The sequence below is a fragment of the Dipodomys merriami genome, unplaced genomic scaffold, assembly GCF_024711535.1.
Source record: "Dipodomys merriami isolate MVZ:Mamm:240054 unplaced genomic scaffold, mDipMer1.0.p SCAF_411, whole genome shotgun sequence".
NCBI lineage: Eukaryota > Metazoa > Chordata > Mammalia > Rodentia > Heteromyidae > Dipodomys > Dipodomys merriami.
In genome coordinates, this window is record NW_027205727.1 from 853,784 (window position 1) to 925,872 (window position 72,089).

General features: G+C 39.6%; 1 protein-coding gene across 1 annotated transcript; it reads right to left on the reverse strand.

Moving 5' to 3' along the window:
- Window positions 1–11,071: 11,071 nt before the first annotated feature.
- On the reverse strand, window positions 11,072–51,148 carry LOC138807128 (zinc finger protein 25-like). The gene is made up of 8 exons (XM_069992692.1): window positions 51,010–51,148; window positions 49,758–49,916; window positions 48,999–49,099; window positions 20,645–20,864; window positions 15,409–15,552; window positions 14,602–14,691; window positions 13,001–13,947; window positions 11,072–11,482 (listed from the first exon to the last, which is right to left on the reverse strand). The coding sequence occupies exons 1-8, from the start codon at window positions 51,146–51,148 to the stop codon at window positions 11,072–11,074; spliced, it is 2,211 nt and encodes a 736-aa protein (XP_069848793.1).
- Window positions 51,149–72,089: the final 20,941 nt, after the last annotated feature.

The following is a 72,089-nucleotide window of genomic DNA, read 5'->3' on the forward strand; positions in this document are numbered from 1 at the left end:
GACCTCTTCCAGGTATCCCAGTTGCCTAGGTAACGCAGGTACTGGGCGAGGTCTGTTCGTCGTCCAGGAATGGACCTTACAGAAAGGTTATCAGAAAGCCTGCAGTCGAAACTGCAATTATACCCCTAGCAACCATCAGTTAGACAAGGGTTGAGAAACATAACCCCAGTTACTGGAAAATGGGCGGGATGGTCATATTCCTCGTAGAAGAGGCTGTAGAGTCAGGGCCACCTAACCCAACCACAGGAGCTGCCTTAAACAGTAAACTCCTGGCCACAACTGATAAACAGTTTAAAAATATATTGTTGCCTGCATTCCTGTGGTCAGTCTTATGTATCCCAACTAATGATCTGCTTGCTATGTATGACTTAACCAATCCTGTAACTACTAAGTTGGAAAGCCCCTACCTTTACTGGAAATGATTATGCCCCTAACCAATGAGCCTACCCTGAAATTTGCTCTCGAAATGCTGACCAATTATGTAGAAACTCACGAACCTTAAACTCCCTCCTATATGCTGGAAACCCTATAACAACCCTGCTGAACATGTGGTCGGGGCTCACAACTCTGACCCACTGCATTGGTGACAATTGTGAATCCAGGCTCAAGTTTGCAAATAAAGAACTCTTTTGCTGTTTGCATTGGTCGTGGTCTCTGGGGGTTGCTTGGGGGTCTTGAGTTCGAGTCTAATATAGAGTAGTACCACTGTTGAGTGGAAAATATCAAGGAGAGACCTCAAATCCTGAGTTCAATCCCCAGTATTGGCAATAATAACAATAACAATAACAACAACAACAACAACAACAATAATAATAATAAATGTGTTACCAGCTGAACTCCTTTGAATAAATGGGATGTTGTGATTCATACATATAATTCCAGCTATATGAGAGGCCTAGTAGGAGTACTTCAGTATGTGAACCAGCCCTTTTTTATAGAACACAGTTTATAGAAGACAGATGGGAAAGTGAATGACTCCCAAATGGCCATGTGTGTGTTTATGTGTGTATTTTTGCCTGTGTCTATGTGTATGTTTCTGTGTCTGTCAGTATGGTGTAAAAATAGAAGAGCCAAGGCTACATGTGACTGCCAATCTCCCTATTTTTTGCTAAGGTTCTATAGAAGAGGCAGTGGAGTGAACAGGGTGACTGGTAGGAATAAGCAAGCAATAGCAAATCCACTGTAAATCCACTGTCTTTTTCTTATAGATGTATACATGGCCAGAACTTAATGACTCTGTTGGAAAAAAAAATATTGGAATTATGGTAGACCTAGGAAGCCTGAGGTGAGACTCTGAGTGAAACCTCTTTTTCCTAAAGAGAAAAGATTCCTTCAGCTTGCCCCTGAGGGCTCATGTTTTTATTCTTAGCTTCTCCAGAGGCCAAGATTTGAGAATCTTGGTTTGAAGCTAGCCTTGGCAGAAAAGTTAGTACATATATTTCCAATTGACCACCTAAAAATTGTGAAGTCGAGCTGTAGCTCAAGTGGTACTAGTGTTAGTTTAAAAAAATAGCTGGAAGCTGGGCACCGGTGGCTCACACCTGTAATCCTAGCTACTCAGGAGGCTGAGATCTGAGGATTGCAGTTCAAAGCCTGCTGGGGTAGGAAAGTCAGTGAAACTCTTCTCTCTAATAAACCACCAGAAAAACCGGAAGTGGCACTGTAGCTCAAGTGGTAGAGCATTAGCCTTGAGCTAAAGAGCTGAGGGACAGTGCTCAGGCCCAGAGTTCAAGGCCCATGGCTGGCAAAAAATAAAAAAATATCCAGGGGGGGCTGAGAAGGTGGCTCAGTGGTAAAGCCCTTCCCTTTCATGAATGAGGCCCTGGATTCTATTCCTCAGCACCACATAAGAGGGAAAAAAAGCCAGACATGGAGCTTTGGCTCAAGTAGTAGAGCGCTAGCCTTGAGCTAAAGAGCTGAGGGACAGCGCCCAGGCCCAAATTTTAGGCCCCACAAACGGACCCCCCCCCAAAAAAAATAGCTGGATGCCGGGGGCTCAAGCCTATAATCCTACCTACTCAGGAGGCTGACATCTAAAGATCATGGTTCAAAGCCAGCCTACAACAAACCACTAGAAAACTGGAAGTAGTGCAGTGGCTCATGTAGTAAAGCACTGGCTTTGAGCTGAAGAGTCCAGGGACAGTATTCAAGCCCAGAGTTCAAGCCCTATGACCATCACCACCACCAACAAAAAAGATAAAAGGTCAAGGATGACACTCAGGTCCTGAGTTCAAGACCTAGGTTTGGCAAAAGAAAAAAAGAGTTCTTCATAAACAACTTCTTTTAATTCAAGCAAACAGTTCAGGCCTTATTAGGGATGACTGGGTTATATAGGATTTGGATTCCTGGTCTTGGTTTACTAAGCACTTCCTGAGATAACACAAACATGTTTTTAAACTCCTACAGGATGTATTTAATTACTTAGCCATATAATGGCATCCATGTTGGTTCTAGGAATTCCAAACATAGTTAATATTTCTGTGTATATATAGATGGAAATGCTTTATTCTAACATTCCATAAAATATCTGATCCTCTACATTATTTTCAAAAGGGTTAAAAAAGTTCCTTCTTTTTCTTTTTTCTGGTCATGGGGCTTGAACTCTGGACCTCGGCACTGTACTTCAGCTCTTCATCTCAAGGCAAGTGCTCTACCACTTGAGCCACAGCACCACCTTCAGTTTTCTGGTGGTTAATTGGAGATAAGAGTCTCACAAACCTTTGTGTCTAGGCTGGCTTTGAACCATGATCCTCAGATCTCAGCCTCATGAGTAGCTAGGATTACAGGCATGAACTATTGGTCCCCGACAGTATTTTATTTTGTAAAAGCCATTTTTCATGAGCCCAACCTCTAAAAGTATTATTCTTTGATTCACCAAAAATAAGAATTCTAACTGTGTACTGTGCAGCATTAAAGCCATCCTCTGAGACATTTACAATTTTTTAAACAAAAATGGATAAAGTGTAATAGTATGTGGTGAGATCTTCTGGGTAGCGAATTTTCCCTTTTTTATCTTCTGAATTTGATTTTTTAAAGTAGTATGGGCATGCTCCACAATGCCCTGTCCTTGTGGATTATAGGGGATACCCATGGTAAGAGTAATATGTAGTTGTGAGCACAATGTTTTAAAGGATTGAGAAATACAAGTAGGACCATTATGTTTTAATTTGTAGGGGCAAATCCATAAAGGCAATAGCTCAAATAAATGTTTAGTAACATCTCTATAAGCCTTTCCTGTGTGATAGGAGGCAAGAAGTAATCTAGAATAAGTATCTAAAGAAACATGAATATAGGACAAGTAGCCAAAAGAGGGAACATGAGTCACATCCATTTGCCATAGCTGCCCCTGCAGAAGACCCTGTGGGTTAACTAACCCCAATGGTGTGGGAAGCATTTGCCAGTGGATAACAGGCACATTGGCAAACTATTGCACAGGCTTGTTTATGAGTTAATCTAAACTGCTTACAAAGGGCAGCTGCATTTTGATGAAATTTTTGATGGGCCTCAAGTGCTGCATCAACAGGGGATTGAATAAGTATCACCAACTGAGTTAATTTATCAGCAAGGGCATTGCCAAATGTTAAAGATCCAGGTAAAAGAGAATGAGAGCATACATGGCAAATAAATACAGGAGTTGTATACTATAAAAGTTGCTGTTGGAGTGTAGTAAAAAGATGTAACAGTTCCTCATTTGAGATGAGAATAATGGCATCACAAATGTGTTGTATAACAGAAACAACATACTGACAATCTGAGTACAAATTTATAGCAAAAGGGTACTGTTGTAAAGCCAAAGTATCAGAAAATACCTCCACCCTTTGTGCAAAAGTGTTATTATATTGTACCTGGATGGTGGAAGTGTGATGTGGGGATTCCAATACGAGCTCCACCTTTTTATTTTTAGACCCACCAATAAACATATTGGGGACATTAGCAATGGGCTTAGAATAAATAAAGGAAGGGCTGGGGAAATGGCTCAGTGGTAGAGTGCTTGACTTGCATGCATGAGGCTCTGGTTCAATTCTTCAGCACCACATAAGCAGAAAAAGTTGGAAGTGGCACTGTGGCTTAAGTGGTAGAGCACTAACCTGGAGCTGAAGAGCTGAGGAACAGTGCTCAGGCCCAAGTTTGGCCCCATGACAGACAAAAAGAAAGAATAAATAAAGGAGCAGGCAGTAATAAAATGATCTCCCCAAAATGTAATGGTGATGTAGGCAAGTGAAAAAGTACTTGCCCAGAAAAATTGGCCATAGCCATTTGTCATTTTAAGGAGGTCTGTAATAGGCTATTAAACTCCATTCTAGTTATGTGCAGGCCCAAGGCATTAGGCTCATGCCCAGTCAATTGAATAAAATGCCTATGTCCCTTAGAAATAAGTAAGGAAATTGAAGCAATTAAAGGGTTAATAAAATTTTTGGAATGCAAGGCCAAAAATATCCATTTAATGGGAGTATCCTGCCAAAGGACAGCAATAGGGAATTTACTAGGATTTAAAATATATAAAACAATTGTTTGGATCTATGTGGACAAGTGGGCCTCACCAATTTGTACATTTAACAACTTTTTAAAAAAGTTGGGTGTGGTATTTGAACTCTTTCTGGGTGCTGTCCCTGAGCTCTTCAGCTCAAAGCTAGTGCTTGAGCCACAGCGACACTTCCAGCTTTTTTTTTGCTTATGTGGTGCTGAGGAATCAAACCCAGGGCCTCATGAATGCAAGGCAAGCACTCTACCACTGAGCCACATTCCCAACCCCCATTTAACAACTTTTAGGGCTTTCACAACTTTAGGCATTGGGGAGGCTGAGTTAGAGTCATCCTGTAAAATCTGAAAAAGAGATTGTAACTGCTTTGAATTAATTCGTAATGAGGGGAGAATCCAATTGATGTCTCCCAATAACTTTTGAAAATCACTTAGTAGCCAGGTGCTGGTGGCTCACGCCTGTAATCCTGGCTACTCAGGAGGCTGAGATCTGAGGATCACGGTTCAAAGCCAGCCTGGGCAGGAGAGACCATGAGACTCTTATCTCTAATAAACCACCAGAAAATCGGAAGTGGCGCTGTAGCTCAAGTGGTAGAGCATTCACCTTGAGCTGAAGAGCTGAGGGACAGCACCCAGGCCCAGAGTTCAAGCCCCACGACCGACAAAAAAAAAAAAAAAAAAAATCACTCAGTGTTTGTAATTGCTCAGTCCTTATTTTTAGTTTTTGGAGAGTAACTTTGCTGTGGAAGATGTGATAATGTAGATATGAAAGAGGATGTTGTCTCTGAACTTTTCAGGGGGCATAATCAGGTCATACAGCCATAAAGACTGTTGAATATATTAAAAAATTAGATCAACTTGTTTTTTATTTGACACTCCAATCAGGATATCATACATGTAATGGATTATATAGGCAGAGGGGTACTTTTTACATGGGCTGTATGGCTTTGTCCACAAAGGGTTGGCATTCCATGGGGCTGTTGGCCATTTTCTGAGGCAGCACTGTCCATTTATATTTGTCATAGGGCTTAATCATATTGATGCTGAGAACAGAAAAAGCAAATATTTTCCCATTCCCTGTATAAAGAAGTATGGTTAAAAAAATAACAACAACAATCCTTTCACTCCAATACCATAGAGAAAAAGATAATGGAATAGCTGTTGGTGAGGGCAAGCCAGGTTGCAAGGCACCTATAGAAAACAGCTTTATTATTCTCTCACAAGTCCTGAAGAAGTCTCCATTTCCTTGGTTTTTTAAAAAATAATAAAGACAGGGATGTTTCAGGAACTAGTGGAAGGTTTAATGGGGCCTTGTGACAACTGTTTATGAACTAGACCCTTGGCAGCTTTAAGTTTTTTAGTTTTTTAAGGCAAGGGCCACTCAATGACCCATAGAGGTGTTGAGGTCTTTCAACGTATAGGTTTTGTATGTAGAGCTGCCATTATCAGTATGGCCCTGTGGAAAACCTAAGCCCTGTCTGTCTGAATTTGCAACAGGCTGGTGAGGTTCGAACCTTCCTTTCCCTTGTGGAACATTTTATCATACCCTTGATTAAGTATTTGTTGAGTAACAACTGGACTGGGACTGTTGATGGAAGCACCCATCAGAGACAACTCGTTCTTGCCCCACAGATTTACTGGAAGATCAGGCAAAACAAAGGGTTGAAAGACACCCAGATGACCTTCCTTGGTCAGCCATCACAGCATGGCAGAACCTTTTTGAGTAACTTTGGACATGCCTGTACCCTGCAGCAGGGTGAGGGTATCTTCTTTTGGTCAGGAGGGAGGCCATTGTAGGCCAGGTATAATAGAAACATTAGCTCCAGTGCCAATTAGGCCTGTAAAAAGCTTCCTTCCTATGTAGAGTTCTAACTTAAGTTGCTCTTGTCCAATTTTTGAAGTGAAAGGCCTTATCTGTGGAGCCAAAGCCTCTATCTTCCCTGTTAGGTTGAAGAGACTTATCAGAAGGAGAAACTAAAGAAAGCAAATCAATTGAGCAATGGGAGTATGAGCAGGAACAAGCAAGGTTCCTTTTTTTAAGCCATCCATAATTTTAATCTCTCTGATATAATCATTATCAATACTCCAGGGTAAACAATCAGTCCTTTTATAGTCCAGCTAGACTTGCTCAACACCTGTCCCAGGTAGCAAAGTTCCCAGACCCCTGTAGGAATGGCAACTGGAGTTCTCCCCCCAATACAGCCTCTGTTGTTTGTCTCCATCTTGTAAAACAGGAAAATGTTGGAAATCCCCAGTATCCTCCCACCACATCTTAAGCAGTCAGAATAGATGATTGTACTGCAGACATAGGAGTCTGAATTAAGATCAGGTGGTAATTGCCTTCCCTTATATCATAGGGAAAGTAGCTCTCCCAGGGATAGGCATAGGAGTGGCTGTGGCCTTGGAGGGTTTTTGTCTTTTTTTGTAGGTTGTGGGTCTTGAACTCTGGGTTTGGGCACTATCTCTGTGCTCTTCAGCTCAAGGTGAGCACTCTACCACTGGAGCCAAAGCACCACTTCTGGTTTTCTAGTAGTTTATTGGAGATAAGAGTCTCACAGATTTTCCTGCCCAGGCTGGCTTTGAACCATGATCCTCAGATCTCAGCCTCCTGAGTAGCTAGGATTATAGGTGTGAGCCACTGGCACCCAGCTCTTTGTCTTCTTTACAGAGTGTCAAAATTCTGACACAGATTTCTAATGTTTCTAACACTCCCACAGTAGGGCTGACAATCCTCTCTCTCCACATCTGATGTACAAAGGAGGGACTCTTTATTCTTCCCCTCAGACAAGGATTTTATAGAAATAATTTCAATCTGGTGATTGGGACCAAGACTCTCTCGAATTATATTGCAAACAGAAAATGTCTGAGGAGAGATAGCCATGTTATCCTCTGATTTTTATATGATTTTTAAAATTCGTGATCTACCTTTTGCCATATAGCCAAATCCACTGTTCCCTCTTTGGGGAACCATGGGCAGAGATCCTCCACAACCTCAAAAGATTCCTCTAGCCCATTTGAACTAATCTTGCAGCCTTTTTGCCTCACACGGGCCAAGAAGGCCATCACAGTCACCTTTCTTTGCTGTGTTTCATGGACTTTCCTGCCCAGGCTGGCTTTGAAGTGGGATCTTCAGGTCTCAGCCTCCTGAGCAGTTATGATTACAGGCGTGAGCCACACTGCCCAGCTTTGTTTTGCTTTCTAATTTTTTTTATTGTAAATGTGATGTTCAGAGTAGTCATAGTTACATAGTCATGCAGTGTACATTTCTTTTTGAACTGTGCTATTATTTTTTTTATTTATTTTAGGTGTGCAAATTAGTTTCATTTAGCACTTTCAAAATATATGTATTTACTTTAATCAGATTAACTCATTCTGGGGTCATCTCTTCACTTGTTCACACCCTCCTTCCTCACTTCTATCATTCAACTAATTTCAGTGAGTTCCTGTATGCAGTCTTCTACTTTAGAATCCTGTATATCAGTGTTATTCAGTATCTGTCATTCCTGTTCCTTCTATTACTCCACCTTGGCATCCTGAGATAGATTGGATATTATAATTTTGGGTTAAGGATGTGATTATACATACATACATACATACACACACACACACAGGAATGTATATGTATATTTTTAGGACTCCATTCCATATTTTTTTTGGTTGTGGGGCTTGAACTCTGGGCCTGGGTGCTGTAGCTGAACTCTTCACCTCAAGGCAAGCACTCTACCACTTGAGCCACAGTGCCACTTCTGGTTTTCTGGTGCTTACTTGGAATAAGAGTCTCAAGGAAGCTAGGCATATGTGGCTCACACCTGTAATCTTATCTACTCAGGAGGCTGAGATCTGAGGATTGCAGTTCAAATCCAGTTCTGGCAGGAAAGACCATGAGACTCTTATCTCCAATAAACCACTCAGAAAACTGATGTGGCATTGTGGCTCAAGTGGTAGAGTGCTAGCCTTAAGCTGAAGAGCTGAGGGAGAGGTCCCAAGTCCAGAGTTCAAACCCAGGAAAGACAAAAAAATGTCCCAAAGACTTTACTGCCCCGGCTAGTTTTGAACTGCAATCCTCAGATCTCAGCTTCCTGAGTAGCTAGGATTACAGGCATAAGCCACCAACACCCAGCTTCCATTCCATATTATATGAGAGCTAGATTTTGATCAAATAACAAGTTTATATAGTTACATTGGATCCCTGGCTGCATTTTCCTCTTCTTCTCTTCATTTGTCTACCACTTTCCCCTTAATCCCACTTCACCCCTTTCAAATACCCACTTTCTGGTGAAAATTTTGCAAATCTACTTTTCAGCCACCCTCTCTTTTTTGTCATTTAGTCCTTCTGCCTACCAGGATGAGAAGTATCATAATGCCCTAATACAGAGATGGAAGATGAGTTGTAGTTCTTAGATTAAACGGACACAAGCAGAGATAACCTGAGTGTGTAACCTAAGTGTGTAACTCCTCAAGATGTGGGACAGATTCCTGAATTCCAGTCGTAGAACAAACACACCACTGATGGTTTGGAATTTTGTGAAATATTTTAGAGTTCTGAGTCATTTCCACTTTCTTTCATGTCTAAGCCACATTTTCTTTGTCTATTCATTCACTCTAGTGCTTCTAGACTGCTTCCACAGCTTGGCTATTGGGAACAGTGCTGCAATAAAGATGGGTGTGAACATGGCTCTATTCTATCCTGAAATGAATTCCTTCAGATGTATGCCCATGGGTAGTATTGTTGGATCCTGTGGTACTTCTATTTTTTAGCTTTTTGAGAAATATCTATACCATTTTCCCCTAGTTATTACACTAATTTAAACTCAAACATCCTCACTAGCAGTTATCTATAGTGTACTTGATGTCCACTCTGATTGGAATGAGATGAAATTTAAATGTCATTTCAATTTGCATTTTCTTTATGGCCAAGGATGCTAAGCATTGCTTCATCTACAGATGTTCTCAGTTGTACTTTTTTTTTCATTTTTGGTCAGTCATGGGGCTTGAACTCTGGGCCTGAGCACTATCCCTGAGCTCTATAGCTCAAGGCGTGTGCTTTACAACTTGAGCCATAGTGCCACTTCTGGTTTTCTATTGGTTAATTGGAGATAAGTGTCCCATGGACTTTCCTGCCTGGGCTGGCTTTGAACCACAATTCTCAGACTCCTGAGTATCTAGGATTACGGCATGAGCCACTGGTGCCCAGTTCTCAGTTGTACATCTTTGGGAGCTAAGTTCACTTTTTTTTTTTGTCAGTCATGGGTCTTAAACTATGGGTCTGGGTGCTGTCCCTGAGCTCTTCAGCTCAAGGCGAGCGCTCTACCGCTTGAGCTACAGTACCACTTCTGGTTTTCTAGTGGTTTATTGGAGGTAAGAGTCTCATAGACTTTTCTGCCCTGGCTGGCTTAGAACCGTGTCCTCAGATCTCAGTCTCCTGAGTAGATAGGATTACAGGTGTGAGCCACTGGCGCCCGGCAAGTTCACTCTTGTCCTGTCAATTCATTTATGTATTTATTAAATGGATTATTGGTTCTTTGGGAGTTTAGATATTTGAGCTCTCTTTATGTTAGTCATTAGTCTGTTTTTGTTGAGAAATGTTTTCCCATGCTGCAGTCTATTATGCTGTTGTTTTAATTATACTTAGTAAAATCTGTGATCTGTTGAGAATGTGGCTTAGTGGAAAATTGCTTGCTTAGCATGCGTGAAACTCTTGGGTTTGATTCCTCAGTACCACATAAATAGAAAAAGCTGGAAGTGGCACTGTGGCTCAAGTGGGAGAGCGCTAGCCTTGGGCTGAAGAGCTGAGGGACAGTGCCCAGGCCCCAGAGTTCAAGCCCCAGACTGACAAAAAAATAGAATCTTTCATAAAATTATTCAAATAATTAAAGGCCATACTGTTACTTAATACACATGTGCTGAAGAATTTCTATGATATTAAAACCTATATGTTCCTTATTCTCCAGATATCTGATTTTCCTTTTATTTTTTTTGTTACAACTCAGCAAAATAAAATTCCGGGTTGATTGTTGTACAACATTGTTTCACACATACATCAAACAGGCCAAAAAAATAAATGAACAGCAACTTCATAGACAAAAAAAGGAAAAAAAAAAGAAACCTTTTTATCTTTGGCCTTTTTAACCATCTCATACAAACCAACTACTGTACTTATAGTACAGCTAAGTGCAAATACAGAAAATGTTACTGGAATGCTCGGAATAAGATTTTATTGTTTTTGCTTTTTTTTGTACAAGTTATTTTTTCTCCTTTGAGATTATAATGAACATGATTACACCACAAGTAGTCAGAAGGACAGAATGCTCTGAGGGTCATCGAAGATCATTAAAAATGGATGACCCCTAACAATATGTACAAAACTATAAAATGTAACTAAAAATAGAAACAAAATTTCCTTTTTAAAGTACTTTTAAGAAAAAAAGAAGGGCCTTGGAAGTTTTGGTATTTCCCCTCCCTGTTGCAAATTCCAGTTGTGGATTTGGTGGGGTGGTGGCAGGCTTCCCTACTTCCACATTTAGATTCTGAGAGAGGAAGTAGAGGGTGAATAGGTCACGTGGCCTTTTTATAATGTTTTAGTTTTTGCTGTCTAGCCATCCTCATCAGTCTTGTCTTCTTCCCTCTCCTCCTCCTCTTCTTCTTCCTCTTCTTCCTTTCTTCCTTTCTTTCTTTCTTTTTCTTCTTCTTCTTCTTCTTCTTCTTCTTCTTCTTCTTCTTCTTCTTCTTCTTCTTCTTCTTCTTCTTCTTCTTCTTCTTCTTCTTCTTCTTCTTCTTCTTCTTCTTCTCCTTCTCCTTCTCCTTCTTCTTCTTCCACCTCATTATCAGTCTCCTGCTCTCCATTTTCCTCATTAGCATTCCTGTTGGCCGGGGTGTCTCTTCCATTCTCTGCCTCCTCTACAACTTCCTTCTTCTCCTTCAAGTCCTTGGTGGGTCTCTCGGAGCTGGTGTCCACAGAGAGTCTGACATGGGTGTGGAGGTGGGGGGGGGAGGAGGAGTACACCTGTGATCCAATGCAGCAAGGGAAAAAAGAAAGCAGGAGTTTGGAGAGTCAGGCGAGAAAGCTACCAGAGTCTTTGGTGGCTGAGCAGGCATGGTAGAGGAAGCTGCAGTGAGCTGGATCTGTGAACAATGCAAAGATGGCTTCAGAGCAGCCAGTGGGGGGGGCCAGAGATCGGATTTTTACATAATTGGCTAATGCCTGTCTCTTTTTTTTGCCAGTACCTGAGCTAGAACTCAGGTTTGTGCTTCTTCAGTTTCCTCTTTCATAGCTGTCTCTCTACTCCGAGCCATGCCTCCCACTCAGCTTTTTGCTGGTTAATTGAAGCTAAATTCTTTGTAGTCTTTTTGATCTTTCAGATCAAAATCTTTCCACATTTGTAATATTTTAAAGATTTCTCCCCTGTGTGTCCTATGAACTTGGATCCATGAATATTTGGTAAAGAAGGACTTTCCACATTTGTTACATTAGTATTTTCTTGTCTGTGTCTGTTCTCTGATGCTGTGTCTTCCAGTTGAAGGACTCCACATCCTTATATCTTAAGGTTTCTATCTTGTGTGGATTCTGTATTGCAATCTCAATTTTCTTCCAGATGAAAGACTTTCCCCATTTGGACTTTCCTAAGTTATTACATTTATGTGAATCAACTTATGTGTGTTCAGCTGTGAGCTCCATGTCTTTCCACATTTGTTACATTCATAAGGTCTCTCTCCTATGTGTATTCTCTGGTGGAGAGTAAGCTTTGGCTTGTTAATGAAAGAATTTCCACATGTTACATTCATAAATTTTCTCACCTGTGTGTTTTCTGGTGGAGAGTAAGGTGAAGCTTCTGGGTGAAAGACTTTCCACACATATTACATTAATAAGATTTCTCTCCCATGTGTGTTGCTGGTGGCCATTAAGCTTTGACTTCTGTGTGAAAGAGTTTCCACACAAGTTAAATTCATAAAGTTTCTCTCCTGTGCGTGTTTTCTAGTGGATAGTAAGTTTGACATCTGGGTGACAGAATTTCCACACATGTTACATTCATAATGTTTCACTCCTGTGTGTGTTCTCTGGTAGACAGTAAGGTTTTATTTCCAGGTGAAAGACATTTCACACCTGTTACATTTGTAAGGTTTCTTTCCTGTGTGTTGTCTGATGGACAGTGAAGTTTGAATTCCAGGTGAAATATTTTCCACACATGTTATATTCATAAGATTTTTCTCTTGTGTGTGTTCTCTGGTGGCCAGCAAGGTTAGCCTTTGAGGTGAAAGACTTTCCACAGGTGTTACATTCATAAGGTTTATCTCCTGTGTGTGTTCTCTGGTGTTTAGTAAGGATTGACTTCCAAGTGAAAGACTTTCCACATGTGTTACATTCATAAGGTTTCTCTCCTGTGTGTGTTCTCTGGTGGACAGTAAGGTTTGACTTCTGTCTGAAATACTTTCCACACATGTTACATTCATAAGGTTTCTCTCTTGTGTGTGTTCTCTGGTGGACAGTAAGGTTTGATTTCTGGGTGAAAGACTTTCCACACACATTACATTCATAAGGTTTCTTTCCTGTATGTGCTTTCTGGTGGACAATAAGGTTTGACTTCCAGGCAAAAGACATTGCACACATGTTACATTCATAAGGTTTCTCTCTTGTGTGTCTTCTCCAGTGGACAGTAAGGTTTGACTTATGAGTGAAAGACTTTCCACACAAATTACATTCATAAGGTCTCTCTCCTGTGTGTGTTCTCTGGTGGGGAGTAAGGCGTTCCTTCCTGGTGAATGACTTTCCACACACGTTACATTCATATGGTTTGTTTCCTGTGTGTATTCTCTGGTGGACAGTAAGGGATGACTTCCTGGTGAAAGATTTTCCACACACGCTACATTTATAAGGTTTCTCTCCTGTATGTATTCCCTGGTGGACAGTAAGGTTTGACTTCTGTGTGATAGACTTTCTACACACGTTACATTCATAAGGTTTCTTTTCTGTGTGTGTTCTCTGGTGGACAGTAAGTTGTACCTTCTTAGGGAAAGACTTTCCACACACATTACATTCATATGGTTTCTTTCCTGTTTGTTTATTCTGGTGGACAGTAAGCTTTGCTTTCTTGGTGAAAGATTTTCCACACATGTTACATTCATAAGGTATCTCTCCTGTGTGTGTTCTCTGAGGGACAGTAAGGTGTGTCCTCTGGGTATGGGTAAAAGAGTTTTCACATTGTCTACATTCTTCAACAACAGGAGTCACACCAGGACTATATGCAACATACATCTTACCAGGTTCACTGTAGACACCCATGTTCTGACACCCAGTGATCTTTTTTGTTCTTATCCCTAAGGACTTCCCATTATTCTTAATCAGTTCTGACTTCTGTTTTGAGCTCAAATTAAAAGTTTTTATAAATCTCACTTGTTCCTCCCCTGTGTTACTATTCATGACTGCTACTTCAGAGAGATATTCACTGTAATTTTCCTCTATTTCTTGGACATCTAAAATGAATTACAGAAAAATAGACAAAAACATAAATGAGATCCATAAATTCCTTAATGTAAAGATATTTTCTCCCATTCTGGTGTGAGATTTTTAAATATCAAAGCATTGTTTTATGTAGAATATGTAGTTTTCTCCACAATGTGGTAATTAAGAAAGTAGTACTAACATTTTAAAATGGAAATCAATGTTTTTCTGTATTTCAGATTTTTCCCTTTCTCTCAAGGAAATATTTATTCAATTTATACATCTACATACTCTTAATGCTTGGATTCTGAATCTCACTCTATGCCCAGCACCACTGACAAGAAATAGTCCTCATCAGAAGCTAGCATACTCCTATTTTCCTCCTACCTGCATAGTACTAGTTTAAAAGAAAATGAGACCTCCTTTCCTACATTTCTCATTGTCTTTTTCTCTTTAAAAATGACTAAAGACAAAGAGAATTGCTAACATTAACTATACTAGCACACCAAATTCACTTTCTCTCCACATTAATTCTGGATTGACAATTCCTTGAGACAAAGGATCACCTAGGTCGCTGCCAGACATGACTCAGGGGCACTAGAAATGCTATTGCTCGATACAGCTGAAGATAAACATACCAACTGGGCTGTGAACCCAATACTACCATTCAAGATGATTTATCTCACCTGTAAAATTCATGTCTGAGGCTTCTCTTGTCCATGGTTCTGCACCTTGCTCCAGCTTGACAATCAATTTAGGTTTAGGAACACAGGGCCCTGTGATTAAGAAATAGTGGAGAACTATTTCTCTTGCTGGGTCATCATTGCTGTAAGATCTCAGGCATCCTATTCACGAGGTTGCTCCTAAATCTTCTTTCTCAATTATTCACAACTCCATGGTGGACTTTCCCGCAGCTTTGGGTGTATTTTGCCAATTGGGTGGCTTGAACTCAGCTCTTTTGCTCAAAGCTAGCATTCTACTAGTTTGAGTCTTGGCTACATTTCCAGTTTTTGAATGGTTAATTGGAGATAAGAGTCTCATGTTCATTTTTCTGCAATTGCTGGTTTCAAACCAAAATCTTCAGATTTCAGGTTCCAGAGTATCTAGGATTCCAAGCTTGAAGCACTGCACCCTATGTCAGGTTTGGCTTACAAATACACACTTTCAACTACTGATTTCCAGATCATACTTGCAGTAGTAATGTATGTTCTACTGTAGACTGTAGATCAACATATAATAATCACTTCAAGTTTGGGAAGTCAGTCTCCTATTAGTGGAACATAGTTTAGAAATTTTGTCTAACTACTGATTTTCCTTCTTAAAGAATGAGAATAAAATTAGCTCTTGAGTTACATATAATAAAATTGAAGTTTCCCTTAGAAAGAAATGACATTTCCCTTGGACTGGAATCTTATACCTAAATAACATAAGTAGTCTAATGTCTAGGAAAATAAAACCACTTGATCTTCCAAGTAAAAATGACCTTTGCTTACCCAAGGACATGAGGTTGCTATAGGTCTCCAGCATTACATCTCTATGAAGGGCCCTCTGACCAGGATCCAGCTCCTGCCACTCCTTCCAGGTGAAGTTCACAGCCACATCGTTAAATGATATCAGCTTCTGTAATGGTACATTTCCTTCAAGAAATTAGACCTGGGTCATGAGAATTCCAAACTGCAATTTCATTATGCTGCATGTATGCTTTTGTGTTACATAAAATGTTTGTAGCTTGCTGTGTTATCTATTCACTGGGAGGATTAAATAGCAAATTAAAAATATTTGACAATATATAAACCCGGTCATTAAAATACAAAGATTTGCAGTGGGCTTGTGGCTTATGCCTGTAGTCCTAGCTACTCAGGAGGCTGAGGTCTGAGGTTTGTGGTTCAAAGCCAAGCCAGGCAGGAAAGTCCATGAGACTCTTATCTCCAATAAACCACCAGAAAACTGAAAGTAGCACCTTGACTTAAGGGGTTGAACACTCACCTTGACCTGAAGAGCTGAGGGACAGAAACCAGGCCAAGAATTTAAGCCCCAAGACTGTGAAAAATTTAGTTTCTGTAATCATGCAAACACATTTCTGTTGCTAGCAATAGAGACAAGATAAAAATTCTAAGGAGATAATAATCTGGCATGACAACATTAATTTTAAGGGGGTGTCTGAAAGATTATATTACCATATTTTTATAAACTTTTAGTACATATGAGGGTAAAAATGAATTAAACAAATATTTTTTCCTGCATTTACATATTCTGCATCACTTAAACCCTATTTACATCTTCAGTTAACAAGCTCTCTCATCAGCAAGCATAACACATTCAGGACATCACATAGAATACATAGCACATTAGTAGATCTATGAAAAGTTCAGTGTCCACAGGAATGTTAAAAACAGTAACAGTACTCCAGAAAGTAGCTAATGATTTTTTTGGCCCTTAATAGTTTTTAGTTCCTACATAAAAATATCATAGGCGAATCATGTTGGGTTTAAATACAAAATATTGAAATGTGGTCATAGATACCTGTTATTAACTTCCTATGTAAAAAAGAACTGCTACCATGAAGTTTTGTAAACTTTGCCTACACTCTACTATATACAATATAGGTGGGAGGGGAATAAAATGTTCCTTGACAAGATTTTCATTTTAATAAGCCTTCATGGAAGGTGGAGGCAAATGTGTAGAGGCTCAAGGAACACTCAAGATGACAAAAATGATAAATATAACCAAATGATCAAATGTGGCACATATTCCTCAGTCATTTCTCCAGTAGATCCCTAAGGATATACTTCTACTTGTGTTAGTTAATAGCAAAATTCCTCAGAGATTAAAATCAATTACTGAGCAAACATCTGTGACATTTTACAACAAGTGATATTTCTAATAGAGAAAACTTAGTCACTGTATTATTATTATTATTTTTTTTTTAATCAAAACCAGTTCCTATCTTATACTGGCAGTGAATGAAAATATTCAAAAGCAGTGGGATGGAAAAACAAAACTGAATACCACATCAAATGAACTTAGACCAAAGATAACAGAATCAGGAGAAATCAAATTTTCTTATATTGTAACATTTGGGGGAAGGAAGAACTTTTCTGTAGGAAACTCTAAAGTTGAGCTGAAGGGGAAAAGGTTTGAGAGGTTGGAATTCCAGCCTGACAGCACTGACAGCATTGAGAGCTGGCTGCAGAAGTGTTAAAAGAGAATTCTGGAGAGGGTTAAGAGACTGGAGGGCAGGCCTTTTCCTTACTGTTGGAAAGATAGCATCTGAAACTGAGCTACTGTTGACCTTGAAGGCTAGGTAAGGTGAACTTCATGTCTGCATTTTTTCTGGGCAGCAGTCTTTTGTCTCAGGTGAATAAGGAAATATGTATCTCTCCAAAAAGTTGTGGCTCTGATTGTAATAATAATATAGATACTTCATTATTGCATGTTATCAATGGTAACCTTCCCTGTGTGAACTTAAACAACTGTGCTTGCTTGCTGGCACCCAGGGACCAAGTGTCAGAGAGCCTCCGGACCCCTGCTTTACCCTATCTGTTTATGTTTTTGTGTTTCTCTAATCATCTTTATTTCTGGAATCCTGAGAATTCTATAGGAAACAATTTTTCCTATGTAATGGGAAAGAAAAACGTCAATCATAAGAACGACTTCAGCAAAGTAAAACTGATCACAAAGAATAACTAGTTCCCAGATAGATCATTTGAAGAAAAGAAACAACTGAGAGACACACGGCAGAAAGAGGGAATGGGAAAAGTAAGAAAAAATCATAGAAAGTTAGATACAAAGAGAAAGAGAAAAATAGCCAATACTATTGGGTAGAAAATCAAGAAATAGTAGGAAATCAAGAATTAAAGAGAGAAAATAGAGCAAAAAAAATCTTCTGAGGGTACTTTAGAAAACAAACAGAAATTTGTAGAAAGACCATAAAGTTCAGCATCAAATATAGCCTAAGCTTCAAGTAAGGCCAAGACCATGAAGTAGTCCAAGAACTATATATGGAGAGTAATATAAGTACATATAGGTTAATCATTCCTTAAGAACACATGCAGCAGTGAGTGACCACACTATTTCAGCAATTCCAGGAAAATTTCATTGAGATAGTTTAATTTTACTCATGAAGATGTGATCTGGTTCCAATCTATCCTTCACCTTCCATGAGATGTTCCTGCTTGGTGTCATTACATCACATAACAAGATTGACTACATTTTCTAACAACACAAAACCTAGACATCTGAAGCAAAGCTGCATTCAACTTAGAAAGAATATAAGCATTTAACCTGCTAAATCTACAAGCAATATTTATCTGCTAAATCTACAAGCCATCTTTGTCTGATTTATGAATATGTTCCTGAGGCTGAATCTGTGTGGTTGTATTGTTTTTAATTCTTGGACATCTCTAGGTTCATATGATGGAATGCAAAACAAATGAGAAATATAAAAACAACTCACCAGAGATCCATTCATTCTTTCTTGCTGCTGACAATGAACAGAAGATTCTGGAAGCATGGCTGGAATATAAGGCAAATGATGTTTTCAGAAAAGAATGTGTGGGATTTTTGCCCCAGAATTTTCTCTTGCAAATATGATATGTGGGCTGGAAAAGCATAAAGCCTTCTTATGATAAGAATCTTTAATGTTTCAAGCAGAGCATTAAAGTCTCCAATAAACATAAATCCAGTCCATTTCCTGGTAGATATATATTAGTAAAGCAAATAATTTCTATTTTTATATACGTAATACATTCGTAAAAATGAATGTTCCCACAAAAACCATAGAATAATTGAAAGCAAAAATATATCACATTTCCACTAAAAGTAGTTATTGCTTAATATACTTCAGGATGTAGGAACTGCTTTTTTTAATGCAAAGGTATCCTAGAAATCCATTGGATTTTGTGTTCTACCTCATTCATTTACATACTTAAACACCAGAGAAAGCGTGTATGATGTAACTCAGTAGTTTTCCCCCAAAGTTATAGAGAAAAATATATACAGAATATATTTCTTGTGTTATAATATTTAAATAACGGTTGTCAAATGGCCCATTTCACTGTACCCATTGCACACCTATGCAATGACTTGCAATTTGCCATTTAACATGCTTTGGACAAAGGGACATGAGTAAAGATGAGGTAAACCCAGGTTTTAAAAGTCCCTAATGCTCACTTTCTTAAAAAGTCATGGGAAGAACCTGGGCCATCCTAAAGATACAACATAAAATATTCAATATAGGAGTGACACACCTGAATATAGGTGACATCTACAAAGCATACAACCTTGAGTAAGACATATTACCTCAAGTTTTCTCCTGTGATTGTTCTTTTTTTTTTTTTTTTGTCGGTTGTGGGGCTTGAACTCTGGGCCTGGGCGCTGTCCCTCAGCTCTTCAGCTCAAGGCGAGCGCTCTACCACTTGAGCTACAGCGCCACTTCCGGTTTTCTGGTGGTTTATTGGAGATAGGAGTCTCACGGTCTCTCCTGTCCGGGCTGGCTTTGAACTGCGATCCTCAGATCACAGCCTCCTGAGTAGCTAGGATTACAGGCGTGAGCCACCAGCGCCCGGCTGTGATTTTTCTTATAAGGTCAATTGTCCCTGAACTACCAGAGCTAGCATTAGCAAATCCATACATGGGACATTTAAGATAAGAATGCATGATTACATACTAAAAATCATAGTGGTAACAGTCTGAATAAATTAGCAAGAAGAGGATTAGGGTCTAGTACATGAATAGATACTTTCAGTCATAACAATTACACCACCATCGCAAACCACAGCCTCAGGTACACTTTGAAATCTAGGCTCTGGCTTATTCCCAAAGCCAGCTCATCACGAGTCCTATAAATTAGTTTCAATCTTGCAACAACACAAAGTGATTGAGAGTGGTGTAGGAAAGAGTACCACGTGAATCTGGTGCTCAGGGAAGTAGCACCAATTTTTGCATAAGGCAAGGGAAGCTAGCAACATCTTCCCATTCCTTTGCTTTTCTGCTTCTTTTCTTCAGGACTTCTCAGAATTGAATAGGTCTGTCCATTTAGGATGGAGATTCCTATTCATAAGTACTCTTCTTTGAAAATTGCTAGGCTTTATTCCTAAAAATACAGGACCAGCACTCACTACTCCAATATCCCATGTACAACTGTCTCTAGAAACAGGGTCGTGCACAAACACCTGTGAACTCAAGCCAGGAGACTAAAAACTCAAGCCAAACAGATTAAAATGTCTCTAGGAGAAACAACACAGAAGCCCCAAATACAACTGCAATATAAGAGGACTCAAGGCAGGCACACACCTCACAATTTCACTAGAATTCTTCCTGTACTCCTCTTATACCTGGGCAAAGCAAATAAAGTCACATGGGTTAACAGAAGAATCCCTTGGTCTTGGAGTACAAAAGGAAATCTCTTGGGCTCTCCTCATCTGGACAATCACCCAGCTTGTTCTCAGACATTTGGGAACCAGGTTCTTGCATCTGAAGGCCCAGACACTAATGGCAGCACAAACTCCTGAACCTCTAGCAAATTATCACCCCAGACTGGAGAAAAGCATGTAGGGGGAAGTAGGCGCTTTGGCTCAAGTGTAAAGCTCTCCCTCTGAGCTGAGGAGCTCAGGAATGGTGCTTGCAGGCCCAGAGTTCAAGCCCCACGACCAACCAAAAAAACAGAAACAGAAAAAGAAAAACAAAACCGTGGAGAGTAGACTCCCACAGCAATCGCACACTTCCTACCTGACATCAGTTCCAAAGCCTGAGATTTCTTCAAGTTACAGCTCCAAAGATCCACTGCACAGAGCTGGGGGCTGGCCTCTTGGTTCCCACTATGGAAGGCCAAACTGTACTTGAGGGTACTTTGAGCAGCACGGAAAGGGAAAGAAAATCGGGAACAGGCCAACTTAAAACACCTGTGGTGGGCGGGGAGACGCATGCGCAACAGGAACTGCTGCTCCACCTATGCCCAACAACAACAAAAAAACCCAGTATTTTCAAACAAAATGTCCTCCATAGAGACTACAATTCCCACAATGCTCAGCGCACCCTGCTACACCCCTGATCACAAGAGTCCTTGGATACATTGGGACTTTTGTCTCCTTGCTGTGGGAACTAAGCTGAGTTTCTTCTTGATAACCACTGTTTCCTCTTGAATATTTTTTTTGGTGGTGTCTGGTCGTGGGGTCTGAACTCTGGGCCTGGGCGCTGTCCCTCAGCTCTTTAGGTCAAGGCTAGCACTCTACCACTTGAGCCACAGTGCCACTTTCGGCGTTTTTCTTATATGGTGCTGAGGAATCGAACCCAGGGCCTCGAGCATGCAAGGTAAGTGCTCTACCACTGAGCCACCTTCCCAGCCCCATGTTTCCTCTTGAATATTTAAGACCAACCAAAAAATGGAAATATATGGGGAGAATTGGATACATTGGCTTTTTGATTCTTAGTTCTAATAATGAAATTGAGGTTATGAGACTGCCTTGCTTATACCTTTCTTTTTGTTCAATGCTTGCGTTCTGCTGAATGTAAATTATATCTATGTTTTGCCTTCAATTGTTTAATACCTCCCCTTTCATCTTACAAAGGTACTCACACACACTGAACTTATACCTGGGTCATTTCTCATTGCTCTAGTGTATACTCTGGCATAAAATAGAAAGATTGTTAGGTAGATATGCAGCATAATCCTTGTTGATTTGGATTTCGCAAAATCTAACCATTAATTTTCCAGAAACTCCCCAATTCTATCTATTAAATCAAAGTTTTTGGTTGTTTCTGAATTTTGCATTTCACTTAAGAGTTTTATGTTTTTTTTCTTTTTGCTGTCAGTCCTGTGGCTTGAACTCAGAGCTTGGGCACTGTCTGTGAGCAGTGCTGTGCTCTATTTGCATTTCCTTTAAAAATTTCTTCAGGTAAGTGGTGCAAAGTTTCCTCACAGGGATTCTTAAGAATATGGCACATCACCTCCGTTTCCCTTCAAAGAGATGGTTTGGGGGGTCAGGCTGAATGCAGGTGAGATAGAAGGGTGAAGTTTAGGGTAGGTCTATGTTGATGTGAAGCTTGATCACTTGCAAACCAGTCTGCATTTGTCTTTTCATTTTGCGTGTGAAAAACTCTTTAGAATACTTACCTCTTCTCTGATCCTGAAAGTTCCTCTTAATAGCTTTAGGCTACATATCTTGGGGACCTCAGACTTGTCTTCTCAGACCTTATCCATTAAACTGTGGAATAAATCTTTTGTCTCCTGCCTCAGTCCCATCAGAGCACAAGCAAGGCTCAGAGGGCCGACAGGATGATAATGAAGGAGACAGAGAAATGGCTGATGGTACAATTCTGTTTATTCTAGCAAAAGCTCAGCAACATACACTTTCTAATTTCTCTGTTTTTTTGGGAGGGGGGATCCAGTCGTGGGGCCTGAACTCTGGGCCTGGGCGCAGTCCCAGCTCTTCAGCTCAAGGCTAGCGCTCTACCACTTGAGCCACAGCGTCACTTCCGGCTACTTTCTATATTTCTCAAATGCTTGTATAATATTAGTCTAGATCCACTGTGCGAAAAAGTGCAAACAGCACATATCTTTCCTCACTCTATTTCAATCCATCTTTTCCAACAAAGCCTCCCTTCAGTTAAAGCCCCAGGCCAAACACTACAACACACACTTCCTCAAACCAAGAAAGGGCAAGGACTTGCAATCCTGAGGGTAGGAGTCAATGGCCCTGAGGCATTTGCTCACATTTTGCCTGCTCCTGGCAGGTACCCCAGGGTCTGCAACAGTCTCCCTCTCTCTTTTTTTTTTTTTTTTTAATTTTTTTATTGTAAAGATTCTATACAGAGGGTTACAGTTACATGAGTGGGGTAATGAGTACACTTCCTCTTGAACATTGTTACCCCCTCCATTGTTTTCTCCCTACCATCCCCTCCCTCCCTCCCTTCCCCAAGGTTCTTTTTTTTTTTTGATTGTGATTAAGTGATTACTTAATTTCCGGAAATTCACAGTATTGTGGAATAATGATGCTCATTTAAAGTCACACGTTCATTCTAACTTTCCTGGAGCAAATTGTCTATCACAGTCTGTAATATATAACGGTGTTCATATGTTATATACCATACACGTGATCAGCAGCATGGGGATATTTAGTAGTGGTTCAACCAGATGAGTGGGAGTTCTTTGTTTCTTAAGTCCTGTTAGTTTTGTCATATCACCTAACATTTTGGATTTATCATCCGCTTATCAGGGAGACCATGTACTGTTTGTCTCTTCGTTCTTGGCTTACCTCGCTCAACATGATTCCTTCTAGCTCCATCCATTTCCCTGCAAATGCCATTATTTTGTCATTTCTAATGGCTGCATAATATTCCATTGTGTATAGATACCACAATTTTTGGATCCATTCATCTGTGGTGGGGCATCTAGGTTGTTTCCATATCCTAGCTATTGTGAACAGTGCTGCAATAAACATGGAGGTGCACGTGTCCTTGTATATTGGTTCCTGTTGTTCAGGGTAGATGCCTAGAAGTGGTATGACTGGGTCGTAAGGGAGGTCAATCTTTAGCTTTCTAAGGACCCTCCAGACTGCTTTCCAAAGTGGTTGTATTAGTGTACATTCCCACCAGCAGTGTAATAGCGTTCCTCGTTCTCCACATCCCCTCCAGCATTTGTTGTTGGCTGATTTGTGGATGTGGGACATTCTGACTGGGGTAAGGTGGTATCTCAGGGTTGTCTTTATTTGCATTTCCTTCACCACCAGGGATGATGAACATTTCCTCATGTGTTTCTTTGCCATTTTTATTTCTTCATTTGAGAAGTCCCTCTTTAGTTCCCTTGCCCATTTAGTAATTGGTTTGTTAGGTTTGGGAGGGATTAGTTTCTTGAGTTCCCTGTATATACAGGATGTTAACCCCTTGTCTGATATATTGCTGGTAAATATTTTTTCCCAATTCGTTGGTTGTCTTTCTAGCTTGGTTGCGATAGCTTTATCTGTGCAGAAGCTTTTTCTTTTAAGGTAGTCCCATTTGTCGAGTCTCTCTCCAATTTGTTGTGACCCTGGGACTCTGTTCAGGAAGTTCCTTCCTGTGCCTATTAGTTCAAGTGTCTCTCCTACTCTGTCCTGCAGTAGTTTCAGAGATTCAGGTTTAATGTTAAGGTCTTTAATCCATTTTGAGTTGATGTTGGTGCATGGTGATAGGCTGGGGTCCACTTTTAGTTTTCTGCATGTGGCTGCCCAGTTTTCCCAGCACCAGCGGTTGAAGAGGCTGTGTTTCTTCCATTGTATGTCTTTGGCTCCTTTGTCGAATATCAGCTGGCTGTAGGCCTGTGGATTTATTTCTGGATCTTCTATTCTGTTCCATTGGTCTTCGGGTCTGTTTTTGTGCCAGTACCATGCTGTCTTTGTTATTATAGCTCTGTAGTAGAGTTTGAAGTTCGGCATGGATAGCCCTCCCATATTGTCTTTATCCCCTAGAATTGTTTTGGCTATTCTAGGTCTTTTGTTGTTCCATATGAATTTTTGGACTGTTTTCTGTATTTCAGAGATGTACGTCATTGGGATTTTAATAGGAATTGCGTTGAATTTGTATATTAGTTTTGGAAGTATTACCATCTTTACTATATTAAGTCGGCCTATCCAGGAGCATGGGAGGTCTTTCCATTTCCTAGTGTCTTCTGCAATTTCTTTCTTTAACTTTTTATAGTTCTCATTAAATAGTTCTTTTACATCTTTGGTTAGGTTAATTCCTAAATATTTTATTTTTCGGGAGGTTATTGTGAATGGGGTTGCTCCCTTTATTTCCCTCTCTTCCTGTACATTATCAGTGTATAGGAAGGCAACTGATTTTTGTGGGTTTATTTTGTATCCTGCTATTTTGCCAAAGTGATTTATGATTTCTAAGAGTTTGGGGATGGAGGTTTTGGGATCGTGGAGGTATAGTATCATGTCGTCTGCAAAAAGGGATAGTTTAACTTCTTCTTTTCCTATGCGGATCCCTTTAATGTCTTTTTCTTGCCTTATTGCCCTGGCTAAGGGTTCTAGGACTATATTGAAGAGGAGTGGAGACAGTGGGCATCCTTGCCTTGTTCCTGATTTTAGGAGAATTGGTTGTAGCTTTTCCCCATTAAGTATAATATTGGCTATTGGTCTGTCATAAATGGCTTTTATTGTTTTTAGAAATGTTCCTTCTATTCCTATTTTCTCCAGAGCTTTTAGAATGAATGAATGTTGAATTTTGTCAAAGGCCTTTTCTGCATCTGTAGCGATAATCATGTGATTCTTGACCTTGGCTCTGTTGATATGTTGGATTACATTTATTGACTTACGTATGTTAAACCATCCCTGTGTCTCTGGGATGAAGCCTACCTGGTCATAGTGAATTATTTTTTTTATGTGTTTCTGGATTCTGTTAGCTAGAATCTTGTTAAGGATCTTTGCATCTGTGTTCATCAAGGAGATTGGCCTGTAATTCTCCTTTTTGGTTGGGTCTTTGCCTGGTTTGGGGATGAGTGTGATATTGGCTTCATAGAATGAGTTTGGGATAGCTCCTTCCTTCTCTGTTTCTCTGAAGAGCTTGAGGAGTATGGGTATTAGTTCTTGTTTGAAGGTCTTATAGAATTCTGCTGTGAATCCATCTGGTCCTGGGCTTTTTTTTGTTGGAAGACTTTTGATAGCTTCCTGTATCTCATTATAGGATATTGGCTTATTTAATTGGTTAACTTCTTCTTTGCTCAGTTTGGGCAACTTGTATTTCTCTAAAAATGCATCCATTTCTGCCCGATTTTCTTCCTTTAGAGAGTATAGCTTTTGAAAGTAGTCTGTTAGAATTGTTTGGATATCTTGGGTACTTGTGGTGATGTTTCCCGTGGCATCCCTAATCCTATTAATATGGGTTTCCTCTCTTCTTTTTTTAATTAATCTAGCCAATGGGCCATCAATTTTGTTTATTTTTTCAAAGAACCAGCTTTTTGTTTGGTTTATTTTGGTTATGGTTTTCTGATTTTCTAATTGGTTAATCTCTGCTTTTAATTTGGTTATCTGGCTTCTTCTAGTAGCTTTAGGTCCCATTTTTTCCTGTTTTTCTAGCTGTTTTAATTGCAACATGAGATTATTTACTTGGTCTGTCTCCATTCTCTTGATGTGGGCACTGAGGGCAATAAATTTGCCCCTCAGGACTGCTTTTGCTGTGTCCCACAAGTTTCTTTGTGAGGTGTTTTCATTTTCATTGAGTTGTAGGAAATGCTTTATTTCTTCTCTGATCTCTTCTGTTACCCAGGCATTGTTTAGGAGTGTGCTGTTCAATTTCCATGTATTGGAGAAATTTCTGCGGTATGCTTTGTTATTGAGAGCTAGCTTGATTCCACTGTGGTCAGATAGGATACAGGGGATTATGTCGATCCCTTTGTATTTGCTTAAGTTCCTTGCATGAGTCTCCCTCTCTCTTATCAGAGAACCTACACTTGTCTCTTAGGAGTTTATTGTGATTTTTGGTGATCCTTTACATACATCATAATTGGGAAGAATTGATTGGAAAGTTTCACGCCTGATTTTAATTCTCCAGTGTTATGGGTTTTCCATGTCTCTTTTGTGGACCTGAACTATTCCTCATGAAAATGGGAATCAAAGGGCATATTTGGATGTATAGACTTCTACTTAAAAAGCACCTCTAACAATATACAGAGAAAATAATTTCATTCTGTAAAAGTAAATTCCTGAGACAAGGAGATAAGAATCAGGTAAAAACTGAGGTGCTTCCAAGCCTACCTGTGAAATGTAATTTTCATTGTTCAAGCCTACATTTGTGATGAATTTCTTTATTCTTTTATCCTTTTCTTTTTTCTTTTTTTCTTTTTTTTGGTCATGCCACTTAAACTGTGAGCTTGGGAGCCATTCCTCAGCTCTTCAGCTCAAGTCAAGTGCTCTACATTGTGAGCCACAGCACCACTTCTGGTTTTTTGGTGGTCACAGACATTGCTGCCCAGGCTGACTTTGGACCTCGATCCTTAGGTTTCAGCCTTTTGAACAGCTAGGATTAAAGACATGAGGCATGAGCCAGAGCTTGCATTTCTTTTGTTTTATGTCCCAACCCTGGGGCTTGAACTCAGTGCCTAGACACTGTCCCTGAATTTTTGCTCAAGACTAGCACCCTACTACTTGAGCCACAATTCCACATTCTGCTTTTTCTGTGTATGTGGTACTGAGGACTTGAACCCAGGGCTTCAGGTATGTTAGGTAAGCACTCTACCACTGCTGTGAGCCAGCCACAACACCAGCAGTGATCCGGAAGAACAAGGGGATGATAATGGAAGAGACAGAGAGAAGGCCAATAATGAATCTCTCTTTATTCCAGGAACAGCCTTAGCTATAGACACTTCCTTATCTGTCCAGTGCTTGTGTCACATTGTTCCAGGACTCCATGGGCCCACAACTGCAGGTCATATGCATCCTTCCTCATTCTAGTTCAACCTTTGTCCACCAAACTCCTACTGGTAAGGCCTCCAGGCCCAGAAGCTAAAAGGAACACACCCTCCTATGAAAAGGGCAAGTACTTATAGTCCTGAAGGTTGGAGTCAGTGGTTGTGGAACTTTGGCTCACACCTTGCCAGCTCCTGGCACCTCTGGGTCTGCAACAGGTCCACCTTTTTATTTTGTAAATTGAGCAAGTGTCTATTAGCCTGAATCTGGAAAAAGCTGCAGTTCTGGAAGAATGGAAGAAAAAGGAATACCAAAACAAGAAAATGCCTAAGAAATGGTAAAAAGGAGTGCTATTTCCCAGGTTGAATCCCTGCAGGTAATGGAGAACTGACGCAGCTAATTCTGCAGGGTGTGCTACCTATAGGGTGGAGTGACCAATATCAGATTTCTGACCCTGAAGCTGCATAATGTCTAAGCTTAAATTATCAAAGGAACAGATTCCTCCAATATGTCACTGGATATTGGTCCAAGTCATATTTCCATCTTATTTAAGAGGGATAACACAGATGTACTAACCAGTAGCATGACACATCAGTTTTAACTGGGTCTTTAGCAGGTCTACCTGATTATCAACATACATCATTGCTGTTTCCTAATCATGAAACATATCACAATCTTTTTATCTACAACCACCTTCATCCACGGGCACCAGAAACATATCAAGCTAAAGTATTAACATGTTGTGCTGTATATATGGTTTGGATAAGGTTCACAGCAGAATCAGTAGCTCTAGCAAGAACATTAAGGGTAGCAATAGTGGTAGCAACCAATATTCCCCAAAATCTGCAGCTATGGTTAACAGCCCTCTAAATATCAATAGCAAAAGAGACCCAAACTTATTATACCATCATGGTTCTATCAACTGAACAGGCAACATAAGTTAAGGTGATTGCATAGTAATCTCAGAGTATTTATGCAGTTAGTGAGAACAAAACTGTTCTCTGCAAGAGGCATCAAAAACCACCCCACCCTTGAAAACCATACCCAGCCCAACTACGATCATGTATGCGTACATAACACAAGCCCGCACAATAAATGATACAAAACCATGAAACAGGACAAGTCTCTGAAACAGAGGTTGGAGAGAGACATTAGTCCAAATAGGCCTCAGCAGCAGCCAGTTGCAGATGTCAGGGTAAGCTTTTCCAAACAGACTGACAAACATGGGGGCCAGCAAGGTACCACTGATCCTGTCACTCCTCTAAGCCCAGTCCCGCAGTGCATATTGGGAGACTTCCACCACCAGAACAGTGGACAAGATGTGAAATCCGCAGGCTCTCCATAATCCACAGGCCCGCCATGGTGATGGATCAGAGCAACAACAGGAATCACTGGGCATAGTGGAACCCAAGGGTGGTGCACCACATCCCCTGCCAAAGGAATTCTACAAGTGTTAAGCATAAGCTCCATCTTTTTCCATTCGTTCAACTTTTGCTCCAGAGGAAGTCAGAGCCATAATCTATCCCTGAATACCTTATCATACTTGTACCTTCTACCTCAGGACTTGCAACAGTCAATCATTGAAATGAATGAAGGTTATAATATTTGTATAACAAATAGAGACTTACATCCGTGAGCAATGAACAATTCAAAAATAATGTAGGAAGTAAATTCTATTTATACGAGTATGATGAACTTAATACTTAGAAATGAATGTTTGAAAAATGTACCCTTGAACAATGAAAACTATGCAACACAGCTAGTCTAGGAAGAACTCATTTTTAAATGATCCTTATCTCCTTGCCTCTCAGGAAGTTATTTTTAACTTTTACAGAAAGAATGTATTATTTTTCCTTCATATTATAGGTGCTCCAAAGTTGACGTCTATACATCAAAATATGCCTCACGATTTCCATTTTCATGAGGAATAGCTCACATCCACTAAAAGAGGCATGGAAAACCCATGCACTGGAGGACTGAATATCAGGCATGAATATTTCCTACACAATCCTTCCCAGTCATGATGTGGGGAAAGGATATCAACAATCACAACAAATCCTTAAGAGACAAACTTAGGATGTCTGATATGAGGGAGGGAGACAAAAGTTTTATGCCACAGTGTAATGGATACAGTCTGAAAAGACAAGTCTGATGACCCGTAGATATGTAGACTAGAGTTGCTGGCAGAAACTTCTAGGATCAGAGAAGAGGTAGAAAATCAAAACAAAACAGGATATGCAAAACAGAAAAGTAAAAGCAGACTGGTTTGGGGCAAGTGATCAAGCTTCACATGAACATAGACCTGCCCTAAACTCTACCTCCACCCACATTCACCCTGATCACCCTAGACAAACATTTTTTGCAGCGTCTTGGAGGAGGACTACCTTTTTCTAAGAAACCCTGGGAGCAAACTTTTCACTAGTTTCCTGAAGCAATTAACAAAAGAAAGGCAAGTAGAGCACAGCAAATGCTCACAGACAGTGACCATGCCCTGAGTTCAAGCCACAGGACCAACAACAAAAGGAGGAAAAAAAAATTTTGAAGGATAGGCAAATTTCAGATACAAAAAACCAAAAACGTCTTAAAATTTCATAGATGGAATTTGGGAGTTTCTGGGAAAGTAAAGAGGAGAGTATGACAAATCAACTTAATTCAAAGTTTATAAAGTATGTCTTCCTTAAAATTCTGCTAATTTTATTCCAGTATATATATGTATACATTCGTGTATGTATATATATATACATATATACTTGTATATATATGTGTGTATATATGTATATATGTATATATGTGTATATATATATACATATATATATATATATATATATATATATATATATATATATATATATATGAAAAGGAGGAAATGATCCCAGAATCAATCAGTTAAGTATCTGTAAATACCTGATCATGTGGTTTGAACTCTGGGCCTGAGCACTATCCCTGAGTTCTTCCCCTCAAGGTGAGCTCTCCACAACTTGAGCCACAAGGCCACTCCCATTTTTCTGGTGATTAATGACAAATAAAGCTCATGAACTTTCCTGCCCGAGCTGGCTTTGGAGCAGCATCCTCAGATCTCTGCCTCCTGAGTACCTAGGATTACAGGCATGAGCCACTGGCACCCAGCTGCAAATACCTTTTTAAAGTGAGAGAGGAGATATTCAAATTTTTTTTTCAGGTAAGGGGTAGGTTTATTCAGTAGACCTGCTGGGACCAGGCAAGGTTGGCATTCCACGTGGCTGGGAAAGGCCTGGGATAGAGAGAGAGCTGGGAAAGAGAGGAAAGAGCTAGAAAAGAGCTAGAAAAAAGCAGAGAGAGAGAGAGAGAGGAGAGAGCATAGAGAGCTAGAAAAGAGCAGAGAGAGAGAGAGCAGAGAGCAGAGAGAGAGCCGAGAGCAGAGAAAAAGAAAAAAGAGGAAAAAAAAACAGAGAGGAATCCCAGCTATCCTGACTTTAAGTCCCTTATCCGAGTCACGGCACATGGTATTCAGGTAAGGGGTAGGTTTATTCAGTAGACCTGCTGGGACCCGGCAAGGTTGGCACTCCACATGGCTGGGAAAGGCCTGGGAAAGAGAGAGAGTTGGGAAAGAGAGATGAAAGAGCTAGGAAAAAGCAGAGAGAGAGCAGAGAGAGCTAGAAAAGAGCAGAGAGAGAAGTGAGAGAGCAGAGAGAGCTAGAAAAGAACAGAGAGGAGATATTCAAATTTTTAAGGCAAAACAGAGACATAATTTATATTCAGAGGAATATACTCTTTGAATAAAAACATAAACAATAACCTTGGAGTCTCATAGCCTCAATTACATTAATAAAACTAAGAATTAAAAAGCCAAATTAATGCTCCTAATACATTTCTTTGTTTTGGTTGATCTCACAATCTTTCAGGAGGTAAACTGATTTTTCAAGAAGAAACTCACGTTAGTTCCTGCAGCTGGGAGAGAAAGGTCCCCAAGCATCCATGCACACTTAGGACCAAGTGTCTGGCACCAGTCCAAACCCTGTAACAAGCCCACTTCCTCTAGTTGAATGCATCGTATTATGGGAATTGTAGTTTCTATTGGGGCACAGATCCTTTGAAAGCTTGGAGGGGGGCCGGGGTAAGGCATCTGAGCCTCCTTGGCCACTGTTTGTTTTTTAGTTTGCAAATTTGGGTTTCTTTCCTTTTGCCTTGCTGCTGGAAGTGCAGCTTTGCACTCCATAGTCAGAACCAAAAGGTAGCAGCACAGTGCCTCTTCTTCAGGGGAACTTGGAAGCTGTAACTTGAAGCGATCTGACTCACCAGCCAGAGTCTGCCCTTAGCATCTTTCCCCAGTCTGGGGTTGAGGATATTTTATGAGCTCATGTGTTTGTGCTGCCATTAGCACTTGTTCCTCCAGGTGCCAGAAACTGGCTCACAAACCTCTGGTTCTCTAGACAAGGAGAGTCAGGAGTTGTGCGTTTATACTCCTGAACCTAGAGATTCTGCTACTCATCCATGTGATTTTATAAACTTGCTTCTTGTGAATTGAAGCCAATGAATGGTAAACATTCCTTGAAAATGTCTTATATAAACATAGTGATCTTCTTTTCACCCTCTGCACTTCCTATGGCTTTTGAAACTTTCAAAATGCTGCTGGCTCAGATATACTCCAATATATAATTAGCCTATTTTACATCACTTAAAATGAGAGAGATTGGCGGGGTAGGTGGTTCAGTGGTAGAGTGCTTGCCTTGCATGAATAAGTCCCTGGGTTTGATTCCTCAGAACTACTAAGTAGAAAAAGCTGGCAGTGCACAGTGGCTCAAGTGGTAGAGTGCTAGCTTTGAGTTTAGGAGCTAAGGAACAGTTCCCAGGCTCAGAGTTCAGGCCCCATGACCAACAAAAAAAAAGAGAGAGAGAGAGACTTCCTATATATGTATTCCAAATCAATTGATAAAATATAATTTGAATACAATACAGTGCCCTTGATATGTGTGTGCTTGTCCTGATTCTTAAACTCAGTGTCTGGAAACTGAGCATGAAATTATATGGTTCAATGATAATGCACCACTTAAGCCACATCTCCACTTCCAGCTACTTTGGCTAATTTATTGGAGATAAGTTTCTCAGACATTCTTGTGCTCATGAGTTCCATTTGCTATCCTTGTAGGGATCCTTTATTTCCATCCCAGGGGACCACAAGGAGGCACAGGAGAAAGATTATTATAAGGTTTATTAGAAGGACAATATTCCAAGGAGAGGGAGCACATGCATTTGTCTCTCTTCAGGTAGCAACAGGAGCTGGGGAGCAGGAATTTAGGTAGGTGCATGCTCAGGTAGATGTGGGTAGAGAGAGGGAGTGGTCAGCAGTATGGAGGGAACTCTAGGTCTGGGAGGAGCCCAGGTCTGGGTGGAGCTGAGGAGCAAAGGTGGGGATAATACTTTCCTCAGATCTCAGCCTTCTGAGTAACTAAGATTACAGCCATTAGACATGAGAGCCTAGTTAGTTACAATATCCTTTTTTAAATTCAGATTATATTCTAATAAAATAATATGAAATAGAAAACTTGACAATGTTAAGGCAGGACGTTCAGTCACTAATGTGGATGAGGACGGTCCAAATCCCAAAACAAACAGAAGATACCCCACTTTGAAATTTGTAACACTCCTCATCTTAAGTATTGTTTTTTTTTTTTTTAATCGGTCATGGGGCTGGACGCTGTTCCTGAGCGATTCAGCGCAAGACTAGTGCTCTTGAGCCATAGTGCCACTTCCAGCTTTTTCTGATTATGTGGTACTAAGGAATGGAACCCAGGGCCTCATGCATGCAAGACAAGCACTGTACCGCTGAGCCACCTTCTCAGCTCCTCTCATCTTAAGTATTGTGAATGTGAACACTTAGCCTATAATAAATTTACTTTAAGTTTTTCAAAGTAAGAAAACATTCCTGTGATGTAGAAAAACCCAGTACTAATGTGCAAACACTGCTTTTAAAGGATTCATATTGTCTTTCCTATCAAAAACAACCTCACTGAAGTAAACAGAATAGATATTCTCTTCTTCTAAATGTCACTGCAAAGTTCATGTATTTTATATTAACAATTACCATGGTGGATAAGAGGGAAAAAAAAAACCAGAATGCTGGATAATAGAATTTCCTGTGTCATCAACCAACAAGTATAAGCAAAAACACATACTTATATAAGTAGTTTCTTTTAAATTTTATGGATCTACATTTTGGGGTGTATTTTCTGTTAATATTGTTTAGTAACACATAAGATTTTACTCTTCTGTGGATTTGTCTTTAGTGGATACTTTAATGCTCTACTTGATTCAGGAATGTTTCTTCTCCCATAAGAAGGCTTTATGCTTTTTCAGCCCGCATATCATGTTCTGAGCAGGAACTTCTAGGGTAAAATCACACAGGTTCTTTTCTGACTCTCTCATTTGGCTTCTCTCCAATGACACTTAGGAGTTAACTTCTCATGGAAGGTAAAGGTTGGCTAGAATCTGGTCAGACATCACATCCTCATACATAACTAATGTTATGTATCCTAATGAAGTTTTACTGGATTTGCTGAAATAGTGTCGTCAAACATAACTTTGGCTGATGTACAGGACTGAGTGTGTTATAAGTACTTCAATTAGTCTCTGTAAATACTCTTGGACTGCTTTTTGGTATTAGTCTTTCTTGAAACTTAGGCTGTATTTTTGATGGAATTTATAGAAATCTCTGTTTTTCTCTAAGATACGTACAAGTGTAGAAGTGCTGGACCATATTTCCATGTAATTCTATACTAAGTTCTTTTTAGGACTCTTTGTCCCATCTTTGATAGTTTTACATACCAGAGAGAAATGCACCAAGGTTCACATTGTTGTCACATCTTTCCTAGCTTTTGTTAGGATTTTTGTTGTTTTGTTTAAAACTATGGCCATACTATCATGTGTAAAATAGTTATTTTATTGTAATTTTGATTGAATTTTTCTCATGATTATTGATACTACTTTCATATTTTAATCAGCTATTTGTGTATGTCCTTTTTAGAAAAGTCTTTTTAATCTTTTTCCAATTTTAAAATTAGATTTTATGGTGTGGGGGTTACATGGAGCATTTTCTTTATATTTTCGAATTCATATTTGTTAAGAATCTATTTGAAGAATATGCAAATATTTTCTCCTACCATGCTTTTGCTTCTTTGTTGATAGTTCTTTTCAGTATAAAAGGTTTTCATTGTATGCACTTAATCTGGTTTGGTATGGTATTTATTTTTTAATTTTTGTTCAGTTATTGATTTATTATCAGTCATGGGGCTTGAACTCTGGGTATGAGCTTGTCCCTCAGCTCTTCAGTTCAAGGCTAGCACTATACTACTTGGGCCATTGCACAACTTCTGGTGTTCTGGTGCTTCATTGGAGATAAGAGTTTCATAGGTTTTTCTGCCAGGCTGGCTTTGAACCATGATCCTCAGATCTCACTCTACTGAGTAGTTAGGATTACAGGTATCAGCCACCAGAGTCTGGCATTTGTTTGTTTGTTTATTTTTTGCATGAGTCACTTTTGGTGTCTTATTTAAAGATTTGCTGTTAAATCTAATGCCATAGGGCTTTCTTCATCTCCTGTCTTCTTCTCCTTTCCCTTTCCCTTTTGTTCCCTTCTTTCCACTACTCTCTTGTCTCCTCTTCTTCCTTCTTTTCCCTGACCTTTGGCTTCCCTTCTCTCCCTCCTCCACTCATTTTGTTTTCTCTATATGTCTGAGATGAGACTTGCTAGTATCACTACAATTAGGCTTCTAACTTAGAAACACATGTAATACACATACCTCACACTCCACCATGGCTTTCTTGAGCTACTATTGGAGCTTGAACTCCAGGTCTCCCTTTGGCACGATCACTTGAGCCTTACCTCTAACGTGTTTATTAGCTGCTTAATTTGAATTGTTTTTCTAGGCTGGCTAACAGACCTCAGTTTCCTCCTTAGTAGCTAGGCTAAAATGACAGTCTTGAGCCAGAAGTGCTTGTCTTGTTTTGACTTACCTCAACATTTAACATTCACACTTAATTGGATACTACAATGAAAGGATTATTGTTACTGGTTTATGTGGAATTAATATTCAACCTAAACTGAAATAGTTTATCTTTCAAATTAAGTGTTGTTGTATTATATCTCTAATAATTGTAACTTTTCTTCTTACTGTGGTAGATTTTGATCACCAAGCAAATCATTTATGCTGGAAATATTGTTTTATTATTAATGTAATTTAATATTATTATGGAGGTAATGCTTATAGAGATTAATAAATACTGTTTTTTCATACAGTGTGTTCCATTCCTTCACTCTCTGCCAATCCCTCCCTCCTATCTCTACTCCTGAATTGTATACTGTATTTTCATCACCCTATTTCCCTCAAATTCTATGGCTCTGCCACACCCTCCAGAAGATTTTCACATGAATACTCCATACATAATTGAAAGCACTTGTTTTTATTTCACAACTGAAATAAGACAGTGGCTCCCTTTAATATTCTATAACTCATACTAATAGCATACATTTGTTACAGATCCATTCTAGTTCCCATGTGTTTGTTTTACTGAGAGATTATTAGAAACATATTGTTGGATTTTATTGTGTTTATAACATAGCTTTCTTTCTCATACTGATTTCTAGACAATTTGTCTTCAGATCTATTCTCAGTGTGTCTGTCTTGGTAAATATAACAGCATAGTGCTTATTAAACAGCATTTAAGTAAAGATAATGCCTTCCACATGTGTGTTTGTGGTGACCATTTTTCTGGTTGTTCAGTCATTAAGAGGAGTATTAGACACCAGACGTTGGTGGCTCATGCCTGTAATCCTAGCTACTCAAGAGGCTGAGATATGAGCATCATGGTTCAAAGCCAGCCCTGGTAGGAAAGTCCATGAGATCCTTATCCCCAATAAAGCACTAGAGAACCAGATGTGGTGCTGTGGCTCAAGAGGTAGATCATTTGCCTTGAGCTCAAGAGCGGAGGTATAGCACCCAAGCCCTGAGTTCAAGCCCCATGGCTGACAAAAAAATAAAAAGAGGAGTATTCGTTCTCCAATCATAATGAGAGATTAAAGAAATTATCATTCTTTGGCCTTTTAACCATGTCTTTGTAGACTTTTCAGAGTAAAATTTGTATTATACAGATTGATGATACATGTTATTATCAGTGCTCTGTATCTGTGGTAACACAATTTGTGCTGATGTTTATTTCTTCTCATATTATCAGTATCTGTATTTTCATTATTCATTTTTGCTTCAGGTATCATTATATAGAGTTATTTTGATTTCTTGATAATTAATGTATATTTCTTTGGATGGATTATTGAGTTTTGTGAGTATATTTTCTTCAGTTCAAATCAGACAGTACCTGATATATTTACTATTTTTATATTACAATATAAATATGGTTTCATTTTAGTAATTACTTTGCTATTTATTATGTTTGTCTCCTCTGATACTTATTTCTTAGTTTGCTTTCATGTAATCTGCACACAGCCCTCTATACAGTGAAAATCACCTGTAATACAATTCCTGGCAATCTTCTATACACTGTAAATCACCTCTGATACCTATTACATTTTAAATCCTACTAAATAGTTGTTATACTGCATTGTTCATAGGATAATGCCAGTTTTTGCAAAGACTACATGATGACTATAGGTGCCATACGTTTTCAAATATTTTGGATCTATGGTTTGTTGAATCTGTGAAACAAACAAATATGCAAGGCATAATATACTCCTATAAAAATGCTACTACAGGGGCTGGGATGGTGGCTCAGTGGTAGAGTGCTTGCCTTGAATGCATGATGCCCTGGGTTTGGTTCCTCAGCACCACATAAACAGAACAAGCTGGAAGTGGTGCTGTGGCTCAAGTGGTAGAGTACTAGCCTTGAGCTGAAGAGCTGAGGGACAGAGCCCAGGCCCAGAGATCAAGCCCCGTGACTGATGAAAAGAAAAAAGAAAAAAAATGCCGTTAAGCAGTAGCTATACCCTAATCTGGTAGTCTGACTGTTTCTTTAATAAAGAAGTAACCACAAATTTTATGTACAGAATAAAGACCATCCTTAGGCTGAAGCACAGAACTTCTAAAGACATAAAACATGTATCATAATTGTTGCTATTCTATAGAACTGCAAGAAAGTAAATTTCCCAAACAGTCTGATTTTTTCTTATGGCAGACATAGGTAATTAAGTTGCTGGAGGTACTGCAGTTCATTATTAATAGGTACTCTAGTAGTTTACAGCATTCTCACAATACTCGCCTATGACATCATATAGTTACTTTTCAATGAGATAATTCCATTTAAAATCTGAATCAATTACACTTTTTAATTTTTTCTTGGTATTCTTTGAACACAGGTCCTCAAATTTGTCAGCAAGTTCAGTATTAATTGATCCATATTACTAATCTGCATACTTTGGTTTAATTACACTTATATATTTATATATTGAATCTTCATGCTTTATGAATCATGAATATGGTGCTGTGTTCTCCCTTCACAAATCATTTTAGACAACTTACATAAAATATATGTTCTATACATTCCTTTATATTACCTAAACATTTGCAATTTTTAGGTGTATTTTCATGTTGACATCTTTTTTATTGTCTTGAAGCAGGATAATTTCTTGTAACCGTCTGCAGATGGAGATGTGTTATTAATTAATTACCTTTCCTGAAAATACCCATAATATGCATTTTTTTAAGTGTGAATTGACTAAGAAAGAAAAACTTAAACACAGAAAAATATTATTTTAAATTGTAAAATATCAGTATTATTTTCATAAAACCTTAGGGAGAAAGGCATACAGTTCTCATAAATCCATTCCTACTTTGATATTTTAAAATCTTAAATTTTAAAAGATAATGTGTTACCTTCACAATAAAGAGTTTTTGGATATCAATTAAGTTTTTGTATTTTTTCCTATGACTCATTTTAGAGGTCCAAAAACATAGATGTTGTGATTAAGTCTTTCCAGGATGAATCTCTGTGTAAAATAGCAGTCACAACTAATGATACAGTTGAGGGAAGAGTGTGATTAGGAACACATTTAATTTTGAGCTCAAAATATAAGGCAGAGCTGATGAGAACTAATGGGAACCCTGAAGGATGAGGACTGAGGATTTCAATGAACCTGATGAAATGCATGCCCGGGGTGTCTACTGAAGTTGAAGAACCCCACAGTTATTCTGAGCATTTTTATGCAAAATTATGAAAGTCCAAATGAGCTGCAGCATTTGAATATGGTAGAGAAGGGAAGGTAGTACAATAAGAGACCATATTTTTTAGACAGTATTGGAGGACACTCCAGTATCCATAATGAATATAGAGAACAGTGTGATAATTCTGCTGTCCTTGCCCAAGAAATACTTGCTATTTATTATGTTTATCTCACCTGATGTGTATTTCTTTATTTGCTTTCATGTAACCTGCACACATCCTTCTATACAGTGCAAATCACCTCTAATATAATCTCCAGGGTATCTTCTATACACTGTAAATCACCTCTGATACATATTACTACTAAATAGTTGTTACAACATATTGTTCATAGGATAATGCCAGTTTTTTCAAAGACTGCATGTTTACTATAGGTACATACTTTTTCAAGTATTTTGGTTCTATGGTTTGTTGAACCTGTGCAACAAACAAATATGTAAGGCCTAATATATTCCTTTGAAAATGCTACTGTAGGTGCTGGAAAGGTGGCTCAGTGGAGAGTGTTTGCCTTGCATACATGAGGCCCTGGTTTAGGTTGCTCAGCACCACATAAACTGAAGAAGCTGGAAGTGGTGCTGTGGGTCCAGTAGTAGAGCAGTAGCCTTGAGCTGAAGAGCTGAGGGACAGAGCCCAGGCCCAGAGATCAAGCCGTGTGAATGATGAAAAGAAAAAACATATCACAAATAACATAGTGCATATAATAATATTTAAAGGTGCTGGACACAAGTGTCTCATGGTGGTAAACCTGAGACCTGAGGATTGAGCTTTCATCCAGCCCTTTCAGAAAAGTCAATGAAACTCTTATCTACAGTTAATCACCTAAAAATCCAGGAGCAAAAACTAATGGATGGCTCAAGTTATAGATCCTTAAGATAAAATGATCAGGTACAGCACCCAGACAATGAGATCAATACCTAATATTGGTATATTTTCTGTGATATATGGAAATAAATGCTACTTTTAAAAATTGAGTGGAATTGTGCAAAAATGCATACTGTTCAATAAGTAATGAAATCAATTAAATCAACCATGTAATCAATCAAGTAATGAAATCAATACCTGGCTTATGTAACTTTGACGTGCATATATATATATATATATATATATATACACATATTTATATATACATATATATACACATATATGTGTATATATAGATATACATATATATGTATGTATATATATATATATATATATATATATATATATATATCACCTTCACAATAATTCTTGTAAGAATGCAAGAACAACAGAAACATAGAATAAGTTCTCCTGTGGATGTAGGTAGCATTTGGAGCAGGGAGGGTAAGCAGACAAAGTAAAGGAGGTGAATATGGTTAAAAAAGAAGTGTGTGTGTCTGTGTGTGTGGTGTTTATCAATGAAACTTGCTGACATTGGGTTTTTTGTTTTCATTTGCTCATTTTTTGTTGTTGTTGTTGTTTGACATTCCTGGAGCTTCAACTCAGGTCATGAGAACTGTTCCTGAATTTCATTATGCTGAAGGCTACCACTCTACCACTTGAGCTACAGCACCAGTGCTTCTAGGGGTGTTTGTTTGGTGGTTGTTGTTGTTTATTAGGTACTGAGAAATCAAACCCAGTGCTCCATGTATACTAGGTAAGCACTTTATCACTAACCCACATTGCCATCCCCAACCACACTGTTTTTTTCTTTAAATGTCAAAAATGTGTTTATTAATAACTGTCTATAAAACCCAGCAGCATTGTCCTTGTCAACATGATCAGAGTTTCCCAGCCAGAGAGAGTAAGAGAGAGAGGCCAAGCACTGGGAACTAGGCTGGGTGTCAAGCACTTGACAGGCCTCATATCAAACACTCAGCACCCTGAGGCTGTGCTGAGTGGGACTGGGGAGGCCTGGATCCACCAGGAAGGCCCCTCCCTGCCTCACAACCACACTGTTTTAAAAAAGGAGGCAGGGCTGGGAGTGTGGCTCAGTGGTAGAGTGCTTGCCTTGCATACATGAGGCACTGGGTTCCATTCCTCAGCACCACATCAGCAGAAAGTTCATTGTGACTTATCACCAATTAAATGCCAGAAAACTAGAAGTGACATTCTGGCTGGAAGTGGTGGCATGGTAGCCTTTAGTGAAAAGCTTAGGGAATATGCCAGGCCCTCCCTGAGTTTAAAACCCACAACCAACAATTAAAAGAAAAAAGATACAATCATGAACAAACAAAAACCTAAATACTTGCTCATTGCCTTTGTTCTGCTATTTTTCTTTGTTCTTGAAACTGTATACTTCCTGTCATTCTATTTTCTACTTTCTTCCTTTCACCTTGGGGGATTGAACCTTGGGATTTTCACATCGAAGGTGGATACTACATACCAACCTATTCTTTCTTCTTTTAACATAAAAATTCTGCTTATAGGACAGGCAAGGTAGCTAAGTGGTACAGTGCTTGCATTGCATGAATGAGGAGCTGGGTTCTATTCCTCAGGTCCACATGCACAGAAAAATCTGCAAGTGGTGCTGTGGCTCAAGTGGTAGAATGCTACACTTTAGCAAAAGCAGCTCAGGGACAGCACCTGGCCTCTGAGGTCAAGCCTAAGGACCAGCAAAACAAAATGTCTGCTCATTTAGGCAATACTTCCCCTGCAATTTAAATGACAAACTTACAAGTGACTTTAGTTCACTTTCAATACTACTGTCCTCCTTTCCAGTGAGTGCAGGGGCCGCACACAGAAGAGACTCTATGCCTCTGCTGTCACTTGTAAACTAGCTGTTGTACAACAGTAAGCATCAACACATATATTTCTGTTCTTATTATTTTGAACACAATGGGATTTGTAAGGGTTGGTAAAAATAACTGAAGGAAACCTTTCCTTTTCACTTATTGGTTGTGATTGTAATGGATCGATCTATCTTGCTGAGGACTTAAGTCTGACACTCTTGTCATTTGAGTTCTCTCTGAACTACCTTTCAATTTGTTTTCTTCTTAGGACACACACACACACACACACACACACACACACAAATATCCTGAAGAATTTTAACTAGTTCATCAGACAATAGTTTTAGTACCAATTCTTCTTATCCACAGCAATTGTATCATCTACATTAGGCCACTGGCTTAACTTGACTAACAGGTCCCTGTGTCAACAGTCAGCCCTCCTGAAACCTGTGCACACCATGTCCCATGCTAGATTTGCCATGTGGTCCTGGTGGTGTACTGATGGGTAGCACAGGCCCTGTTCTGGGCTCCTCACTCTTGTCCCAAGGTGCTTGCCAGGCTTGCATATTGCATGAAGACTTTGGCACTGCGCTCCTCTCCTTGGCTGGCTCCTCACCAATCTTTTCTTTCCTGTACCTTCCATTTGAGTTCTGGCCTAAACTATGAGCCCAGCCAACTTCCAACACACCTGATGAAGTCTCCACATCAAACTATTGGTAACAAACATTTAATTTAGAATGCATGTATAAAGATTTGGCGTGGTTTTGCTCAGACCCCATGGACAAGTGAAGAAAAGATGGTTGGTTGTGGATGCCCCAGGTAGTGATCTTCTCAAAGTACTGAAAACTCTATAACAGGGACTTCATACAAGGATGTTTCTAATCCAGAAACCGACCAAAAAAAATTTAAAAGAACTTCACCATTTATTGGGGAAATAGGAAAGAGAGGTTAGGGTAAGATATTTCTCAAAGGAGCAGGAAAAATGTAAACTTAATACTATGCTAATTATGGGACAAAAATGACCTAGAGGTGGACAACAATAAAGATATAAGTGCTCAAGGTAATGGAAGGAGACCTTGTGTTATCCCTGAGGTTCTAGTGAAAATCCTATGATAGCCTTGTTCAGTACCCACTGTGCTCAGTATCCCAGCTTCTTTCCCTTCCAGTCACTCTGAGATGCATCATTCCAGGTTAACCTCAGGAAGAAACAAGGATTCATCTAAAATCCTGTTCTCTCACTGGGGTCAAGATTGCTTGGAACTGGAGGTTTTTGGTTAAATACTTAGATCTGGAGAGGACTCTTCAGGGTCATGACTTTGAGTCAAATGAATTGCCCCTGCTGATGATATCACAAAGTTCTGTAACTTAGATGTGACTGTGTTTGTATACTTTATCCAGTAATATTCAATGAATGGCTATTGAAAATAATCTAATTTAGGGTTGAAATCTTTGAACAAAGGCAGAACTCTTCTAAAGCCTAACTTTGGATATTGCTACAGGATGAACCTTGTGGTAGGACCGTTAACATTCTGAAAAATTATACAACTTAACCCACTCTTAGTGATTAGGTCTAGGGTGGATATGTACCCAAGTCATGGTTCACCACTTCTCTTCTCAGGACATAGGAGCTTTTAGAATGAGCTGAAAATAAACAACCTGTCATTCACCCCTGGGAATGGCCTTGAAATAAAGTGCCATCCATAAGGGAAGAACAACAAAAGTGCTTCTACACATCTGGACAGAACAGACTGAAAAGAGTATATCTCTAACATCTGTGTGCACACAGTGGAAGAGCATTGTCTTCTTGTTCAAATATATTGGTATTCTGGGATCTTAAATGATCACTATTGACTCCTTCTTTTCTTATGATACTGTTTCAAGTATACTGAAATATTTGGCCGCATTTTATATGTTGAGATCTCTCTTGGAATGTCTAATTCCACACCTTACAGGTGTGGATCGCATTGTCTACATAGTAACTTGAACCTCTGCAAGGACCTATGAACTAGTCAGAAACATTAAGGTATATCCATGTGCATTCACTTGAAAAGATACCCCACTATTTGTGACAATTTATCATTACCATTATAAGACATTTCAATATATACTTCAATTGAGGGACAATGACTATCCCTATGGAGTATTTTAGGTTTCTACAAGAATGGAAACTTTCCTTCACGAAGGCCAAAGAACCCATTTTTACAAAATATCTTCCTTGGCCTTGGAGTTCTTTCTACTCAGGGCCTGGGTACTGTCCCTGAACTTTTGTAATGAAGGAACAAAAGTGATGACAGACTATCAACTTGATTCACAGCACTACTTGTGGGAAATTTGGTGATAATTGGCTATAACAGTCTCACAGCATTTCCTACCTAGTTGGCCTTTCAATTGTGATTTTAAACCTCATACTCTTGAGCAACTAAGAATTCCGATATGAAGCACCAGGGCCCTGTTAGATCAGGAGATCTTAACTACTTGATCTAAGCAGGACTCATGGTTTCCACAGAATAGGATATAAAATTCATAACATCATATAGACATATGCAAAGGTCCTTTTACAATCTCAATAAAGGACTGTTTACCTATCATTCTGTAAACCACATCCAAATTCTTCCACTAATCATTTGGAAGAATGCATTGTTTGCACAGATCATATTAGTGATCCTCAGTTTGAATTCAGGGGCAAAAATCTGTGAGGCTTACTTTACCTTCTATACCAGATTCCCTTTTGTATCACTGATTTTTCACCTTAGCGTCTTGCTTCTTTGTCTGGGCCTTACAACACACTAATTTTTTTTTTTTTTGTCAGTTGTGGGGCTTGAACTCTGGGCTTGAGCGCTGTCCCTCAGCTCTTCAGCTCAAGGCGAGCGCTCTACCACTTGAGCTACAGTGCCACTTCCGGTTTTCTGGTGGTTTTATTGGAGATAGGAGTCTCACGGTCTCTCCTGCCCAGGCTGGCTTTGAACCGCGATCCTCAGATCTCAGCCTCCTGAGTAGCTAGGATTACAAGTGTGAGCCACCAGCACCCAGCCACACTATTTTTTTTTTAATTTAATTTTATTTTATTTGTGAACATACTGTACAGAGGAGTTACAATTACATGGGAAGGATAATGCGTACATTTCTTACCAAGCATTGCAGCCTCCTCCTGTGTTTACCCTTCACATCCCTTCCCAGCCTCCCCCCTCCCCCCAATCCCAATCCTTCTCCTTCCCCCCCCCCACACCGACGTTGTAAAGCTCGTTTTGGACATGACAACTTGTACTTCTCATTGTTGCAACAGGTCCACCTGTATCCTTAAACAACTGGTTTTTCCCCATCTCCTCCACAAGTTATACTGACATCAAATATAGTGAAAGCAGGGGTTATACTGTGGGGGAGGGACATACAAAGCAACAAAGAGATAATCTTATAAATGTGTTAGAAACACATGCATGAAAGAAAAAACATTAAAATACATATCTAAGGGTTCATTTTCCTGACCTCACATTATCTGACCTTTTCTGCTTGACTCATACATATACTAGATATTGCAAATAAGGGAAACCATGGGACCTATGTTTCTTTGGGCCTGGCTTACCCACACTAATTATTTTTAATGCCTCCAGGATATCTTTTTTTTTTTTTTTTGGGTCCAGTTGTGGGGCCTGAACTCTGGGCTTGGGCACTGTCCTTCAGCATTTCAGCTCAGGGCTAGTGCTCTACCACTTGAGCCACAGCACCACTTCCGGCTTTTTTCTTTTTGCTTATGTGGTGCTGAGGAATCGAACCCAGGGCCTCAGGCATGCAAGGCAAGCACTCTACCACTGAGTCACCTTCCCATCCCTCTCCAGGATATCTTTAATTACATAACTATACAGTGGCATCTATCTTGGTTCTAGAAATTCTAAATTTAAAAAGTTCAACCTTTGTGTTTCTGTAAAAGAAGACAGTATATTTGTTGGAAACCAAATTTTGGGAGATGGAATACTGGAGTCCTTATTACACAGCTAGCCATCTGCAAGCAGCCTTATGTAATAAAGACTTGTCCACAAATACATTTAGACAGCTTAGAAACAGGACAGAAAGGAAAAAAAAAAAAGAATAAAAACAACAGTAAGAAACCAATGCCAGGCTGGTAAGGTGGCTCAGTGGTAGAGCACGTGCTTCGCATTCATGAGGCCCTGGGTTCGATTCCTCAGAACCACATAAGCAAAAAGAGAAAAAAAGCCAGAAGTGGTGCTGTGGCTCAAGTGGTAGAGTGCTAGCCTGAAGAGCTGAGGAACAGCACCCAGGCCCAGAGTTCAGGCGCATGACCAGACCAAAAAAAAAAAAAAGAAAAGAAACCAATGTAGTGCTAAGAGAGTAATGAATTGGCACATTAGGATGACCAGAGACAAGCCAAGAGACTGGACACAGGACATGATCACAGAGACATGTACCATGGCATCTAGTGCCACTGCTGGTCCAGCCTAAATAAGGCCTAAGCAGGAGGCAGGTCTACAGGAAATTCCAGTCCCAGGCACTGAACTAACAGATGGAGTAAAATATCAGCCAAATGCTCACCACTGCTTCCAGGGAACCAGCCACACCCATCAGTTGGGTGGCAAGTGATGGATGGGGGCATCTCCTTTCCCCTTCATGAAGACAAGATGCCAGACCCCACCATCCACCAGGTGGCCAATAGGGCACCAGTCACACCTGACCTCCTTACTTAATATTACTGAATTATTAAGTCAATTTATAAAATGTTACAGCCTCCTTATCATTTTGTAAACAGTTCAAGAATTTCCTGTTTGTAAAAGCCATTTGTCCTGAGCCCCAACCTCTGAAAGAATAATTCTAACATTCACCAAAAATTAAACATTGTTCTTTTGAATAGTTTATTTCTTCCTTTTTCCTCATTCCTTCCCTTCCTCTTTCCCTCTCTCACTTCCCTTCCTTCCTTCCTTCCTTCCTTCCTCTCTCAGGGCCTAGAACTGATGCTGTAGCTCAAGTGGCATATGATTTTACTTTTTTGTTACCTTCAATTTTTGTGAGAGATTGATCAATATCTTTGTGTGCTTGATTATTTCCCCTAATGTCCTATCCACTTTGGCCCTCTATGAGATAACACACGTGAGACACATCATCCACACTGGTGTTTTGTAATAGCTCACTCAGCAGAACAACTAAATGGGCTAAGAGTGAATCAATCACAAGTTGCTCATCACCAGTGATTAATTAAAGAAAAGAGCAAGCACTGAAGACACTTTGGGGTTCTCCCCCAAGGCAAAATGCAGAGATTCTAGTCTTTATTAATCCATCATATTTTTTTAAAATATGTATTTTATTTGTAAAGATACTGTATAGATTGTTTATACCATTATATGAGTTAGGTCATGAATACATTTCCTATTGAGCATTGTTACCCCTCCGAGAAAGACTTCAGTACTATATATGTACTGCAATAAGGACTAATATCTTCCATTAGATCTTCCATTCAAAAACTGAACTGGAGTAAGTAAGTCATCTGTACTATAAGGCATGGATCACACATACAGAAGGTGACTTAAGAGAACAGTAGAAAAATGGTTGTTCTCATGTTCTTGCCTCCTATCATAACACTCTTTACTCGACTACTGTTCCCCTAACTATGTTGGAGATGATCTCAATCCAGTCCCAAAGGGCCAGAACTCATATTTCCAAGAAAAGTTTATCAAATAACTCTTATACACCATTCCTTAGTATAAAAGACACAAGTTAATAACTTCAATCTCTGAATTACCTGTTGAGACTGCTTGTTTCTACATGCTTTGGATAATATTGAAGGACACCATCCCCACTCAACACGATGAGAAATGTTGGCTCAAAGAGAGCTGAAGAGTGAAGAATGGTTTCCCATCACACCTAACTTACCTCTGCCATGAAGAATGTCTCTGTATAATTGACAGAGGTTTTCTGACAATGATTTTCCTACATTGGGTTTCTTTCCGGAGTGAATGTTTTAATAATTGCTGAAGGTTGGCTTCTGGTTGAAAGACTTCCTCTCATGTTTATATTGAGAGAAATTCTGTCATGTGGCCAGGTCTCTGATACCTGTACAGATGTGACTTCTGGCAAAATGTTTTCTATACTCATAGTTTCTCTCCTGTGTATGATCACACATATGCTGAGGACTCAATTCTGATTGAAATTCATTTCAAATAGGTTCTATTTACTACTTTATTTTCTCCTATGTGAGTCAGTCCTCTGATGAACACTGAGGTATTCTTTTCAGATCGTAGGATTTCCACATTTGTAATATTTTTAACATTTCTCCACTGCATGTTCTATGAACTTGGATACATGAATACTTGGTAAAGGACTTTCCACATTTCTTATATTTGTATTTTCTCATCTGTGTCTGTTCTCTGATGCAAACTGAGTTATGACTTTTCTAGAAAACCTTTACATTTTTCCTACAGATGATTTCTCTCCTCTTTGTGTATGTGCGTCTTGTGAGAAAGAGAGTGTGTGTGTCTGTGTCTGTGTGTTCTGTTAACCCAGAGCTGTGTCTTCTATTTGAAGGACTCCACATCTGCTATATCACAAGGTCTCTATCCTGTATTAGTTCTGTATTGCAATTTCAGTTTTCTTACAGATCAAAGGTTTTCCCCATTTGGTACAGTCCTAAGTTATTTCATTTGTGTGAATCAACTTATGTGTGTTAAGCTGTGACCTCCAGGTCTTTCCACACTGGTTGCATTCATAAGGTTTCTCTCCTTGTGTCTGTGGTGGATGTTAAGTTGTGCCTTCCAGGTGAAGGAATTTCCATGCCTGCTACATACATAGCATTTCTCTCTGGTGGATTTTTCCTGATATACAGAAAGGTGTATTTTCTGGGTGAAAGACTTTCCACATAGCTTACATTCATAAAATTTCTCTCCTGTGTGTGCTCTCTGGTGGACAGTAAGTTGTAGTTTCTGGCTGACAATCCTTCCACACATATAACATTGATTAGGTTTCTTTCCTGTGTGTTTTCTGATGGACAGTGAGGTTTGACTTCTGGGTGAAAGACTTTCCACATAGCTTACATTCATAAAATTTCTCTCCTGTGTGTGTTCTCTGGTGGACAGTAAGGTGTATCTTCTTGGTGAAAGATTTTCTACATATGTTACATTCATAAGGTTTCTCTCCTGTGTGTGTTCTCTGGTGGACAGTAAGGGTTGACTTCTTGGCGAAAGACTTTCCACACACGTTACATTCATGAGGTTTCTCTCCTGTGTGTGTTCTCTGGTGGACAGTAAGTTGTGACTTCTGGGTGAAAGACTTTCCACACAAGTTACACTCATAAGGTTTCTCTCCTGTGTGTGTTCTCTGATGGACAGTGAGAGTTGACTTCCTGGTGAAGGACTTTCCACACAAGTTACATTCATAAATTTTCTCTCTGTGTGTTCTCTGGTGTCTAGTAAGATATGCCTTGCAGGTTAAAGACTTTCCGCAAATGTTACATTCAAAAGGTTTCTCTGTTTTGTGTGTTCTCTGGTGCCTAGTAAGCTTTGATTTCTGGGTGAAAGACTTTCGACACACGTTACATTCATAAGGTTTCTCTCCTGTGTGTGTTCTCTGAGGGACAACAGGGTGTGTCTTCTCAGTGAAAGACTTTTCACATTGTTTATATTCTTCAACTACAGAAGACACATGAGGACTGTATGCAGCACACATCTTAACAGGTTCACTGAAAACACCCATGTTCTGACAGCCAGTGAACTTTTCTGTCCTCATCCCTAAGGAGTTCGCATTATTCTTAATCAGTTCTGACTTCTGTATGGAGCTCAAATGAAAACTTCTTACAAGTCTCACTTTTTCCTCCCCTGAGTTACTATTCATGATTGCTACTTCAGAGAGATATTTATTGTGACTTTCCTGACAGGTGCTAATCACATCCTCCATTTCAGGGGCATCTAAAATGAGTAATAGAAAGATAGACAAAAACATAAATGAGATCTATAAATTCCTTAATGTAAAGATATTTTCTCCCATCTGTTACAAGATTTTCAAATATCAAAGCATTGCTTTATGCAGAAATATACTTTTCTCTGCAATGTAGTAATTAAGAAAGTAGTACTGACATTTTACAATGGAAAATAATGTTTTTCTGTGTTTAAGATTTTGCTATTTTTCTCAAGGAAATATTTACTGAAAGTATTCATCTATGTACTCTTAATGCTTTGATTCTGAATCTCCCTCCATGCCTAGCACGACTGATAAGAAATTGTCCGGATCAGAGGATAGCAGCCCTAGCATACACCTATTTTCTTCCTACCTGCATAATACTAGTTTAAAAGAAAATGAGATCTCCTTTCTACATTTCTTATTGTCCTTTAAGAATGACTTCTCTACAGACAAAGAGAATTGCTAACATTAAGTACACTGGCACACCAAATTCAGTTTGTCTCCACGTGAATTCTGGATTGACAATACCTTGATACAAAGGATCACCTAGTTCTCTCCCACATATGACTCAGGGGCTCTAGGAATACTATCACTCTGTAAAGCTCAAGATAAAGAGATCAACTGGACTCTGGATTTATCATCACCATTCAAGATGCTTTAACTCACCTGTGAAATTCTTGTCTGAGGCTTCTCTTACCCATGGTTCTGCCCCTTGCTCCAGCTTCACAATTAATTTAGGTTTAGGAACACAGTGCCCTGTGATTAAGAAATAGTGGAGAACTGCTGTTCTTGCTGGGTCATCATTAATGTAAGGTCGCAGACATCCTGTTCACAAGGTTGCTCCTAAATCTGGTGTCTTAATTGTTTTTGTAGGGGGTGGGTCCAGTTGTGGGGCCTGAACTCTGGGCCTGGGAGCTGTCTCTCAGCTCTTAAGCACAAGGCTAGCACTCTATCACTTCAGCCACAATGGCAATTCCAGCTTTTTTTTTCTGATTATGTGGTGCTGAGGAATCGAACACAGGGCCTCAAGCATGCAAGGCAATCACTCTACCACTGATCCATCTTGCCAGCCCATGGTTTCTCAATTCTTAACAGCTCCATGGTGGAGTTTCCCCCAGCTTTTAGTTTATTGTGCCAATTGTGTGGCTTGAACTCAGCTCTTTTGCTAAAAGCTAGCATTCTACCACTTTGTGTCTTGGCTACATTTATAGTTTTTGAATTGTTAATTGGAGATAAGAGTCTCATGGTCATTTTTCTACAGTTGCTGGCTTCAAACTAAAATCTTCAGATTTCAGCCTCCAAAGTATCTAGGATTCCAAGCTTGAAGCACTAAACCCTGTGTCAAGTTTGGCTTACAAATGCACACTTTCAACTACTGATTTCCAGATCATACTGTCAGTAATAATGTATATTCTCTCTAGACTGTAGATCCACCTATAATAATCACCCCAAGGCTGGGAACTCAGTCTCCTATTAGTGGATCATAGTTTAGAACTTTTGCCAACTACTGATTTGCCTTCTTAAAGAATGAGAATAAAATTAGCTCTTGAGTTACATATAATGAAGGTGAAGTTTCCCTTACAAAGAAATGACACTTCCCGTGAAGTGGAATGTTTTTTTTTTTTAAGAAATGTAATGATGCAAAGGCTTATACCTGTAACCCTTCAATTAGGAGGTGAGATCAGAAGAGGCAGGCTTGAAACCAACCTGGGCATGGAAACCCAGAATATACCCCAAAACAAAAGCCAAAATGGAGATGTGGCTCATGCAGTACTATGAAAGGCAAACAACACAAAGCTCCCACTAGCAGTTTTTTACCTGGGAATGGACTGGAATCTTATACTTAAATATCATAAATAGTCAAATATCTACAAAATAAAAGCACTTGATATTCCAATTAAAAGCGACCTTTGCTTACCCAAGGACATTAGGTTGCTATAGGTCTCCAGCATTACATCTCTGTGAAGGGTTCGCTGACTAGTATCCAGATCCCGCCACTCCTTCCAGGTGAAGTCCACAGCCACATCATCAAATGACATCAGCTTCTGTAATGGCATATTTACATGAAGAAATCAGACCTGGGTCATGAGAATTCCAATCTGGAATTTCATTATGCTGCAGGTATGCTTTTGTCTTATGTAAAATGTTTGCAGCTTGCTGTGTTCTCTATTCACTGGCGAAATTAAATAGCAAATTAGAAATATTTGACAACATATAAACCTGGTCATTAAAATGCACAGATTGGCAGGGCACTGGTGGCTAATGCCTGTAATCAAGGTTCAAGGCCAGCCCAGGCAGGAAAGTCCCTGAGACTCTTATGTCCAATAAACCACCAGAAAACTCAAAGTAGCACTGTGACTCAAGTGGTAGAGCACTTACCTTGACCTGAAGACCTGAGGGACAATAACCAGGCCCATAATTCAAGCCCTGAGTCCAATAAAAAATTACAGTTTCTCTAATGCATGCAATCATATTTCTGCTGCTGGCAATAGAGACAAGATAAAAATTCTAAGGACACATGGCATGACAACATTAAATCTAAGGAGGTGTCTTAAAAATTATATTATCATTTTTTCATAAAATTTTAGTACATATCAGTTTGACAGTGAATTAATCTAATATTTTTTTCTGCATTTACATATACTGCTCCACCATAAATCCTAATTAGACCTTCTATTAACAAGTACTCTCATAAGCAAGCAGCGCACATTCAGGGTATCACGTGGAATACAGAACATAGAACATTACTAGATCTATGAGAAGCAGTGTCCACATGAATGTTAAAAAGCACTAATAGTACTCCAGAAAATAGCTAATGATTTATTTGGCCCTGATAAGTTTTGATTGAGTTCCCACATAAAAATATCCTAGGTTAACCATGTTTGGTTTAAATATTAAATATTGAAATGTGGTCATAGATACTCTGATATTAAAATCCTATGTAAAAAAGAACTGCTACCATGAAGTTTTGTAAACTTTGCCTACATTCTACAATACAAAATATAGATGAGAGGGGAATAAAATACTCCTTTAAAAGATTTTCATTTTAATAGGCTTCATGGAAGGTGGAGGAAAATGTATAGAGGCTCAAGGAACACTCAAGATGACAAAAATGATAAATATGACCAAATGCTCAAATGTGTCACATATTCCTGAGTCATTTCTCCAGTAGATCCCTAAGGATATATTTCCACTTGTGCTAGTTAACAGCAAAATTCCTCAGAGATCAAAATCAATTCCTCAGCAATCATCTGTGAGAGTTCGCAACAAGTGATATTTCTAATAGAGAACACCTTGTCACTGTATTTTTTAAAAATCAAAACCAGTTCCTATCATAAACTGTCAGTGAATGAAAATATTCAAAAGTAGCGGGAAGGAAAAACAAAACAGAATACAACATCAAATGAAGTTAGACCAAAGATAACAGAATCAGGAGAAAACTGATTTTCTTGTACTGTATAAATTGGGGGAAGTAAGTACTTTTCTGTAGGGAACTCTGAAATTGAGCTGAAGGGGAAAAGGTTTGAGAGGTTGGAATTCCAGCCTGACAGCATTGAGAGCACTGAGAGCTGGTCACAGAAGGCTTAAAAGAGAATTCTGGAGAGGGTTATGAGACTGGAGTACAGGCCTTTGCCTTACTGTTGAAAAGATAGCATCTGAAACTGAGGTGCTGTTGACCTTGAAGGCTAGGTAAGGTGAACTTCATGTCTGCATTTTCTCTGGGAGCCAGTCTTCTGTCTCAGGAGAATGAGGAAACATGTTTCCCTCACAGACTGTTGTGGCTCTGATTGTACTATAAATATAGATACTTCATTTTTGCATGTTATCAATAGTAATCTTCCTTGTGTGCACTCAAGGAACTATGCTTGCTTGCTGGTACCCAGGGACCAAGTACCAGAGAGTCTCGGGACCCCTGGTTTCTCCTACGTCTATTCATTTATGTTATTTCTCTAATTTTCTTTGTTTCTGGAATCCTGTAGAACTCTCTACGCAACATTTTTCCTATACAATGGGTAAGAAAAATGTCAATGCTAAGAGCAATGTCAGCAAAATAAGATCATTAAGAAAAGCTATTTCAGCCGGGCGCTGGTGGCTCATGCCTGTAATCCTAGCTACTCAGGAGGCTGAGATCTGAGGATCGTGGTTCAAAGCCAGCCCGGGCAGGAGAGACCGTGAGACTCCTATCTCCAATAAACCTCCAGAAAACGGGAAGTGGCGCTGTAGCTCAAGTGGTAGAGCGCTAGCCTTGAGCTGAAGAGCTGAAGGACAGCGCCCAGGCCCAGAGTTCAAGCCCCACGACCGACAAAAAAAAAAAAAAAAAAAAAAAAAAAAAAAAAAGAAAAGCTATTTCTCGGATAGATCATTTGAAGAAAAGAAACAACTGAGACACATATGGAGGAAAGAGGGAATGAGAAAAGTAAGAAAAATGATAGAAAGATAGATACAAAGATAAAGAGAAAAATAACCAACACTAGTGAGTAGAAAATCAAAAATAGAGAGAGAAAATAAAGGAAAGAAATCTTGTGAGGATACTTTAGAAAACAAACAGGAATTTGTAGAAAGACCCTAAAGTTTAGCAACAAACATAGCCTAAGTTTCAAGTAAGACCAAGACCATGAAGTCGTCCAACAAGTATATATAGAGAGTAATTTAACTACATATAGGTTAATCATTCCTTAAACACATGAATGTGTGTGTGTGTGACCACAACACTATTTCAGCAACTCCAGGAAAATTTCATTGAGATAGTTTAATGGTACTCATGAGGATGTGATCTGGTTGTGATCTATCCTTCACCTTCCATGAGATGTAACCTGCTCGGTGTCATTACATCACATAACAGATTTGATTACATTTTATGACAAGACGAAATCTAGACATTCTGAAGGCAATCTGCATTCAACTTAGAAAGAATATAACCATTTAATCTGCTAAACCTACAAGCAATCTTTATCTGGTAATCTATAAGCCATCTTTATCTGATTTATGAATGTGCCCCTGAGGCTGAATCTGTGTGGTTGGTAATGTTTTAAATTCTTGGATATCTTTTGGTCCCTATAATGGGATGGAAAACTAATGAGAAATAAAAAAACAACTCACCAGAGATCCATTCATTCTGTCTTGCTGCTGACAATGAGCAGAAGATTCTGGAAGCATGGCTGGGATATAAGACAAATGATCTATTCAGAAATGAATCTGTGAGATTTTGGGGCCCAGAATTTCCTCTTGCAAACATAATACATGGGCTGGAAAACGGTAAAGTCATGTTATAAGAAAAGAATCTTTAATGTCTCAGGCAAAGCATTCAAGTCTCCAATAAACACAAATCCAGTCCATTTCCTGGTAGATAGATATTATTAAACCAAGTAATTTCTATATTTATATACATACTACATTTGTAAAAGTGAATGTTCCTACAAAAATTATTGATTAACTGAAAGCAAAAACATATCACATTGCCACTAAAAGTAGTTATTACTGAATATACTTCAGGATGTATGAACTACTTTTTTTAATGTAAAGGTATCCTAAGAATCCATTGGAATTTGTGTTCTAACTCATTCATTTACATATTTAAACACCATGGAAGACATGTATGATGTAACTCAGTAGTTTTCACCCAAAGTTATAGAGAAAAATATATACAGAATATATTTCTTGTGTTATAATATTTCAATCAGGGTTGTCAAATGGCACATTTCACTATACCCATTGCAAACCTATGCAATGACTTGCAATTTGCCATTTAACATGGTTTGGCCAAAGGGACATGAGTAAAGATGAGGTAAACCCAGGTTTGAGAAGTCCCTAATGTTCAGTTCCCTAAACAGTCATGGGAAGATCCTTGGCCATCCTAAAGATACAACATAAAATAGTCCATATAGGAGTGACACACCTGAAGATAAGCATCACCTACAAAGCATACAACCTTGAGTAAGACATATTACCTCAAGTTTTCTTCTGTGATTTTTCCTTAAGGCCATATGTCCCCGACCAACACTTTCTGCACTACCAGGCACAACCAACCGATTAGAGCTAGCATTAGCAAATCCATAGATGAGACATTTAAGATAATCTTGCATGATTACATACTAAAAATCATAGTGGTAACAGTCTGAATAAATTAGCAAGAAAAGGATTAGGGACTAGTACATGAATAGATACTTTCAGTCATAACAATTATGCCACCATCGCAAACCACAGCCTCAGGTATCCTCTGATATCTAGGCTCTGGTTTATTCCTCAAGCCAGCTGATCATGACTTCTATGAATTAGTTACAATCCTGAAACAACACAAAATGACTGAGAGTGGTGTAGGAAAGAATACCACGTGAATCTGGTGCTCAGTGAAGTAGCAACAATTTTTGCATAAGGCAAGGGAAGCTAGCAACATCTTCCCCTTCCTGTGCTTTTTTGTTCTTCCCTTTAGGGCTTCTCAGAATTGACAAGGTCTGTCCATTTAGGATGGAGATTCCTATTCATAGGGTACTCTGCTTCAAACATTGCTAAACTTCATTCCTAAAAATACAGGACTAGCACTCACTGCTCCAATATCCTGTGTAAAACTGTTTCTAGAAACAGGGTCATGTACAAACACCTATGAACTCAAGCCAGGAGATTAAAACCTCAAGCCAAACAGATTAAAATATCTCTAGGAGAAAGAACACAGAAGCCCCAAATACAACTGCAATGTAAGAAGACTCAAGGCAGGCACACACCTCACAATTTCACCAGAATTCTTCCTGTACTCCTCTTACACCTGGGCAAAGCAAATAAAATCACATATGTTAATAGAAGAATCCCTTGGTCTTGGAGTCCAAATGCACAGCTCTTGGGCTCTCCTTGTCTGCAGAATCACCAAGCTTGGTCTCAGACATTTGGGAATCAGGTTCTTGCAGCCCAGAAGCTAATGGCAGCACAAACACCTGAACCTCAAGCAAATTATCAACCCCAGACTGGAGAAAAGTGTGGAGGGGAAAGCGGGTGCTTTGGCTCAAGTGTAAAGCTCTCCTTGTGAGCTGAGGAGCTCAGGAACGGTGCTTGCAGGCCCAGAATTCAAGCCCCACCAATGACCAAAAAAAACAGAAACAGAAAAAGAAAAAGAAACCCGTGGAGGACAGACTCCGGCAGCAATCGCACAGTTCCTACCTGACATTAGTTCCAAAGCTTGAGATTCCTTCAAGTTACACCTCCCAAGCTCCACTGCACAGAGCTGGGTGCCTGCCTCCTGGCTCCCACCTAAGGAAGGCCAAACTGTACCTCAGGGCACTGCCAGCAGCAAGGCAAAGGAAAGAATCCAGAAGGGGCAGATTTGAAACGCCCATGGGGGGCGGGGAGATGCATGCGCAAAAGGATCTCTCCTCCACTTCCGCCCTCCAAAAAACAAAAACAACTCAGGACTTTCAAACCAAAAGTTTTCCAAGGAGACTACAATTCCCACAATGCTCTGCGCCATCTTGCCACACTTCTGGTCACAAGAGTGCGTGGATGCATTGCGATTTTTCTCTCCCTGCTGTGGAAGCTGAGTTTCTTTTTCAAAACCAATGTTTCCTTCATGAAATATTGTAAGGCCAACCAGAAAATGGATATATATGGGGAGAATTGGATGCATTGACTTTTTGGTACTTAGTTCTAATAATGAAATTGAGGTTATGAGACTGTGTTTCTCATCCATTTTTTTGTTCTATGCCTGTGTTCTGCTGAATGTAAATTATATCTCTGTTTAGCTTTACATTGTTTAATACCTCCCCTCTCATCTTACAAAGCTACTCATAGACACTGAACTTATACCGGGTCATTTTCCATTGCTGTAATGTACACACAGGCATAGAATAGGAAGATGGTTATGTGGATATGCACCATAATCCTTGTGTTGATTTGGATTTCGCAAAAATCTAACAATTAATTTTCCAGAAAATCCCCAATTCTATCTATTAAATGAAAATGAGTTTTTGGCTGTTTCTGAATTTTGCTTTTCATTTAAGGGGTTTATGTTTTTTCCTTTTTGCTGTTGGTCCTGAGGCTTCAACCCAGAGTTTGGGCAATGTCTGTGAGCATTTGCTGTGCTCTACTTGGATTTCCTTTAGTAATTTCTTCAGATAACTAGTGAAAAATTTCCTCACAGGGATTCTTAAGAGCATGGCACATTTCCCCGATTTTCCTACAAAGAGAGTGGTTTGGGGGTCAGAATGAATGCAGGTGAGTAGAAGAGTGAAGTTTAGTGTAGGTCTATATTGATGTGAATCTTAATCATTTACAAACCACTCTGCTCTTGTCTTCTCATTTTGCATGTGAAAATCTTTAGAATTCTTACCTCTTCTCTGATCCTAAAAGTTCCTCTCAGTAGCTTTAGGCTACATATCTAGGGGACCTCTGACTTGTCCTCTCAGACCTTATCCATTAAGCTGTGGAATAAATCTTTGTCTTCTGCCACAGTCCCATCAAAGCCCAAGCAAGATTTCTGTGGACCAATGGGTTAATAATTAAGGATACAGAGAGATGGCTGATGGCACAATTCTGCTATATTTCTCAAATGCTTGTGTAATATTGGTCTAGGCCCACTCTGCCAAAAAGTGCAAACAGCACACATCTTTCTTCATTCTATTTCAATCTATCTTTTCCACCAAAGCCTCCCTTCACTTAAAGCCCCAGGCCAAACAGCTAGAACACACACTTCCTCAAACCAAGAAAGGGCAAGGACTTGCAGTCCTGAGGGTGGGAGTCAATGGCTGTGAATCCTTTGCTCACAGTTTGCCTGCTCCTGGCAGGCACCCCAGGGTCTGCATCAGTCTCCCTCTCTCATAATCAGAGATCCTATACTTGTCTCTTAAGGGTTTATTGTGATTTTTGGTGAACCTTTACATACACTATAATTGTGATGGTTTGGATTGGAAACTGTCACAACTGATTTTAGTGCTCCAGTGTATGTGTTTTCCATGTCTCTTTTGTGGACCTGAACTATTCCTCATGAAAATGGGAATCAAAGGGCATATTTGGATGTGTAGACTTCAACTTAAAAGCACCTCTATTAATATAAAGAAAACCTAATTTCATCCTGTAAAAGTAAATTTTTGAGATGTGAGGAGAAAAGGATCAGAAAGAACTTTAGTGCTTCCAAGACAACATGTGAAGGGTAGTTTTCATTGTTCAAGCCTATATTTCTGATGCATTTATTTATTCTTTTATCCTTTTTTTTGTTTTTTGGTCGGTCATGGCACTTGTACTCTGAGCCTGGGAACCATGTCTGAGCTCAAGTGCTCTACCATGTGAGCCACAACACACTTCTGGATTTCTAGTGGTCACTGGAGATAAGTGTTTCACACATGTTGGTGGCCAGGCTGACTTTGAACTGGGATCCTCAGGTTTCAGCCTATTGAACAGTGAGGATTACAGACATGAGGTACCAGCACCCAGCTTGCATTTCTTGTGTTTTATGTCCCAACGCTGGGGCTTGAACTCTGTCACTGAACTTCTTTTGCTCAAGACTAGCACCCTACTACTTAAGTGACAATACCACATTTTGCTTTTCTGTGTATGTGGTAGTGAGGACTTGAACCCAGGGCTTCATGCATGCTAGGTAAAGCATACTACCACTGCTGGGGCCAGCCACAACTCCAGCAGTGCTCCAGAAGAACAAGGGAATAATAATGGAAGAGACAGAGACAAGGCCAATGATGAATCTCTCTTATTTCAGCAATATCATTAGCTATAGACATTTTCTATATCTGTCCAGTTCTTGCATCACATTGTTCTAGGACTCAATGTGGCAACAACTGCAGATCATGTGCATCCTTCCTCAGTCTAGTTCAACCTTTGTCCACCAAACTCCTACAGGTAAGGCCCCAGGCCCAGAAGCTAGAAGGAACACACCCTCCTATGAAAAGGGCAAGTACTTATAACCCTGAAGGTTGCAGTCCATGGTTGTGGAGCTTTTGCTTACACCTTGCCAGCTCCTGGCACCTCCGGGTCTGTAACAAGTCCTCCTTTTTATTTTGTAAATTGAGCAAGTGTCTATCAGCCTGAACCTGGCAAAAGCAGCAGATCATACAGCTCAGGAAGAACGGAACAAAAAGGAATACCAAAACAAGAAACAGGAAAATGCCTAAGAAATGGTAAAAGGAGTGCTATTTCCCAGGTTGAATCCCTGCAGGAAATGGAGAACTGATGCAGCTAAGTCTTCAGGGTGTGCTACCTATAGGGTGGAGTGACCAATATCAGATTTCTGACCCTGAACCTGCATAACGTCTAAGCTTAATTTATCAAAGGAGGGTTGGGAAGGTGGCTCAGTAGAAGAGCGCTTGCCTTGCATGCATGAGGTCCTGAGTTTGAATCCTCAGCACCACATAAGCAAAAAGAAAAAAGCCAGAAGTGGCACTGTGGCTCAAGTGTTAGCCCGCTAGCCTTGAGGAGAAGAGCTGAAGGACAGCACCCAGGCACAGAGTTCAGGCTCCATGACCGGACGCAAAAAAAAAACTTATCAAAGGACTAGATTGCTCAAATATGTCACTGGATATTGGCCCAAATCATATTTCCATCCTATTTAAGAGGAATAACACAGATGTACTAACCATTAGCATGGCACATCATTTTTAACTGGGTCTTTAGCACATCTACCTGATTATCAACATACATCATTGCTGTTTCCAAATCATAAAACATATCACAATCTTTTTATCTAAGCCCACCTGCATCCCAGGGAACCAGAAACATATCAAGCCAAAGTATTAACATGTTGTGCTGTATATATGGTTTGGATAAGGTTCACAGCAGAAGCAGTAGCACTAGCAAGAACATTTAGGGTAGCAAAAATGCAGGCAACCAATATTCCCAAAAATCTGCACCAATGGCTAAGCACCCTCTAAACCTCAATAGCAAACAGAGACCCAAACTTTTTATACCATAATGGTTCTATCAACTAAACAGGCAACATAAGTTAAGGTGATTGCATAGTAATCTCGGAGTATTTATGCAGTTAGTGAGAACACAATTGTTCCTGCTAGAGGCATCAAAAACCACCCCACCCTTGAAAACCATACCTAGCTCAACTACCAGCATGTATGGATACATAATACAACCTTGCACAGTAAATGATACAAAACCATGAAACAGGACAGGTCTCTGATACAGAGGTATGGGATGAAGAGAGGCATCATTCCAAGAAGCATCAGCAGCAGCCAGTTGCAAATGTCAGGGTGAGCTTGTCCAAACAGGCTGACAAACATGAGGGCCAGCAAGGTACCACTGATAATGTTACTCCTCTGAGCCCAGTCGTGCAGTGCATATTGGGAGACTTCCACCACCACAACAGTAGGCAAGATGTGAAATCCACAGGCTCTCCATAATCCACAGGCCCTCCATGGTGGTGGATCAGATTAACCACAGGAATCTCTGGGCATAGTGGAACCCATGAGGGGTGCACCACATCTCCTGCCAAAGGAATTCTACAAGTGTTATGCATGAGCTCCATGTTTTCCATTCATTCACCTTTTCCTCCATAAGAAGTCAGAGCCATAATCTATCCCTGAGTACCTTACCATACTTGTACATGCTACCTCAGGATCTGCAACAGACAATCATTGAGATGAATGAAGGAAGAGGATATAATCTTGGTATAACAAATAATTAGACTTATTCTGTGAGCAATGAACAATTCAAAAATAATGTAGGAAGTAAATTCTATTTATACTAGTGCCGCGGACGGGCTCTGTTGGGACGATGGAAGACACCTAGTGGAGGAACTGGAATAGGTGGGGAGATGGCAAACAGACAACTCACACACAAGAAGAGTGAATGCTGAGTGCGATTTATTGCAGAGGATAACAAGCTTTTATAGCAAAAGTCTCCATGAGAAAGGGCAAAAGGTTACACAATCTTGCTGCAAGGCTTCGTTCTTGGATGGTCACCAGCTGGTCACCTGATCTTGTTTTTTTGGATGACGAGCTATGACAATAGGCACTTGTTTTCAGCTTTACCTCTATTTTTAAGAAATACAATTGGTTTCGATGTTTATCACCTATTAACCATTAACCAGAGCACATGGGCAAGGTGCTGAACAGAAAGGCATGAACTCTAGTACTTCATAGTTACTTTTGTTTAGTTTTGTACTTTATGTGTTTCAAATCTTTTCTAAGCAACTGTGCTTCTTTGCCATTCTTTAGAGGGTCCCTAATTTGTGGCCCAAATCATGATATTTAGTATACTTAGTTAAATCTGGCCATATATCAAATTTAGTCTCATAGTGTCTTCTCGGTAACCCTTTCACATAATCGATTACTCTTCTCCATAAAGGCCTTAACTGTCTCATAAGATCTTCCTTGTTCCTTCTTTTTTGATAGTAAGCACCAAGGAGGCCTAATTCTAGCAAGTCTCTCAGTAAATGAAAGAGAGTAATAGGAAGTTCTTTCTCCTAAGTAATTTACCCAATGGTTGCCATCCTTTGTTTGTTTGTTTTTTTGGGTCCAGTCATGGGGCCTGAACTCTGGGCCTGGGCACTGTCCCTCAGCTCTTCAGCTCAAGGCTAGCACTCTACCACTTGAGCCACTTCTGGCTTTTTTCTTTTTGCTTATGTGGTGCTGAGGAATTGAACCCAGGGCCTCTGGCATGCAAGGCATGCGCTCTACCACTGAGCCACCTTCTCAGCCCCAACGGTTGCCTTCCTTATCATACACACCTGTAAAAGGCTATGGATCTGGGGGAAGTCTTGGGGTCCTCTAGATAATGGAGGATCCCACCATTTTCCTCTGATAAGCCATTGCCACCTTCCATCTACCAACCTTTTAGGAATCTTATTTAGCTTTTGGTCTAAATATCCCTCTACATCTTTCTTATCTACAGGATATCTATATGAGTCTATTGTATATGCTTCAGGATTAAAGGAAAGTCTCCAATAGCCATACAGTCTTTCTGCTCTAGCCATGCCTACGGCTTCTTGTATATTTCTTACAAACAATTCCTTCTGCTGAAGTGACGTCATGAAACCCCCAATACTTTTATTTTCATTTATGACTTGTCTAATAGCCTCCATAAGAGGGGCTTTTAGGGTAGCACTTAACTCTGGTGAGTTAGTCATATTCTCAGAACACTCATCAGACGTTGGAGTCGTCATCACTTCCAAGAAAGAGCCTTGAATAAGGGAACATTGAGCATGAGTAAATAGAACAAGCAGCAGGAACAGTAAAAGATTAATGGGCACTCTTATACAGTGAAGAAAAGAGAAACAGGAACAGTAACACATCTTTCCCAGGGGCTTGCCAGCCTTTCCAGGAGGTAGGCTTCTTTCAAGCCCCATTCTCAGATCTGATAGCAGGTGTTCCATGCTAAGCAGACTCCCGTGGCACACATGTAGTATATTAAAATATAAAAGTAGTTTAATATCAGTAGTCATGAGAAAAATTCAAATAAAAATTCTGATAAAATAACTATTTTATACATGCTAGTATGGACATAGTTTTAAATAAAAAAAAAGTAGAAACAAACTGAAGCATATCTGCACTTAACTTAGAATGTCAGATTTTATAATCTGCTAAATCTCCAAGCCATCTTTAGCTTTTTTTTTTTTTTTTTTTTTTTTTTTTTTTTTTGTCGGTCATGGGGCTTGAACTCTGTGTTTGGGCGCTGACTCTGTTCTCTTCAGCTCAAGGCGAGTGCTCTACCACTTGAGCCACAGTGCCACTTCTGGTTTTCTAGTGGTTTGAGATAAGACTCTCACAGATTTTCCTGCCCGGGCTGGCTCTGAACCCTGATCCTCAGCTCTCGGCCTCCTGAGGAGCTAGGATTACAGGTATGAGCCACCGGCGCCCAGCTACATCATTAGCTTTTTTAGAAACATGTTTCTGAAGCTGAATCTTTTTTTTTTCTCTTCTTCAATCTTGGACACCCTTAGGTTCATAATGGAATGTCAAACAAAGTGAGAAATAAAAGAATCTCACTGGAGAGCCTTTCATTCTTTCTTGCTGTTGACAATGAATGAAGATTCTGGAACCATGGGTAGGAGCGAAGGCAAATAAGGGAGTCAGAAAAGAACCTGTGTGATTTTACCCTAGATGTTCTTGCTCAAAACATGACATGTGGGCTGGAAAAGCATAAAGCCTTCTTATGGGAGAAGAATCATTCCTGTCTTAATAAGAGCATAAAACTGTCCACTAAAGACATATGCACAGGGGCTTGGAAGGTGGCTCAATGGTAGAGCACTTGCCTTGCATGCCTGAGGTCCTGGGTTCAATTCCTCAGCACCACATAAGCAAAAAGAAAAAAGCTGGAAGTGGTGCTGTGCTCAAGTGGTAGAGCGCTAGCCTTGAGCTGAAGAGCTAAGGGACAGTGCCCAGGCCCAGAGTTCAGGCCCCATGACCGGACCCCCACCCCTAAAGAAAAGACATACACATGGTCCATTAGAAGATAGATCTACAGTATAAAAGCAATTCATATCTAGGTTAATATGCTTAAAGATCGAATAAAAACTAAAGCTCGTACAAAATATTGTTGAAAAATTGAAACCAAAAAAGGAAAACATGCCACCTGTTCACTAAAAGTTATCACTGAAATACACTTAGGGATATATAAACTATTTTTCTATTAATGTAACTTAAAGATATCTTAGGACTCCATTGAGTATTTGTAGTCTACCTCATTTATTTACATATGCAAACACATGTATGTTATGAACAGCATTTTCACACAAAGTTATAGAGATAAAATATATACAACATGTATTTTTGTTTTATAATATTTCAATAATGGTTGTCAAATGGCACGTTTCCCTTTATCCAAATCATTAGCATACCTTGTACAGTGACTTGCAATTTGAGTTTGAAACTGCTTTGGCCAAAGGTACATCAGTAATGATGAAATAAACACAGATTGAGAAGTCCCTCACTTTCCTAAGTAGTCATATTAAGAACCATGTCCATTCTGCTGGAGATACAGGGCCTCAGAAAGATGCAACCTAAAATGCTGGTCAGAAGAGTGACAAAATCCCAGTCAACCATCCCCAGCCAAGGCACCAGAAGATTGAAGTCTTATGTGTTACTAAACAATATTAACAGAAAATATACCCCCAAATGTAGAACCATCAAAATTAAAACCAACAAATTATATCACAATGTGCTTTTGCTTGTACTTCTTGGTTGATTACACAGGATATTCTATTATCCAGAGTATTGGTGTAGTTTTACAATTATGTAGAATGGTAAATGTTAATATAAAATATATGACCTTTACAGTGACATATACAAAAATTGAAAATATATACTGTATACATCATTGAGGTTGTTTTTGCTCAGAAAGACAATAAGAATCCTTTAAAAGCAATACTTGCACATTACTACTGGGTTTTTCTGTCACAAGAATGTTTCTTACTTTGAAAAACTTAAAAGAATTTATTATAGACTAAGTGTTCACATTCACAATACTTAAGATCAGGAGTGTTACAGATTTCAAGGTGGGGCATTTTCTGTGTGTTTTGGGATTTGGACTGTCCTCATACACATTACTGACTGAACATCCTGCCTTAAAATTTTCAAGTCTTCTATTTCATATTATTTCATTAGAATATAAACTGAATTTTAAAAAAAGCATTGTAACTGGGCTATCATGTCTAATAGCTGTAATCTTAGGTATTGAGAAGGCTGAGATCTGAGGAAAGTTAGTATTATCCTCACCTTAAGTCCTCAGCTCCACCCAGACCTGAGCTTCTCCCAGACCTAGAGTTCCCTCCATATACCTGGTCACTCCCTCTGTCATCTCAGACACACCTGAGCATGTACTTACTCACTTCCTGCCCCCCAGATCCTGTTGCAAGCAGAAGAGGGACAAATGCTAATAAACCTTATAATAATCTATCTCCTGTGCCTGCTTGTGTTCCCCTGGGATAGACATGAAGGAACACTACAAGGATCACAGATTGAAGCCAGGGGGATATAAAAGTCTGAGAGACTTATCTCCAATAAACTACCAAAGTAATGGGAAGTGCAAATGCGGCTTAAGTGGCAGAAAATTTACATTGAACCAAATAAATTCAAGGTCATATTCCAGACCTTGATTCAAGAATCAGGACAGGCAGACACATATCTAGGGCATTGTATTGTATTCAAATTGTATTTTAACAATTTTTTTTGGTGTACAGTTATAGGCAATCTCTCTCATTTTTTTTTGTCGGTGTGTGGCCTGAACTCTGAGCCTGGGCACTGTCCCTGTGACCTTCAGTTCAAAGCTAGCACTCTACTACTTGAGCCACAGTACACTGCTGGCTTTTTCTGCTTATGAGGTTCTGAGGAATCAAACCCAGGGCTTCATTTACACAAGGCAAGAACTCTACCACTGAACCACCTGCCCAGCCATTCTCTCTCATTTTAAGTGATGTAAAATAGGCTAACTATATTAGTGGAGAAATTATAATGTGTCAGAACAGACACATCAATTGGAGTATATCAGTGCCAGCAGCATTTTGAAAATTTCAAAAGCCATAGGAAGTGCAGAGGATGAAAAGAGGATCAATATGTTTATATAAGACATTTTCAAGGAATGTTTACCATTGATTGGCTTCAATTCACAAAACGCAAGTTTATAAAGTCACATGGCTGAGTACCAGAATCGCTAGGTTCAGGAGGATAAATGCACAAATCCTGACTCTCCTTGTCTCAAAAATCAGAGGTTTGTGAGCCACTTTCTGGCACCTGGAGGAACAAGCCGTAATGGCAGCACAAACCCATTAGCCCTAAAATATCATCCACCTCAGACTGGGGAAAGATGGGAAGGGCAGACTCTGGCTAGGAGCCTCAGATTGCTCCATGTTACAGCTCCCAAGTTCCCCTGAAAAAGAGAAGGTGGGCTTCTACCTCTTGGCTCTGACTATGGAGTGCGAAGCTGCATTTCAGAGCACTTCCAGCAGCAAGGGAAAAGCAAAGTAACCCGAATTTGCAAACTAAAAACACCAACAGTGGGCAAGGAGGCATTGGCCCCTCTTCTACCTCCTCCCCAGATTCCCTCTCCCCATCCCTCCCTCACCCACACACACTTTCAAAGGATCTATGCCTCCATAGAAACTACAATTCTCAGAATGTGATTCACAATTCACCTAGAGGAAGTGGGCTTGTTACAGGGTTTTGACTGGCACAAGACACTTGCTCCTAAGTGTGCAAGGATGCATGGGAAACTTTCTGTCCCAGCTGCGGGAACATAGGTGAGTTTCTTCTTGAAAATTCAGTTTACCAACATAAATATTGTGAGACCAATTAAAAACACAAATGTATTAGGAGCATGGCATAATTTGGCTTTTTAATTATTAGTTCATTTAATATAATTGAGGTTATGAAACTATGTAGTTTTTATTTTTGTTTTTGTTCATGAAGTACGTTCTGCTGAATGTAAATTATGTCTCTGTTTTTCCTTAAATTTTTGAATATCTTCCCTCTCACTTTACAAAGGTATTTGCAGCTGGGTGCCAATGGCTCATGCCTGTAATCCTAGGTACTAAGGAAGCTGAGATATGAGGATCCCAGTTCAAATCCAGCCTGGGCAGGAAAGTTCATAAGTCTTATCTCCAACTAACTACCAAAAAAATGGAAGTGGCCTTGTGGCTCAAGTGGTAGAGAGCTTACTTTGTGCTGAAAAACGCAGGGACACTGCTCAGTCTGGGTTCAAGCCACAAGATCGACCAAAAAAAAAAAAAAAGTACTTTAAGACAGTAAACTGATTGATTCTGGCATCATCTTCCCCTGCTCTAATATATATACTGGCATAAAATAAACAGAATTTAAAGACAGATATACTTTATAATCTATGAATTAAATTGATTTGTCAAATTCTACTCATTACTTTCCCAGAAACTCCCAAATTCCATCTATGAAGTTTTAAGGAGTTTTTGGTTATTTGTGTCTGAAATTTGCCTTTCCTTATAAAGTTTTTCCCTCGTTTTGTTGTTGGTCCTGTGGCTTGAACTCAGAGCTTGGGCACTGTCTGTGAGCATTTGCTGTGCTGTACTTGCCTTTCTTTTATTAATTGCTTCAGGGGACTAGTGAAAAGTGTCCTCCCTGGGGTTTCTTAGAAAATGGTACTCCTCCTCCAAGACTCTTCAAAAAAAATGGTTGTCTAGGTAGATCAGGATCAATGTGGGAGGAGGTAGAGTTCAGGGCAAGTCCATGTTCATGTGAAGCTTGATTACTTGCTCCAAACCAGTCTGTTTTTACTTTTCTGTTTTTCATATCCTGTTTTGTTTTGATTGTCTACCTCTTCTCTGAACCTAGAAGTTCCTGTCAGCAAGTCTAGGCAACATATCTAGGGGACCTAAGACTTGTCTTCCCAGACTGTATCCATTACACTGTGGAATAAATCTTTTGCCTCCGTCCCTCATATCAGACATCAAGCTTGTCTCTTAAGGGTTTGTTGTGGTTGTTGATGATCCTTTCCCCACATCATGATTGGGAAGGATTGTGTAGAAAATTTTCATGCCTGATATTCAGTCCTCCAGTGTAAGGGTTTTCCATCCCTCTTTTAGTGAACCTTAGCTATTCCTCATGAAAATGGAGATCGTGAGGTACATTTGGATGTATACATGGCAACATTGGAGCACCTATAAAATACGAAGGAAAAAGAATTCTTTCTTTCTGTAAAAGTTAAAAGTAAGTTCCTGAGAAGCAAGGAGATAAGGATCAGGTAAAAATGGGTGCTTCCTAGGCTAGCTGTGTCCCATAGTTGTCCTTGTTCTTGGTTACATTTTTCAAACATTCATTTCTAAGTAGTATGTTTATTGTAGTAGTATAAATAGAATTTACTTCCTACATTATCTTTGAATTGTTCATTGCTCACAGATGTGTAAGTGTCATTATACAAATATTATATCCTCTTATTTCATTGATCACAGTTATTGACTATTGCAGATCCTGAGGTAGAAGGTACAAGTATGGTAAGGTATTCCGGGATATATTATGGTTCTGACTTCCTCTGGAGGAAAAGGTGAACCAATAGAAAAAGATGGAGCTTATGCATAACACTTGTAGAATTCCTTTGATAGGAGATGTAGTGCATCCATCTTGGATTCCACTATGCCCAGCCATTCCCATTGTTGCGATGATCCATCGATCTGCAGGACCTGTGGATTTCACATCTTGTTCACTGTTCTGGTGGTAGGAGTCTCTCAGTATGTAAGGCAGGACTGGTCTCAGAGGAGTGACATGATCAGTGGTACCTTGCTGGCTCCCATGTTTGTCAGTTTGTGTGGACAAGCTCACCCTGACATCTTGAGCCTGGTTGCTGCCATGAGGCCTATTTGAACTAATGCCTCTCACCATCCCATACCTCTCTTTCAGAGACATGTCCTGTTTCATAGTTTTGTATCATTTACTGTGCAAACTTGTGTTATATATACATAGATGCTAGTAGTTGGGCTGGGTATGGTTTTCAAGGGTGGAGTGGTGTTTCATGCCTCTTGCAGGAACAATTGTGTTCTTACTAACTGCATGAGTAATCCTAGCTTACTATGCAATCCTCTTGACTTACATTGCATGTTCACTTGATAGAACCATGGTATAATAAGTTTGGGTCTCTGTTTGCTATTGAGGTTCAGTGGACTCTTAGCCATTGCTGCAGATTTTGGGGGAATATTGGTTGCCCACATTATTGCTACCCAGACTCTTATTGCTAGCACTACTGCTTCTCCTGTGATCCTTGTAGAACCATATATACAGCACAACAGGTTAATACTTTAGTTTGAAATGTTTCTGGTACCCTTGATATTCAGGTGGGAGTAGATAAAATGATTGTGATATGTTTTATGATTTGGAAACAGCAATTATGTATGTTGATGATCACATAGACCTTTTAAAGACCCAGTTAAAAATGATGTGTCATGCTAATTGTCAGTACATCTGTGTTATCCCTCTTAAATATGATTGAAATATGACTTGTACCAATATCCAGTGACATATTTGAGGAATCTGGCCCTCTGATAATTTAAGCTTAGGCATTATGCAGCTTCAGGGTCAGATATCTGGTATTGGTCACTCCACCACGCAGGCTTAGCTGTATCAGTTCTCCATTACCTGCAGGGATTCACCAGGGGAAATAGCACTCTTTTTGCTATTTCTTAGGCATGTTCCTGTTTATTGGTTTGGTATTGCCTTTTTTCTTCCATTCTTCCTGAGGTGTATGATCCGCTGATTTTCCAGGTTTAGGCTGATAGACATTTGCTCAATTTACAAAATGAAAAAGGTGAAAGTGGTGCAGACCCTGAGGTACCAGGAGCTGGCAAGGTGTGAGCAAAAGCTCCACAACCATGGACTCCAACCTTCAGGGGTATAAGTAGTTGCCATTTTTGTAGGAGGGTGTGTTCCTTTTAGCTTCTGGGCCTGGGGGCATACCTCTAGAGGTTTGGTGGACAAAGGTTGAAATAGAATGTGGAAAGATGCATATGGTCTGCACTTGTTGGCAAAGTGACTCCTAGAATAATGTGATGCAAGCATTGGACAGATCTAGAAAGTGTCTATAGCTAAGGTTATTGCTGGAATAAAGAGAGATTCATCATTGGCCTTCTCTCAGTCTGTTCCATTATCATCGTATTGCCCTTCCAGAGCACTGTTGGTGTTGTGGCTGTCCTGAAACAGTGGTAGAGTGCTTATCTAAAATGCATGAAGCTCAGGTTCAAGTCCTCAGTACCACATACGTAGAAAAAGCCAAATGTGGAATTGTGGCTCCAGGAGTAGGGTGCTAGTTTGGAGCAAAAACTTAGGGACAGTGTCCATGCATTGAGTTCAAGCCCCAGGGCTGGGACATAAAAGAAAAAGAATGCAAGCTGGGTGCTGGTACCTCATGTCTTTAATCCTAGCTATTCAAAAGGCTGAAACCTGAGGATTGCAGTCCAAAGTCAGCCTGGGCAGCAATGTTTGTGAGACACCTATCTCCAATAAAAAACAGAAAACCAGAATTGGTGCTTTAGCTCACAATGTAGAGCACTTGACTTGAGCTGAAGGGCTAAGGGATGGTTCCTAGGCTCACAGTTCAAGTGGCATGACCAAAAACAAAACAAAACAAAACAAAACAAAACACAAGGATAAAAGAATCAAGAAATTCATCACAAATGTAGGCTTGAAAAATGAAAACTAGATTTCAGGGATGGGAAGTTGGTTCAGTGGTAGAGTGCTTGCCTTACATGCGTAAGGCCCTGGGTTCGATTCCTCAGCACCACATAAGGAGAATGAGCCAGAAGTGGCACTGTGGCTCAAGTGGTAGAGCACTAGCCTTGAGCTGAAGAGCCAAGGACCAGTACCTAGGCCCAGACTTCAGGCCCCATGACTAACAGAAAAAAAAAAGAGGGCTGGGAAGGTGGCTCAATGGTAGAGCGCTTGCCTTGCATGCATGAGGCCCTGGGTTTGATTCCTCAGCACCACGTAAGCACAAAAGAAAAGTCAGCAGTGGTGCTGTGGCTCAAGTGGTGGAGCACCAGCCTTGAGATGAAGAGCTGAGGGACAGCGCCCAGGACCAGAGTTCAGCCCCATGACTGGAACCCCTACCTCCAAAAAAAAAAGAAAAACAAAAGAAAACTACATTTCACAGGTACTCTTGGGAGCACCCAGTTTTTACCTGATCCTTATCTCTTTGTGTCTCAGGAATTTAGTTTTAGGGAGAATTTTTTTTTTTTTTTGGTTGTGGGTCTTGAACTCTGGGCCTGAGCACTTGTCCCTCAGTTCTTCAGCTCAAGGCAAGCACTCTACCTCTTGAGCTACAGTGCCACTTCCCAGAAATTTAGTTATAAAGAATGAAATCATTTTTTCTTTATATTGTTAGAGGTGCTTTTAAGTTGAAGTCTATACATTCAAATATGCTCTTTGATTTCCATTTTCATGAGGAATAGTTCTGGTCCACAATAGAGACATGGAGAACCCATACACTGGAGAATAAAATCATACATGAAAGTTTCCAATCCAATCATTCCCAATTATTTTTTATGGAAGGGATTACAAAAAATCACAATAAACATCTAAGAGACAAGTGTATGTTCTTTGATAAGATAGAGGGAGACTGTAGCAGACCCTGGGGTGCCTGCCAGGAGCAGACAAAATGGGAGCAAAGGCTTCAGGGACATTGACTCTCACCCTCAGGACTGCAAGTCCTTGCCCATTATTGGTTTGAGGAAGTGTGTGTTCTAGCTGTTTGGCCTGGGTCTTTAACTGTCTGGAGACTTGGGTGGAAAAGATGTATTGAAATAGAATGAGAAAAGATGTGTGCTGTTTGCACTTTTGGGCACAGTGGGTCTTGACCAATATTAGGCAAGAATTTGAGAAATAGAGCAGAATTGTGCCATCAGCCATCTCTGTGTCTCCTTAATTATCATCCCATTGGCTCTCAGAGCCTTGCTTGTGCTCTGATGGGATTGTGGCAGGAGACAAAAGATTTATTCCACAGTTTAATGGAGAAGGTCTGAGAAGACAAGTATGAGGTCCCCTAGATATGTAGCCTAAAGCTACTGAGAGGAACTGTTAGGATTAGAGAAGAGCTAAGAATTCTAAAGAGATTTTCACATGCAAAATGGAAAGACAAAAGCAGACTGATTTGCAAATGATTAAGCTTCACATCAACATAGCCTAGCCTAAACTTCACTCTTCTATCTCTCCTGCATTTATCCCTGAACCCCCTAACCACTATCTCTTTGAAGGGAAATGGAGGTGATGTGCCATGTTCATAAGAATCCCTGTGAGGAAACTTTTCACTAGTTACCTGAAGAAATTATTAAAGGAAATGCAAATAGAGCACAGCAAATGCTCACAGACAGTGCCCAAGCTCTGAGTTCAAGCTATAGGACCAACAACAAAACAAAACATAAAATCCTTAAATGAAATGCAAAATTCAGAAAAAACAAAAACTCATTTGATTAAATAGATAGAATTGGGGAGTTTCTGGAAAATTAATTGTTAGATTTTGTGAAATCCAAATCACCAGAAGTATTATGCTGCATATTTACCTAACAATCTCACTATTTTATGCCAGTTTATACATTACAGCAATGGGAAA

What these genes read in the sequence shown, in the direction of transcription:
- LOC138807128 (XM_069992692.1), bottom strand. Translation starts at nt 51,148, where the DNA reads ATGCCATTACAGAAGCTGATGTCATTTGATGATGTGGCTGTGGACTTC. An exon ending in CTCAGACAAGAATTTCACAG is followed by an intron (nt 49,100 to 49,757) that starts GTGAGTTAAAGC and finishes TACTCATTTTAG; the next exon opens with ATGCCCCTGAAATGGAGGAT. An exon ending in AGAAACCTTATGAATGTAAT is followed by an intron (nt 11,483 to 13,000) that starts GTGTGTGGAAAG and finishes ATTGGATCACAG; the next exon opens with GTGTACTCCTCCTCCCCCCC.